Below are 72,089 nucleotides of genomic sequence, written 5' to 3' on the forward strand. Positions count from 1 at the left end.
ATTTGATGAATGCATGCAAGTTAAGGACAGTCCATTAAAGTGTTTAAATGTGACTACTTGAACTTGTTCATATTTTATAGACAAAGTTTGTTTATGAGCAGAGTTTAAAAAGACAACTTAAACTAAAATCAATAGCTGGATTGTCTAGGTTAATGAATCCCTAGGTAGAACATTCATTGGGCATAAGATGCTTCACTTAAACCTTTCACGTTTCACCTAAATAGTCCACACTATGAGATCTACCCTCGGCCTCGCGGCACCTTTGGCGTGTCCCCCCAACGGATGGTGTTTAGGTAGGTCAATATCAAGGTGGATGGAGAGAGTGTTCATAGTAAGTGGGAGTGGGAAGTGCGACAGTATATCCCTTAGTCTCCCTCGTTAGGTTGAATTAAGTTTCTGCGTATTGCCTCGAGGCACCTTGGGAGTGTCCCCCTAAAGGATGGCAGTTTTGTGCATTTCTTTATTTGATCTCCTGTAAGAGGATAACGTAACTTAGTCTCTTGTCCTAATTTGCTTCTTCCCTATGATGGGCTCATTAGGGTGGGACTCTGGCATTGAAAGTGAGGGGTTATACTTATGCGAAATAGTTAAAGGTAACGATTCTGGACCGAAAATGGTGGCTGTTAGATTCAGTTCCAAGAGTTGGTTCTGCCTAATGGTTGAGAATGTCTCATCCCAGCTAAAGGGCAACTGATCACCCCATCAGTGACGTTTGTCCTACCTCACTGGAGCATCATTTCAAAATAGAAGTCTATAACTTAGGGTACTTGAGACTATTTTGCAAAACTGATTGGTTTAAATGTGCTTTAGCAAAATCTAATAAAGTTTTGTTCGTATTTTCATCAACTTTTTCAAAATGGCAATAGCCACATTAGCATTGATAAGCACCGAAAAACTTACTGGCAATAATTTTGCAACATAGAAACACATGATCACGACGATCCTAAGGATCTCATGTTCGCTCTCACGAAGGCTTGTCCTTCTATTCCAGCTTCAAATGCCGCTCGAAATGTTCGGGAGGCATACGAGCGATGGACAAGGGCAAATGAGAAGGCCCAAGCCTACATCTTGGCATGTCTTTTTGAAATCTTGGCCAAGAAACATGAGCTATGGTCTCAGCGCGTGAGATCATGGAGTCCCTGTGGTAGATGTTTGGACAACTGTCTGAACAACTTATGCATAAGGCTCTTAAATACATATTCAACTCCAAAATGGAATAAGGCACCTCTGTTCGTGAACATGTTCTTAACATGATGGTCCACTTTAATGTGGCAGAGTTGATTGGGTCTACCATCGATGAGGGCAGCCAGGTTAACATAATCCTGCATTCTTTTTCGGAGAGCTTCCTGCATTTTGTTAGTAATGTGATTTTTAACAAAGTGAAATATAACCTTACAACTCTCCTCAACGGGTTGCAAACATACCAATCTTTACTGAAAAGTAAGGAGAGGCAGAAGAATGAGGCAAATGTTGTTTCATCCTTTAGGACGTTCAATAGAGGTTCGACCTCAGGAACGAAGTCTGCACCTTCTACTTCTAACTCTGCAAAGGGGAAGAAGAATAAGGGTGGTAAGGGAATAGGGAAGGCACCTGCTAACCCACCGTTTGTCGCCCCAAGTAGGCGTCCACAGGTTGCTAAGGGAAAGTGTTTCCACTACAACTAAGATGGACACTAGAAGAGGAACTATTCTCTATATCTGAAAGAGAAGAAAGCAGCCAAGGCCGATAAATGTAAATGAGATTTACTTGTGCTTGAAATTTGTTTAGTGGAGAATGAGGATTCTGCCTAGATAATTGATTCAGGCACCATTAACCATATTTGTTCTTCTTCTCAGGGTATTAGATCTTGGCGACAGCTGGAGGCTGGTGAGATGACGATGCGAGTAGGCACCGGGCACGTCGTCTCAGTTATGGCAGTGGGAGGACTCTAGTTAGCTTTACAAAATAGGTTTATTGTTTTTAAATGATGTATATATTGTTCTCGAACTAAAGAGGAACCTTATTTCTGTAAAGTATTTATTGCAATGTAAATATACTATCTCATTTAATGTGGATAAAGGTTTATTCATAAAGATGGTTTTTTATTTGCACAGCAAATTTGGAATCGAATTTGTATGTGCTAACGCCGTTAGCCATTAATTCCCTCCATAATACTGAATTGTTTAGAACTTTCGTAACTCAATAAAAACTTCGACGAATTTCTCCAAAAGAAAATGCCCAACTTTGGCATCTACGTTTAGGGCACATCAATCTCAATAGGATTGAGAAATTGGTGAAGAATGGACTTCTAAGTGAGTTAGAAGAAAAATCTTTACCAGTGTGCGAATCTTGCCTCGAGGGTAAAATGACTAAACAACCTTTTACTGGAAAAGGTTATAGAGCTAAGGAGCCTCTTGAGTTAGTACATTCTGACTTTTGTGGTCCTATGAATGTGCGAGCCCAAGGTGGCAATGAGTATTTTATCAGTTTCACTGATGATTACTTCAGGTATGAGTATGTTTATCTTATGCAACGGAAGTCTGAATCCTTTGAAAAGTTCAAAGAGTTCAAGTCTAAAGTTGAAAATGCATTGGATAGACGAATTAAAACACTTCGACCGGATCGAGGCGGAGAGTTTTTGGATTTGGCATTCCAGGACTATTTGATAGAACATGGAATCGTTTTCCAACTCTTAGTGCCAAGTACACCTTAGCAGAATGGTGTAACGAAGTGGAGAAATAGGACCTTGTTAGACATGGTTCGCTCAATGATGAGTTATGCTTCCTTACTGGACTCGTTTTGGGGTTTCGTAGTGGAGACTGCAATATACATACCTCAATTGTGTTCCCTCCAAGAGTGTTTTGCAAGTATATCTCTGGAGGTTGTGAACGAGCGTAAAAACTAGCTTTACGCCCACTTCTGCATTTGGGGTTGCCCTACATATGTTATGCTTGAGCTAATTCCCAAGAAGTTGAACCACGTCGGAGGTTTTATGCCTTTTTGTAGGCTATTTCCAAAGTACCACGAGGGTTTGTTTTATGATCTGAAAACGAAAAAATAGGTGTTTGTTTCAAAAACGCTACTTTCCTAGAGGAGGATCATATAAAAAGGAGCACAGTCATGAAGCAAAGTCGTGTTGCGTGAGCTTTCTAATGAATTTCTGAAAACTTCGTACCAGAGTTGTTGAAGAGCCTGCTACATCAGCAAAGAGTTGTTGATGGAAGTTAATCCAGTAGGTTAGTTCCACCTCAGATCTGAAGGCAATCTCAACGTGTGGAGGCGTTACGAACCCACCCGTTTGCTATCTTGGTTTCACGGAAAATCCTTGCTATGGTAGCAAATCGGCAAACGTTGAGGATCCGTTCTTCTTATAAGAAAGGCAATGGAGGATGTTGACTGGGAATGAATGGTCAGGCCATGGGAAAAAATCCCGAATGGGCGATGTACTTCAACTCAGTATTGGATCTTGTAGATCAGCCTGATGGTGTTCACCTATAGGTGTAAATGGGCATCTACAAGCGCAACATGGTGTTATTGATTTGTGAAAGGTACAACTTCTTCAAGGCTCGACTTATGTGCCAACAGCGCAAGCCACTGTCTCTAGGGTAAATCTCGTACATAATGAATAGATGTTGCTCAAGTACTCGATGCAGGACTCCCAGAAATGGGCCTATGGCTCTCTGTGCAGATTTGCATGGAGTCACTTTGTCCTAAGGAACATATGTCCTAGAGACCGCCCCAAGAGGTTGAAGGAGAATGAAGATAGATCAGTCTAACCCAGGCCATTTAATTCGTTGTTGACCATTCGTGTTACAAAGACTCACACGGCTACAATGTTTTAAGGTCAACCTACGGAGCATGGGAATATTCAATTACAGATTTCCCACGACTGACTAGGGCAAGTTGGGAAGATTTTTATTGCACTGGGCTTTTATGCCCTTAGTTTTTTGTTTTGTACTAGTTTTTTGTATACCCCACTTTCGGCTTATAGGACAAGTGGGAGATGTTGGGGCTGATGCCCTAAAAGTCCTAGTGTTTGTAGTTTGTAAACGTTTGTACGAACGCTTGTGTAGTTAATATTATGAATATTTACTTCACATCTTTGGAATTTTTACTCAGTTCTTCGTTTTATTTGCTTTACCACCAAAACCAATAAACAATAAAATCCCTAGTTATCTATATCTGTGACTCATGCATTATGTGGTGACATAAAAAAGTTGATCATGTCCTTGAGTGATAACTAAAATGGTCTATAGTATATGGATATAGAAGGGAAACCACTATCCTGGTAACGCTATAGATGTGGGCCCGCTTTGTGGGATGGTCACAAAGTGTTGTGATCTTGTGACAGATGGTCTGATCTTGATCATTCGTGTTGGGGACATGCAAGCAGGGGCGTCCTATCAAAGAGTTTGTATAAGACTTGACCACGAAGTGTTAATGTCTCGTTATTAAACCACCGTTTCATGACAGAGACTTCACTTCACTAGGATGACCATAGGTAACATGACCTCAATCCTGAGTAAGTTGGGAACTCCTGCCTTTGAGGGTGATGGCCTTTGTGATTTGTTAATGGTTGTGAGTGGCCAAGTCGCCGATTCAAACCTACCATTTTGGGGATTAGTCTTGATTTCGAAGCTAGGAACTCAACTACACAAGATTAGGATTCACTCCTTCCCCGAGGCAAGAGGTGTAAGTAGATAGATAGCTCCTTTAAGGGATTGATTTACGGGGCTTGAACAAATGTGGCGCACACATCTTTCTCTTTGGCCCGGAGAGGTGTTCACACATAGTTGGACTATGTTATATTGTTCATCGAGGAAATCAGTGCGTTACTTAAGAAGTGAGAATGTAACTAACAGGGGGAAAACGGAAATTTGGCCCAAACTGTACTTACGAGCATCTGTGAAGGGTCAGCGTACTCATGATTGGTTATATCCGATGGACACAAAAATATATCTATGGTAAGAAGAGTTTCAGATGTTTGTCTTTAGTGGAATGCCTGACAGTTAACGGATGGTGGATTCTCGTGGCTAAAAAGAGTTTAGTCAGCTATTCCGGACTGTGTGGAGCTCGAGCCACAGGTCCATTAGATCCCTTGGGTAGCTTGGATAAAGTCGAGGAACTAGTGTTTTGGGTTAATTTGAAATGTTCAAAATTGACAAGAGGAAGTTCGATTATGTATGATATAATTGAATTGGTTTTAATTATATATTGATATATTTAATTAAATGTATGAGATACATTATTTTGGAAGGAAATTAGATATAAATATGATTTATCTCAAGTATGAGGAGGAAAATACTATAGTAGATATGTGATATCAAACTATAGGATAAAAATATAATATGATTATATTAATTAATTAATTAATTGGTTAATTATATGATAATTAAGCCAATTTTCACGTTTGGACGTGGGTTATTGAGAATGAGTCGGTTATTGTAACCGATGAAATAGAAAATGAAATCGTTTCATTTTTTTAAGAACCCGTTCGTCAATCGTCCAAAAGAATTTGTGAGAGTGCACTGGTGTTTTGTAAACGATTGCTTAAAGAAACGAGAGCCTATATGATAGTTGCCTCTCTAACTAAACGATCGCACACTATTGCCTACACGATCACATAGCTTCTTTAAACGATCGTATAGTGTGCCGATTTTGCTAAACGATCGTATACCTTTTCCTAAACGATCATTCAGTAAATCCTACATGATCGTGTAGCTTCTCCTAAACGATAAGCATTATGCTATGCGATAGCATCTTTTTCCCTCCCAGTTGCTTATCGCCTACACAATTCGTGTTTCCCCCTTCCTCTACCAAATTCACCAAAGACCACGCTTTGGGTTCTCACTTCCAAAATACGCGGGGCTCTTTTCTGGTGGGGTCGTCCCCACAGCATCCGTGTTCACGGTTGTTCGTGCTACTACAGTCGACACTTCCTCTGGGCATTAGTAAATCGCGTGGAGGTTTTTTGCTGCTTTGAGTGTCGAAGTGTGAAGAACGTCTTCAACTGGTATGACACTATTTCCCTTGTTATTTTGTTGTTCATAGTATGCCGATAATTACTTGTTGTTTGCATAACTATTCGTATGAATGTATAATGTGTATTTCGGTCACGGTGAGATCGGAGCGATCCGAACGTGCTCATGGAACTCTTCGGTAAGAGATCCTTCAGTTGCCCCATCACATCTTTCTCAAGAGTTAAGAATACCTCGACGTAGTGGGAAGGTTATTCATTAGCTTGACCACTACATGGGTTTAAAAGAAACTCGGGACATCATACCTGATGATGGCCTAGAGGATCCATTGACCTTTAAACAGGTCATGGAAGATGTTGATAGAGAATAACGGATAAAAGCCATGGATGTTGAAATGGAGTCAATGTACTTTGATTCTATTTGGGAACTTGTAGATCAACTACATGGGGTTAAACCTATAGGTTGCAAATGGATATACAAAAGAAAACGAGAAGAAACTGGCAAGGTACAAACCTATAAAGCCAAACTCATGGCAAAAGGGTTTACTCAAATGAAGGAGGTTGACTATGAAGAAACCTTCTCTCCTGCTGCCATAATAAAACCAATAAGAATACTTTTATCCATTGCCGCATATTATGACTATGAAATATGGAAAATGGATGTCAAGATAGTTTTTTTTAATGTTCGTCTTGATGAAAGTATTTTCATGTCTCAACCAAAAGGTTTCATTGAATAGGGTTAAGAACACAAATTTTGTAAGCTTAAAAGATCCATTTATTGTTAAAACAAGCATCTAGATCCTGGAATATAAGATTTGACACTGCGATCAAATCTTATGGCTTTGAACAGAATGTTGACGAACCTTGTGTATACAAGAAAGAAGTCAACAAAACTGTAGCTTTCTTGGCCATTTATGTTGATGAAATCTTGCTTATTGGGAATGAGACAAGCTTCCTTGTTGACATAAAGAGATGGTTGGTTTCACAATTCCAAATGAAAGATTAGGAGATTCTCAATACATTATTGGGATCCAAGTTTTTCGAAATCGTAAGAATAGAACCCTAGCACTATCTCAAACATCTTATATTGACAAGATGTTGTCAAGGTATAATACACAAAATTCCAAAAAGAGTATGTTACCTTTTAGACATGGAATTCATTTTTCAAAAGAGAAGTTTCCTAAGATACCTCAAGAAGTTGAGAAAATAAAAAGAATTTCATATGCATCAGTAGTTGGGAGTCTAATGTATGCTATGTTGTGTACACTTCCTGACATATGCTTTGCAGTTGGAATCGTCAACAGGTCCAATCTAACCATGGACATAGTTATTGGACTGCTGTCAAGAACATCCTTAAGTATCTCCGGAGAATGAGAGACTATATGCTCGTGTATGGGCCTAAGGATTTGATCCTTACGGGATACACTGACTCTAATTTTCAGACTGAGGTAGATTCATGAAAATCTATCTCAGGATCAGTTTTCACTCTTAACGGAGGAGCTATAGTGTGGAGAAGCATCAAACAGAGTTGTATAGATGACTCCAGGATGGAAGCAGAACATTTAGTTGCATGCTAAGCAGCTAAAGAAGTAGTGTGGCTGCAAAAGTTCCTGACAGATTTGGAAGTGGTTCCAAATATGCATCTGCCCATTACTTTGTATTGCGACAACAGCGGAGCAGTTGCCAATTCAAATAAACTAAGAAGTCACAAACATGGAAATCACATCGAAAGAAAGTACCATCTCATCAGGAAGATAGTACATCGAGGAGACATGATAATCATGAAGATAGCCTCAAAAGATAACCTTGCTCATCCGTTTATAAAGGCTCTCTCGGCTAAAGTGTTCGAGGGTCACCTGGTCGGACTAGGATATGAGTTTTATAATCTAGGGCAAGTGGGAGAATGTCAAGGGTATATGGATGCCCTAGTTTATTGTATTTTCTCTCTATTTTTATCAACGTTGTAAAATATTGCATATTTTTCTCACTGAAGTATTAGTCCAAGTCAGAGACTATTGGAAATGTCCTAAAAACTCACAGTTCGTAAATATTGTTAACATATTCTATGTAGCAATAAAAGTATTATTGAGTATTTTATTCAATAAATTGTTATTGATATTGCATTCTGTTATAAAAATCCAATAAACGAATCCATGGCTATAATATGTATATTTTAACTTTATGTGGTGACATAAAAGTGGATCAAGTTTTAGTGTATAGCCAAAATGGTCTATAAGTATATAGATGAGATTGGGTACCTCATCCTAGTGACACTATTGGATGCACCCATTTTGTATATTAATACAATTGATGTGATCCCAAAATCATTCATGTGTAGACATGTGAGTGGGAGCATCCTATATAATGAGTTTTCATAAGACCGGACCTCGAAATAGTCACTTTTTTTTATAACGACCATTTAATGTTAAAACTGACTATTTCAAAATTTAATGACCTAGGGTAACTCGATCTTAATCCTGAGCTAACTATGAACTTCTGTTTATTCGAGATTATCCTTTGATCTGCATAGATGAGAATAATCCAATAGCACTACTTAATAAGCCTCCCATTTTGGGGATAAGTCCGGATAAATCGCTGGGGACATAGTTCTACAAAATGGATTTCACTTTTACTCGATTTAGGGTTAGCAGATAGGTTGTTCTCTTAAGCATTGTTTCCTGGTCTTGAACAATGGGGTCCCACCCTCTCATGATCGAGAGAGTTATGGTTTATTAGTTAGACTATAAACCAATTGTTTAATAGAGGATCAGTGGGAGCTTAAAGTGCAAGATGTATTTTCAAGGGTAAAACGATAATTTTGACCTAACTATAAATACGAACAACTTGTGAAGGATTGACTTACTAATTATGGTTAAAATGGATAGAAATATATCCACGGTGAGGAGAGTGCAACTATTGAGCCATAGTGCACTATCGAGCTATAGTGGTGTGTCTCGATAGTTAACGAATATTGATTAATTTGGTCTAAAGAGTTTAGCCAATTAATCTCAAATCGTTGGAGCTCTGTAGGTCCGTAAGGTCCCTCTACTAGCTCATAAAATTACATCTTGGATTAGTGAATTGAGCGAATTTGAATTGTTCAAATTCGAAATAAGGGTTTTGAATTTGAAGTGTTCAAATTCAATTAGGGTTTTAATTAATTGTATTTGATATAATTAAAACGTTTAATTTTATGAAAATTGAACAAAATTGGAGAGTTTAAAACATTTAAATATTAAATTACATGAATAGAATTCATGTCTAATTAAATGCTTGATTAATTTAATATTTAATATTAAATTATTAATTAATTAATTAATTAAATTGGTTTAACTTAATTATTTAAATAAATAAAACATTTTTTCATTTATTGAAATTTAAATGGAAATGAAAATTTGGAAAACTGAAAAAAAAAAAAATGAAAATTCAGTGGAATTTTCCAAGTATTTCCTTCAATTGGAGTGGCTTCACCCAAATCAGCCACATTTCCCACTTAGTGCTAATTGAAGTGTCAATTAGCAACTTAGTAAGTGTTTGCATAAATTGAGTTCATAAATAAGCTGAATTTCTGCTTTGATTCATTCATGCTGTTGGAAATCTGAAACCTTCTCTCTATCTTTCAAATCCTCTCCAACCCTTCACATAATTGGCTCAAATTCTGAGTTCCATTTATCAAATCTAAGTTAGAGGATAGTAGAGAAGTTCTTTGTGGTGGTTCACTGAAGATTTTGAGATCAAATTCATGGAAAGGAACAAGAATTAAAGTGTTTCATCAAAGGTAATTGTATTCTTGAGACCTACTTTAGCACAAAACTGTTTTGCATGCTTTTAAAACTAAAAGTAAATGTAATTAAAGTGCTTATTGATTCTGATCTCTTCTGTTGCATGTTAGTTTACTCTATCATATGATAGTGATAGTTACCCTCTATCCATAGATAGATACCCACCGGAGGTTTGTGTTTCCCTTAGGATTTACCAGAAGTGGTGATCTCCTTCGGGATTTCGCCAGAGGTTTGTGTTTCCTTCATGATCCACCAAAGATTTGTGTTTCCTTCGAGATTCATCAGAGGTTGTGATATCCTTCAGGATTTCACCAGAGGTTTGTTTTTTCTTTGGGTCTCACCAAAGGTTAGTGATTTCTTACAGGATTTCACTAGAGTTTTGTGGGTACATCTCACTTACGGTAGGGCGGGTTCAATTATCCACTATATGGTCATCCCATGGAAAGTAGAGGTTTATAAATGTCCCACTAGATAGTGGCATTTAGAGAACATAAATGCTCAGCTTGACCCTAGTAGAAGGGTTACTTACTGAGTATTTTGTACTCACTCTTTCTTATGTTTCTTTTTTAGGTAAAAGTAGGAAAACACCGACGAATGACAAGCAGAATCCATAAACGAGTCGTCGAGACCAGTCAATGCTTCCACTCATGTTTTTCCTATTGGGTTTTATACCCTAAAACTCGTAGATAGTAAATGTGACATTTGACTAATCATTAATAAAACTTATCAATATTTAATAATTATTTTATATCTTGTATTTATCTTGCCTAAATAACTCTAATCCAATAAACTAACATCTTAGACTGTTGTATGAGTCTTGAACTATATGTGGAGACATACGGGGATTAGTTTTCAAGTTATAGTCTAAAGGGTCTATAGTATATGGATAAGAATGGGTACCTTATCCTGGTGACACTATAGATACGACTCAATCTGTATTTGATACAAATGCAATGATCCAACACATTTGTATAGGGGATATGCGAGTGAGAGTATCCTATGCAATGTGTTTGTATAAGACTGGACCACGAAAAAGTAACCACTAGACGTAACTCCATTGATTAGTCTTCTATTTCACTAGGATTACTTAGGCAACTTAGTCTTAATCCTAAGTGAGTTATGGACTCTTACTCATGAGAGATTTGTAGGTGTTCATATAACACATGCGGAAGCAATTTTAGGATCAGAGGCACTTAACTATATCAATTTTAGAAAATGAAAACATGTTGTCCAAATATCGTAAACAGAGAGCAGAATTTGTACCAACCTTTTTGGAGACCGATTCAGCAACTCCCTTTGATTCCTTTACTCATGAATGGTGTGTGGACCATCTCTAGTGTCTTCCCTACTATTCTCTGGGCCAAGAATGACTTGTGGGAGTTTATAGAGATAAGGAATAGGAAGGGAATGCTTAAAGGTTCAAGCTCTTGAGAGATATATAAAGGTAGGTGAGTTTGAGACCAAATTCCAGCAGCATAACAGTATGGAAATGGTTGTCTTCAGTTCTCAATTTGATTCTACCTCTACTTATAGATTGAATCCATGAACAATCAGTTTGTGGTCCAACCATCAAACCTAAGTCCTTCTCGAGCCAAATAGAGGGTAGGGCCCCTTCTTCAAGTCCTAGAGTTAGTACTTAAAGGAACAACCTCTCTACTATCCCTGAAATAGGTAGGAGCGAATTTCGTCCTGCGAGACTATGTCCCCAGCTATCTATCCGATCTTATCCTCAAAATGGTAGGCTTGTTGAGTCAGCGATGTCTGGCCACTCTCACCCATTCAGATCAAAGGATAATCTCGTATAAACATGAGTACATAGTTAGCTCAGGATTAAGATCGAGTTACCCAAGTCATCTTGTGAAATAATTAGTCTCTACATATAGTTCAAGTATTCATGTTATAGCCAAGGATCTTAGTTTATTGGATTTAGGTTAGATATTTGCAACTTACATATTCAATAACATCTTTTACTGAATAACCTCAATAACGTCTTTATTGGAAATAGAATATGTTTGATGATTTACAAACTACGAGTTTATAGGACATTAAACCCAACAAGATTATCCTTTGATTTGTATGGATGAGATTGGCGAGTTCGTTGACTCAATAAGCCTACCATTTTGGGGACAAGACCGAGTGGGGAGTTGAGAACATAATTTCATGAGATGGAGTTCAATCATTCCTGACTTTAGGGTAAGTAGATGAGTGTTCTCTTACGTGATGTCTCCAGGACTTGAATAAATGACTCTATCCTTTCACTGGCTCGAAAGGGTTTCTGTTTGATAGTTGGACCACAAACAGGATGTTAATTAGAGGAGCACTGATACTTAAGGATGTAGAGGTAACCCAAGGGTAAAATGGTAATTTGACCCAACTGGTGTTACGAACTCGTAAAGGACTAACTAACTGTTATTAGTCAATATTCGTGGACACAAAAATATATCTGTAGTGAAGAGAGTGTAAGTGCGGGTCTATAGTAAAGTGTACCCACAGTTAATGAATATTGGTTAACTTGGTTAATGAGTTTAGCAAATTAATCTCATATCGTTGGAGCTTCTGATTTATAGGTCTATTAGGTTTCACTGGTAGCTCATAAAGGATATTGAGGTAATTAAAATAATTTGAAATGTTCAAATTTATTAAGGGAAAGAATGTAATGTATGGTGATACATTATAATATAAATTTTATATTTTAATTAAAGTTTATAATATATATTTATTTTCAGTTTGATTAAAAAAGTAATTTAAAAAAGAATTGAGTATTTGAAGGAGTTCAGATATTAAATTTAATATGAATAGAATTTATATTAAAACTATAGTTTAAAATTAATGCACATTAGATGTACATTAAAACTATAGGTAATATGAGAGATAAATAATTGAATGTGATTCAATTATAAGATTAAATTAAATATGTGATATTTAATTTAATGATTAATTAGTTGGAGAATTAATTAATTGTTTAATTAAATTAACTTAAAGTTAGTTTGATTTGATTTAATTAAATTAATTGCATTTGATTTAATTAAATATGAGATATTTAATTATTATAAATTAATTTGATTAATTAATAATTATTTAATTTATTTTAATAAATTAAATTTGATTTAATTTATTAATTAAATAAATAATGAATTTAAAGAAATTAGTTATAACAAACTTCCCAAGAGGAATTATATGAGAGTGGGAAAGAGATATTCTCCCTAACTTCCTCCTCGTAGAATTAGTTTTTTTTTTTTTTCTCTTTGGTTTTTGGTCTTATGATATAAATTCCCTCCAAGGATCCCACCTCCTCACTAGCCTAACGAGAATACCGGTGAAACCACTCCCTTCTACCTCACTAACCTAAGGAGAATATTGATGAAACCACTCCAACAATCCCACCTCCTTCTATCTTACTTGTCGAAGGAGAATATTGGTAGAATTTGGTGGTGTTCACTTGATTTGCAGAAGAGGAATAAGATTGTAGATCCAAAAAGTAGTTGAAACCCTTTAGAGTCGTCAACGATAGTAAGGATTTCTAGATTTTATTTCCTCTGTTAATTTACGCTTGAGATTTTAACCCAACAATTAGTATTAGAGTCATGTCAGTTTTTCATTTAAAGTGAGATTTGCATTTTGAACGTTGGGTTTTGTTGTGAATTAATTTGGTTAATTGGCCTTAGAATTTGCAATTTTTTTTTTATAGGATTCATTCATGTAAGGGCCTGTGTTTTTGGCATTTAAATGGTAAATTAAGTCTTTTGTAAGTACTTGTCTACATTAGGTCTCTTTGGTGAAATTCGAGACCATTTTTTGGCCAAAAAACTATGAAAAACAAATGTACAAATACTGGAAACACAGAATATGTTGATGTCAACCCTAGTTCAACGGCCTGGCCCGATCCGGTTTGAGCAGTTTTGGAGCGACTGAAGTTTTTTTAGGATAAAATTTGTAAAATTAATGATTTTATTCTTTAATTTTATCTTAGGGATCAATTAACCGGTTAATTTTATCCTAAGAGATCATTTAGAAATAATCTCACCTTAGGTTAAGCATGCTCATGCACTTTTATATATTATAATAGTTATAATGTATGGGATAATGCATGATTATTTAATTTCATGTTTTTTTTAATATAATTGTTATGTTAATTTGATGAAATTAATATAGCATGAAACATATAATTACATAATTAAATATAAACAGTTATATTTAATGTAATGTGTAGAGCATGCTTATATGATTTTCATGTTTAGCTTAATATAAGGAGTTATGTTAATTAAATAGAAAAATCAAGATGCATTGAGCATGATACATCCATAGTAATAATATAATTGTTATATTATATTCATGCAATGCATTTTTTATGGTTTAATTATTTAATTAATTAGAATATGATTGTTAATTAAATTAAACCATAGAGAACATGATTATAGTGCTAGCCGTTAAAATTAAAAAATGTGTTTAAAATTAATGATTATAAACTATCAATCTATAATCAAGAATTGTATGCAAACATAGGATCATAGGATAAATTAATTAATTTTAAATTATTTAAAATTAATTAGACCTAAGATCATTTTAATTAAATAAGATTACAATTATTTCTTACTTAGTTTTAAAATAGCTTTAATGAACTAAGTAGGAAAAAATTACTATGATTATAAAGAAACTCTACTGATCAGATTCTATTTAGGCTGGAGGTATTTAAGTTGAGGGTTTATAGAAGACTTCCTACCTAGGAACTGACCTGGAACTTGAGTTGAATTAATCATAGTTTAATGTTACATGCAATGTCACCATGTTAATTAAAAGGGTTTAATTCACCTAGAAAATAGTGTAAAGATCTCTTTTATAAGAGTTATAATAGGCATACACTTAGATAGATTGACTTAGCTGGATTTATCTAAGTTAAATAACCCTAAAATACGGTAGGACACTTTAGTGAGAGGAAAAGTACAAAACGAGATATTCATATCAACTCCTATGTCCTTGTATATTCCAATGTGAGATCCATGCTCGGCTTCGTGCACCTTGGGCACGCCCTCCCTTGGGGAAGTTTTTGCATGGGCCAATAACAAGGTGAATGGGGAAGTGTCTATAGTAAGTGGGAGTGGGACGCATGTCAAAGTATCTTTTGGTCTCCACCCCTAGGTCACACCGTGAGATTCCCATGATCCACCTGCGTGTTATCCTGGAGCAACCATCCCTTTGAAGGGTCTGATCATAGGATTTAGAACACAATGAACTCCTGAAAAGGATAGGGTCACTTAGGTTGATTACCAACAGTTGTCTTTCCTAATAGCAGCCTGTTAGTGCATACTTCTAGGATTTTGAAGTGGGAGGGTTACATTTAAGTGGATGAGTTAAGAGTTAACGAATTCTTGACCGAACAACAATGACTAATGTCTATAGGAATATGAGTTTATTCTGGTATTAGAATTAGCTAAGAGCTATCTCAATTCAGAGGAAGAGTGGTTGATCACCCTTCGGTAGCTATTGCTTTAAACCTCTGAAGCATCACTGCAAAAACTAAATCAATAGTTTATTAGGGTTCTATAATTACTTGTTTTTGCTAAATTGATTGGATAGTTTGCAATTGTTTGTTTGTGTGATGGGTTAAGGCAAAGATAACTAATACGGTTAATGTTTGTTTTTTATTTTCGGCAATGTCTTCCTCAATAATTGCACTACTTAAAAAATGAAAAACTTATCGATGATAATTACTCTATATGGTAGTCCAACTTGAATACGATTCTTGTTGTTGACGATCTACGGTTCGTCTTATCGAAGGATTGTCCTTTGGGTCCTGCTCGTAATGCATCCCAAACTATGAAGGATGCTTATGACCGGTGGATAAAGGCTAACGAAAAGGTCCATCTACATCTTGGCGAGATTATCTGAAGTTCTGTCTAAGAAGTATGAGGTCATGGAAACTGCGAGGGAGATTATGAGGTCATGGAAACTGCGAATGAGATTATGGTATCTTTCTAGGAGATGTTTGGACAGTCGTCCTATCAGCTCCACCATGATGCCCTTGAATACATTTACAACTGCTGCATGAAAGAGAGCACATCTGTTCGAGAACATATCCTGGACATGATGGTTCAATTTAACATGGCAAAGGCAATTGGAGCGGTCATAGACGAGCACAGTCAGGTCGCGTTCATCGTGGAATCTCTTCTGAAGAGTTTCCTACAATTTTGTAGTAATACGATGATGAACAAAATCCAATATAACCTATTCAGTCTCTTCAATGAGCTATAGACTTACCAGTCTTTTATGAAAAATAAGGGACCAGTTGAAAAAGAGATAGACATTGCCCATTCTAAAAGGAAGTTCTAGAAGGGTTCATCCTTCGGAACTAAGTTTGTTCCTCAATCTTCTACTTCAAAGAAGATTCAGAAGAATAAAGGAGATAAGGGGAAGGCTCCCGCCGCTGTTGTAAAAGGCAAGGGAAAGGCTAAGTCGATTGACAAGGGCAGGTGTTTCCGCTGCAACGTGGATGGACAATGGAAGAGAAACTATCCTAAGTACCTCGCTAAGAAAAAGAAGGAAAAAGAAGGTAAATACGATTTACATGTTTTAGAAATGTGTCTTGTAGAACATGATGAGTTCGCCTGGATATTTGATTTGGGAGAAACTAATCATTTTTGTTCTTCTTTATAGAGAAATAGTTCCTTTCAATAGCTGAAAGAAGGTGAAATGATGCTCAGGGTCGAAACGGGAGATGTCGTTTTAACCAGTGCAGTGGGAGCTGTAAACTTATTTTTTAGAGATATAATTGTTTTTCTTAAGGATTTGTACATTGTAACATGAATTAAGAGAAATTTAGTTTTTACCTCTTGTCTACTTGAACAATCTTACACTGTAAATTTTGAAAGTAATGAAACGTTCATTTTCAAGAATGGTGTTCTTATATGTTTGGCTAGATTAGAAGGTAACTTATATGTATTAAGACCAACCGAAGCAAAAGCAATCTTAAATCATGAGATGTTTAAAACTGTTGAAACTCAAAGTAAAAGGCAACACATTTCTCCTAAGAGTAACAATACCTATCTTTGGCATTTAAGACTACGTCACATAAACCTCAATAGGATCTAGTGTTTGGTAAAGAATGGACTTGTAAATGATTTAGAAGATGATTCATTACCACCATGTGGATCGTGTCTTGAGGGAAAAAATGACCAATAGATCTTTTAGCGGAAAAGGTTATAGAGCTAAAGAGCCCTTAGAGTTAATACATTTAGATCTCTATGGTCCAATGAATGTAAAAGCTTAAGGAGGATACAAATGTTTCATCTTTTTTTATAGATAATCATTCAAGGTATGGTTAATTATACCTAATGGAGCATAAGTCTGAAGTTCTTGAAAAATTCAAGAAGTTTAAGGTTGAGGTTAACAAACTATTAGGTAAAACTATTTAAACACTTCGATCTGATCGAGATGGAGAGTATATGGATAAAAAAATCCAGGACTATATGATAGAACATGGAATCCAATCCCAACTCTAAACTCTAGTGCACCTCAGTAAAACTGTATATCAAAAAGGAGAAATAGAACCTTGTTAGACATGGTTCGTTCGATGATGAGCTATGCTCAGTTGCCTAGCTCGTTTTGGGGGTATGTAATAGAGATTGCAACTTACATCCGGAATAATATTCCCTCGAAGATACCTTTCGAGTTATGGAGCGGGCATAAACCTAGTTTGTGCTACTTTAGGATTTGGGTTTGTCCAGCATACGTACTTGTGAAAATCTTAAGAAACTGGAACCTCGTTCAAGGTTGTGCCAATTTGGTTACCCAAAAGAAAAGAGAGGTGGTATTTTCTATGACCCATATGAAAATAAAGTGTTTATATCGACTAGCGCTACTTTCTTGAAGGAAGACCACATGAGGGATCACAAACCACGTAATAATTTAGTATTAGGAGAAGCTACTAAAGAGTTAACAAGAGTTGTTGATGAAGTTGGTCCTTCAACAAGATTTGATGAATGAGCTAGTTTTTAGATCCATCTCGTCCTTCTCAATCACTGAGAATGCCTCAACACAGTGGGAGGGTTGTATCACGACCTAACCGCTACTTGGGTTTAACTGAAACTCAGGTCGTCATACCTGATGATGGCATTGAGGATCCATTATTCTATTGACTGGCGATGAATGTCGTAGATAAGAACCAATGGGTCAAAGCAATGGACCTTGAAATGGAGTCAATGTACTCTAATTTAGTTTGGTAACTTGTAAATCTACCTAAAGGGGTAAAACCCACAAGGTGCAAATAGATCTATAAGAGAAAGAGAGATGCAACTGGGAAGGTACAAACATTCAAAGGTAGACTTGTAGCAAAGGGTTATACTCAAAGAGAAGAGGTTGACTATGGGGAAACTTTTTCTCCTTTTGCTATATTAAAGTCTATAAGAATTCTCTTGCTCATAGCCACATATTATGACTATGAAAGGCAAATGGACGTCAAGCCTGCCTTTCTGAATGATAATCTTAATATCTTTATGTCTCAGCCCAAAGGGTTCATAGTCCAAGGTCGGGAGCAAAAGGTTTGCAAGTTGAATCGATCCATTTATGAGTTGAAACAAGCATCCAGATCTTGGAACATTAGATTTGATATTGCAATAAAATCTTTTGGTTTTGACCAAAATGTTGATGAGCCTTGTGTATACAAAAAGATCAACAAGAATAAAGTAGCTTTTTCTAGTACTTTATGTGGACGATATTCAACTCATTGGGAATGATGTAGGGTATTTTACTGAAGTGAAAAACTCGCTAACGGCCCAATTCAAAATGAAAGATTTAGGAGAGGCGCAGTATAAAGGAATGGTAAATTCCTAGGGGTGTACATGGGTTGGGTTGGGTTGGGTTGTCTGGTTAGATTTTTTTTTTAATGAAAAATATGTAAATTTATATACAACACATGACTAATAACTAAAATCTCATAAAATTAAGATGCTAAATACCAAATATCTATGATATTTATTGTAACTTTAAACAAAGACAAATATCATAACAATTTTAAAAGAAAAATATTAAAAAATAAAAAATTAATCAATACAAAGAAATCAAACTTTAAACAAAGATGAATATATATATATATAATTCGGGTTGGGTTAGGTTAATCCATAATTTTTTTTAGCCAACCCACAACCCAACCCAACCCAATAAAAATAGAAAAATTCAATCCAACCCAACCCAACCCTTACATTTTGGGTTGGGTAGTCCAAATTGTTCGGGTTGTTGGGTTATTTGAACACCCCTATGAATTCCATAGCAGAAGCGGGATCGTCCCAATTTTTAGATTTACATAGAATAACAAATTTACAAAACAACCAATTATGCATTTTAATAAAATTATAGCATGCTTTGAAGAGTGAAAAGAATTAGGGGTAGAAATTACATTACCCTTGAAGAACTGAAACCTTCTTCACGAAATCTCTTTCCAAAATGATCACAATCAATCACGATTACAAACACCTAATAATGACACCACCGAACGTAGCCTTCTCTATTCTCTTTTGGGTAGAGAATCCTTAAAAATGTGTGGGCTCTGAGTTTTGGGAGAGGGAGAAAAAAATTTAGAAAGGAAAAAGATCTCAGTGAAAATTACATATAGTGATCTCCTTCTATAAAACTTCTAGTAGAAGATAAAGGTCTTAAGAACAAAGAGAGAATTAAGAGAGGGAAGTTATTTTCCTCCCTTTAATTTTAAAATTAAAAATAATTTTAATTTAAATACATATATTATATATATATAATAATAATAATTTATTATATATATATATTATATATACACACACACACACACACATATATATAACTATATGTTATATCATATGTAACACATAACCTATAGTTCTTATATTGTATCAAATACAATATAATCTATAGTTTGTTAATTCTCTCATTAATGCATGATATTTAATATAAATCAACATTTATACTAAATATATTTATATGAATCTCATCCATATAATTAGTATTGAATCATATTCAAAATTTGTTTTCTCTCAAATTAAACTTTATATTATAATGTATGAAAATATATTATATTAGTTATATCACATTATAATTAATTTAATTATATCACATATAATTAATTTGAACAATTCAAATTAATCCAAAATTGATTCTCATTAATCCCTGTTGAGCTACAAAGGGAACTTTATAGACCTATAGATTGAAGCTTCAATGGTACATGAATAATTAATTAAGGCTTATTTAATTAAATTATTCAACATCAATTAGCTGTCGGTCACTCCACTAAAGACCGACGGTTGCACTCTTCGCACTACATATATATTTTTGTGTTTATTGGATATAACCAGTCAATAGTGAGATGACCCTTCACAAATTGCTCGTAAGTATAGGTGGGCCAAAATTACTATTTTGCCCCTACATCTAACTCCTTAAGTACCACTGATTCTTCTAATGAACAATAAGTCATAGTCCAACTATGACCAAACCCTTCTCGGACCAAGAGAGGGTGTGGCGCCACATTGTTCAAGCCCCGAAATCAGCCCTTAAAGGAGCAATTTATCTACTTACCCAAACATTAGGAAATGAGTGAATTTTGTATTGTGTACTGTGTTCCCAAATCCCCTATCAGATGCAAAATGGTAGGCTTATTGAGTCGGCGATCTGCCCATTCTCACCCATACAAATCAACTGACCGCTTTTATAAGCAGGAGTTTTCAACTCATTCAGGATTCAGGTTATGTCACCTATGGTCATCCTGATGAAATGTAAGTCTCTATTATCAACGGTGTTATATAATAAGACTAATCATTTCATGGTTCGGTCTTATACAAAGCCCTTTGTATAGAATACCCCCGTTCACATGTCTCCACATAAATGATTAGGATTAGATAATTTATAGCACTTTACAACAATTGTAACATCTACAAAGCAGGTCGTATTCGTAGTGTTGTCAGGATAAGGTACCTAACTTTATCCGTCTACTACAAATCATTTAGGTTATCACTTAAATATGATTCATCTGTATGTTTCTACATGCATGTTTAAGCTACAAAAGATAACCTCAGATATTAGTTTATTGGTTTGTGAGTTAATGCTACTAAAAATTTCGAACTATCTCATATTTTATTAAATAAATAAAATTGTTTGTATATTATAATTATAATCTACAATCCACGAGATTTAGGGTATCAATTCCAACAAATCTGGGGATCCAAATAATTAAGGATCGTAAGAACGAAATGTTGGCATTGTCTCAAGCAACGTATATTGACAAAATGTTAGCTTGATATTCGATGTAGAACTCCAAGAACAGTTTATTGCCTTTCGGACATGGGGTTCACTTGTCTAAGGAACGGTGTCCTAAGACACCTCAAGAAGTTGAGGATATGAGACATATTCCTTTTGAGGATATGAGACGTATTCCTTACGCCTCAGCTGTGGGCAGCTTAATATATGATATGCTCTACACTAGGCCTAACATATGTTATGCAGTGGGAATAGTCAATAGGTACTAGTCCAATCAAGGGTTAGATCATTGGACGCTGGTTAAAAGCATTCTCAAGTATCTTCAGAGAACAAGGGACTACATGCTGGTGTATGGGGCTAAGGATTTGATCTTTACAAGGTACACTGACTCTGACTTCCAAATTGACAAGGATTCTAGGAAATCTACATCAGGTCAGTGTTCATCCTTAACGGGGGAGTCGTAGTTTGGAGAAGCATCAAACAGGGATACATAGCAGACTCTACTATGGAGTCTGAGTATGTAGCTACTTGTGAAGTAGCTAAGGAAGCAGTTTGGTTTGGAAAGTTCCTTACAGATTTGGAAGTTATTCCAAATATGAACTTACCCATTACATTATATTGTGACAACAGTGGGGCAATAGCCAACTCAAAAGAACCTTGCAGCCACAAACGAGGAAAGCACATGGAGAGGAAGTATCACCTGATCTGGGAGATTGTGCAACGAGGAGATGTGATCATCATCAAGATCGCTTCGAAGCACAACATCGATGATCCATTTACAAAGGCTCTCTCGGCTAAAGTGTTTGAGAGTCATCTAGAGAGTCTAGATTCGCGATACATGTATATAGTATAATTTAGGGCCACTGGGAGATGTGTAATGGGTATAAGAATGCCTTAGTTTATTGTATTTGTATATTTACTTTTCATGTAATATATATTGTACATTTGACATTTTCAGTTTTGGATTATTTTTAACCCACTGACTAGAGTTTTAATTCAAGTGGGAGTTTGTTGGGTTTTTGTAGGGATTAAAGCCCACCGCAACGAAAAAAATTAGATCTAACTCTAATTTAATATCAAAGAGAGATAGCATTAGAAAACAAAGCTAGGCTAAACATATACATTCAAAAAAAAAAGTCATGCCTTGTTGAAAAACCTCGTTGGAAATAAATAACACTTCCAAAAAGCCTTCACCAGTATCCTCTATTGGGTTTTTTTGAGGCGGGATAGTGGGATCCCCTCTTCTTGGTTTGGGAGAAAAAAAAAATAGAAAAGTTCAGAGAGAAACTGTCTACCAAAGAGAGGTTTTTTTTTTCGTTAAAACCACACAAGAGTCAGAGGGAGAGGGAAAAAATCAGGGAGAAGACTCCATCTCCCTATAAAAAAACGTACTCCCCAACGTGGGGAGTTACCTATTTTCCCTCCCTTTTTTATTTAATTTTATTTATTAATTATAATAAATAAATCTAATATTAATTTATTTTAATTAATTAAATAATAATAAATATATTTAATTTAAATAAATAAATTAAATCAAATTTAATTTATTAAAAAATAAATTAAAAAATTATTAATTAATCAAATTAATTAATAATAATTAAATATCTCCTATATTTAATTAAATGTGTATTAGAATCATGTTCTAATACATCTCTCTCACATAACCTATAGTTTCAATTCAATTAATTTAATCAAATCATATTTAATTAAATTAAATTAATTAATTCTCCAATTAATTAATCATTAAATTAAATATCATATATTTAATTTAACCTTATAATTGAATCACATTCAATTATCTTTCTATCATATAATCTATAGTTTCAATTTAATTAATTTAATCAAATCATATTTAATTAAAATAATTAATTCTCCAATTAATTAATCATTAAATTAAATATCACATATTTAATTTAACCTTATAATTGAATCACATTCAATTATCTTTCTTTCATATAATCTATAGTTTCAATTTAATTAATTTAATCAAATCATGTTTAATTAAAATATAATTAAATTAAAATAATTAATTCTCCAATTAATTAATGATTAAATTAAATATCACATATTTAATTTAACCTTATAATTGAATCACATTCAATTTATCTTTCTCTCATATAATCTATAGTTTTAATGTGCATCTTATGTGCATTATTTTTAGCCTATAGTTTTAATATGAAATTAATTCATATTACATTTAATATTTGAAATCCTTTAAATATATAATTCTCCCATAAATTAATTTTTAAATCAAATTCAAAAATAAATTTATATCACAAAGTTTAATTAAATTATAAACTTTATATTATAATGTATCAACACACATTATATTATTTTTCCTTAGTTAATTTGAACAATTCAAATTACTTTAATTTCTTCAATACCTTTTTTGAGCTACCAGTGGGACCTAATGGACCTACAGATCAGAAGTTCCAACGATATGAGATTAATTGGCTAAACTCATTAATTGAGTTAATCAATATTCATTAACTGTGGGTACACTCCACTATAGACTCACAGTTGAACTATTCCCATTGTAGATATATTTCTGTGTTCACGGATGTAGACCAATAACAACAAGTTAGTCTTTCACGAGTGTTCGTAACACCAACTAGGTTAAATTACCATTTTACCCCTAGGTTACTTCTAATGAACAACCTATTTGTGGTCCAACCAACAAACAGAGGTCCTTCTCAGGCCAATGAGAGGGCAGGGTCCTATGTTCAAAACCAGGAAGCACCACTTAAGGGAACATTCATCTACTTTCCTAAAGCAGAAAAAGAGTGAATTCCATCTTATGAAATTACGTTCCCAACTATCCACTCAGTTTTGTCCCCAAAATGGTAGGCTTATTGAGTCGGCGAGTCAACCACTCTCACCCATACAAATCAAAGGACAATCCCTCGTGAACAGAAGTTCATAACTCACTTAGGATTGAGACTAAGTTGCCTAGGTTATCCTAGTGAAATATCAACCTAACTAGTCAACGGTGTTACAGCTAGGGGTTACTATTTTGCGGTTTGGTCTCATGCAAACTCATTGCATGGGATACCCCCACTCACATGTCTCCTACACGAACACGTTTAATCATTATGTTTGTATCAAATACAATGTGGGTCGTATCCATAGTGTTACAGGATAAGGTACCCAATCTTATCCCTATACTATAGACCCTTTAGGTTGTATCTTGAATAGTGATCTCTGTATGTCTCCACATATAGCTCAAGACTCATACAACAACCCAAGATATTAGTTTATTGGATTAGAGTTATTTAGGCATGATTAACATAATATCAACAATAACGATTTATTGAAAAAACATCAATAATAATTTATTAATGAACAGTCAAAAGTTACATTTACTATCTATGAGTTTTAGGACATAAATAGGTATTGCTTATCTTGTATTTATCTTGCCTAAATAACCCTAATCCAATAAACTAACATCCTAGACTTTTGTATGAGTCTTGAACTGTATGTGGAGACATATGGGGATTAGTGATCAAGATACAATCTAAAGGGTGTATAGTATATGGATAAGGTTGGGTACCTTGTCCTGGTGACACTATGGATATGACCCATTTTGTATTCGATACAAATGCAATGATCCAACGCATTTGTGTAGGAGACATGTGAGTGGGGGTATCCTATGCAATGAGTTTTCATAAGACCGGACCATGAAAAAGTAACCAATAGATGTAACTTCATTGACTAGTTAGGTTTCTATTTCACTATGATGACCTAGGCAACTTAGTCTTAATCCTCAGTGAATTATGGACTCTTATTCATGAGGGATTTGTATAGGTGAGACTAGCCAATTCACAGACTCAATAAGCCTACCATTTCGGGGACAAGACCAAATGGGGAGCTAAAAACATAAATTCACGAGATGAAATTCACCATTTCTTAACTTTAGGGTAAGTAGATGAGTGTTCTCTTAAGTAGTGTCTCCAGGATTTGAACAAAATAATTTTACTCCCTCACTAGCTCGAGAGGGATTTTTATTTGATGGTTGAACCACAAATATGATGTTCATTAGAGGAGCACTGGTACTTAAGGATGTAGAGGTAACATTAGGGTAAAATAGTAATTTGACCCAATTGGTGTTATGAACACTCGTGAATTATTAACTTGCTGCTATTAGTCAATATCCGTGGACAAGAAATATATATGCAGTGAGAAAAGTGCAACTGTGGGTCTATAGTGGAGTCTACCTACAACTAACAAATATTGATTAACTTGGTTAATGAGTTTAGCCAATTAATCTCATATCATTGGAGTTTCTGATCTGTAGGTCTATTAAGTCCCACTGGTAGCTCATAAAGGGTATTGAGGTAATTAAAGTAATTTGAAATGTTCAAATTTACTAAGGAAAAGAAAATAATGTATGATGATACATTATAATATAAAGTTTATATTTTAATTAAATTTTATAATATAATTTTTTTTTAATTTGATTAAAAAATTGATTTAGTGGGATAATTAAATATTACAATGAGTTCAAATATTAAATTTAGTATGATTCATATTACAACTTTATGTTAAAATTAATGCGCATTAGATGCACATTACAACTATAGGTAATATGAGAGAAAAATAATTGAATGTGACTCAATTATAAGGTTAAATTAAATATGTGATATTTAATTTAATGATTAATTAATTGAAGAATTAATTAATTATTTAAATTAATTAAATTAAAACTATGGATTATGAGTGAGGGATGTATTAGAATATGACTCGAATGCACATTTAATTAAATATGAGATATTTAGTTATTAATTTTTGGAATGGAATATTTACGGAATCCCCATGAATAGGATCAAACCTTGTTCCATGGTATTTACATTAGATTTCTCTTTCTTATTCTTAAGAAGTCTTCTAATTTATTTTTTAAATTAAATAAATTTATCGTTATTTAATTAAATAAATTAAAATTATTTTAATTTATTAATTAAATAAATTAGTTATAACAAACTCCCAACGTAGGGAGTTATATGGGAGTGGGAAAGAGATATTCTTCCTAAGTTCTTCTCCAGTTCTCTCTACATCACATAATTAGTTTTTTTTTTTTTTCTTTTTGCTTTTTGGTCTTATGAGATTTTTCTTTCTCCTTTTAGCTCACTAACCCCTAAGGAGAATGTTAGTGAAACCGAGGAGAATACTGGTGAAACCATGTTCACTTGATGCAATGGAATCAAGATCGTAGAAGTCGAGTCGTTAAAGGTTTCTATATTTTATTTCATCTGTTAATTTATTATTAAAATCTAAAAATGGTATGAATTTTTTTTCCGTTGCACTTGGAATTTTAACCGAGCATTTTCATGATTTTAAATTTAGTCAAATGTTAAACTTAGAGGATTTTCAATTTTTGCAGTTTGCATGTTTTGGATGATGATTTATCGAGTTATTTAATTTTCTTCTATTTTTTAGGATACTCTGTTAAATGAATTTCATTTACTTACCTTTTAAAAAACTATTAATTTTATAGTATTTATTTGGTTTTATCAAATCATGGAAAATGTCATTTTGAAATGTATGCATGCATGTCTATAGTAACAGTCTAGTTTAAGTCTTAGAGAACCGTGTTGTTACGTTTTGAATTTCTCAAAGATCTATTTGAATAAAATTGAAAGTTTAGAGATTTATTACACTTTTGAAATTTCATAAACTAAATATGTACAAAGCGTAGAGTTTATGACTAAATTTGTAATTTATTCCCAACAAACAAAAGAAAAGACAAGTGAAACAAAAATTTTCAATTCATATTTTCAAAATTTTCTAAAGGGTAAAATTACCTTACATTTCATCCATTGTTGAACGCAATTTCTTTCTACCACATATATCTTTTTCAAAAAACTTGAAGATTTGAATTACATACCTTATTATCACTACATTATATGCCAATTGTTGAGCTATATTCGTTTTGTCCAATAACAATATATATAAAAAATATGAAATACAATTTCTTTCATTTTTCAATTTATTTAGTACAATAGAGATGAAGGATTTAGAATATAAATCTCATAATCGTTAGCACATTTTTTACATTTTTCATTTTTCAATTGTCTAAGAAGATGATGATTTTTTTTAATTGTTATTTTTAGGTTAAAAAACATTCTTGGTTTCTACATTTTCGTGAAAGCAACAACTTAGTTCCTGAACTTTGGTTTATAAATATTTGGTCACTGTACTTTCAATTTTGTACCAACTTAGTACCTAAATTTTAGTATGTAATAATTTAGTCCCCGTTTGATAACCATTTGGTTATTGGTTTTTGTTTTTGAAAACTAAGTCTATTTCATGATTAACATCTTTCTTGAATATAATGGTTGAATTCTTAAACAAATTCCAAAAACAAAAACAAAGCGACTTGTTTTAGTTATCAAAATTTGGTTTGATTTTTTAAACCATTGGTGAAAAGTAAATAACAAAGGAAGAAATTTGGAGGTGAAATGAAATAAATTTGGAGGTGGAAGTAGTGTCTATAGACTTAATTTAAAAAAAAAAAACAAAAACAAATAACAAAATGGTTACCGAACACGGACTTAGTTCTTATACTTTTAAATTTGTAACAAATTAGTTCTTAACAAAAAAAAAACATTCATAAAAAACTATGTTAATTTTTATTATTTTGTGACGTAGACTTTGTAACTAATAAAAATATTGAGTATTTAATTAGTTTATCAATTTATTTATGTAAGAAATCTTATTAAATTTTCACATCAATTTCTATAAAAGGGATAAATCGTTGCAAATTTGAAATTATATAGACTAAATCGTTACATGCTAAAATTCAAGAACTAAATTTTTACAAAATTGATCAAATTTAATTCTTATTATAGAAATTGATGTGAAGATTTAGTGAGATCTCTTACATAAATATATCCTTAAATTAATTAAAGAATCACAAATAAAAGTTCATAAACTAAATTGTTACTTCTATAAAAGTAATTTATCGCTTAAATCCAGATAGGGGTCAAAATAGTATTTCCGAAACTGTAAGGGTAAAATGGATATTAAGAAAAAGAATAATGGCCAAAACCTAAACTCAGAGACAGCCTTCTTCTGTGGCCGATTAGGGTTTTTATCCTCCTTCCTTCTCAAACCCCTCTGTTCTTTGTACCCTCAATAATCAAGCACAAAGCTTCACTACAATGGCGGATTACGATCTAACTCCACGAATTGCGCCGAATCTGGACCGTCATCTTGTTTTCCCTCTCCTTGAGTTCCTCCAAGAGAGGCAGCTTTACCCCGATGAGCAGATCCTCAAGGCCAAAATCGAGCTTCTCAATAAGACCAATATGGTTGATTACGCCATGGACATCCACAAGTCACTCTACCACACTGACGATGTTCCTCAAGGCATGGGCAGTTCTTGGTTTTGATTTTATTGTTGGGTTTTTTTTGATATTGATGTGTTTTGAGTCTGAGTTCGTGATGGAATTGGTGCAGATATGGTGGACAGAAGGGCGGAAGTGGTGGCGAGGCTTAAGGCTTTGGAGGAGTCTGCAGCGCCACTTGTTGCTTTTTTGCAGAATCCGGCTGCGGTTCAGGAACTGAGGGCTGATAAGCAGTACAATCTTCAAATGCTCAATGATCGTTATCAGGTTGAGTTTATGGCCTTAGATTTACGTCTGTTATTGTCAAATTGTGTTGTAGACTTTATCTCCCATAAACTGCTCTAATTTCATGGTTTGAACAGTTTTTTCTTTGTCCTCCTTTTACATAAAACCCTCATTATGTTTAATTGAATTGGGGTTTCTTTAATTTTCCATCTAAGATTGAAAGTGATTATTGATTTAACTTATTGGGTTTCACAAAATGCCAATTCCAGATTGGTCCAGATCAAATAGAAGCATTGTATCAATATGCCAAATTCCAGTTCGAGTGTGGGAACTACTCTGGTGCTGCTGACTATCTCTATCAGTACAGAGCCTTATGCACAAACAGTGAAAGGAGCCTGAGTGCTCTATGGGGAAAATTGGCAGCTGAGGTTTTAATGCAGAACTGGGATATTGCTGTTGAAGAGCTTAATCGTTTGAAGGAAATTATCGACTCTAAGGTGGTGTGACCTATCTAGCTTCTTCTGTTTTGTGTACTAATATGTTGTAATCCTACTGACTTTCTTTCTCGTAATGTCTATTTTAGAACTTTTCGTCACCTATGAATCAAGTGCAAAGCAGAATATGGTTGATGCATTGGAGCCTCTTCATCTTTTTCAATCACGACAATGGAAGAACACAGATAATTGACTTGTTTAATCAAGATAAGTAAGTCTACTAAATCTGGGCTGTTTTCACTACGTTTTACTGATATTACACTGGGACGTGCTCTCTTCCATGTGTTAATAAGCTAATTCTCTGTTATTTTAATTATGTCCTCATTATCATGTTGTTTCCCTGTTGTTTTAATGAGAAAGCAATGTTCTATGTTGTTCTAGTATGATATTACTAGGCATGTGGAGATGAGTTGAATCCTGGTAATTGGAAAACATGAAAAGAACGTTGTTAGATGAGTTAAGAATAGAGTATGATGCATGGAGATGAGTTAATTCAGGTCTTTCCATATGTTAATGAGGTGGTATTTTCTATTCTGCAGGTATTTAAATGCCATTCAAACCAATGCTCCGCATCTTTTACGCTATTTGGCCACTGCATTCATCGTTAACAAAAGACGGAGGCCACAGTTCAAAGATTTTATCAAAGTTATTCAGCAAGAACAGAATTCCTATAAGGATCCCATCACAGAGTTTTTGACTTGTGTCTATGTCAATTATGATTTTGATGGGGCACAAAAGAAGATGAGAGAGTGTGAAGAGGTAAGTTAACTGCTTCTCTTTTCTTTACTAGGAATAGAGAGTGATATGCTCATCTTCAATGGTGTTTTTTTATTCATTTTTTTAGGGGTGGGGGTTTGCAACTGTTTGGATGGTTTGGTTACTAAGATGTATATTAGCTGGCAGTGAACAATAAATGTAGTCAATTTTTAAATTTTATTGGGTTTGCAATTCACAATGAACTACTTGTCCTCAATGTAGGTTATCTTGAATGACCCTTTCCTAGGAAAGAGGCTTGAAGAAGGCAACCTTTCTACTGTCCCTTTGAGAGATGAGTTTTTGGAAAATGCTCGCCTTTTCATCTTTGAGACTTACTGCAGAATACATCAGCGCATTGATATGAAGTACATACTTATACTTTCTTTCTTTAAGTTTATTATTTTCTCATTTTATATCTTTTATTGGGTGCATGATGCAACTGTTTGCTTATGTATTATAGAAAAGAGTATATCATGCAAGGTTTTGAAGGGTAAAGAGTCCTGATGACAGGCATTGAGTTTGCCTTTGAGCAAATAACATGCTTTCATAACTATATACATTTCCCTAGACGTTTGTGAAAATTAACAAATGCAATACTAGTTGTGTAATCAAGAAAAGACTCCTAACCTACTTAGCATTTTAAATATCGTCATGGTTTCTACTGTTGAAAGAGTTTAAAATCATCATTCTTTTTTATTTCCCCTATGGAGGAGCTAAAGAAGTATGCATTTGGCATTGCAAATTTATATTATACAACTTGGCATTGCAAATTTATATTATACAACTTGCATTGCAAATTTATATTATACAACTTTTATTGACTAGAACCGTAGAAAATGTTAATATATCTAATTATGAGAAGCTCCTCTATGTTTTTTGTTTGTGTTTACTTCCTCTTCTCCATTTGTTATCACTTGAAAGGGGGCTGGGTTGCAAACGAGGAAGAAAAAAAAGGGTGCTTACTCTGTGCTTGTAGTATAGGATTGATTTCCTTCAATCCAGCACAGTGACAGATTTGATTTTGAATCTTCTCTCTTAGTGATGCCAAATAATGATGTTCTCTAATGCATAATGCTTAATTCTCAGAATTTCCAGCAGTCTAATCCAATCGAAAGAGTGTGTTTGCCAATGGAATTCAGTTATCTCTTGATTGTATATTTTGACATTGTGAGTCATCTTGTTTCATCATATTGTTATTACAAATGACCTGTTGGTAATTTGTGCCAGTGTCCTTGCCGAGAAGTTGAACTTAAATTACGAGGATGCGGAGAGATGGATCGTTAATCTTGTTCGGACCTCAAAGCTCGATGCGAAGATTGATTCCAAGACAGGAACGGTTATAATGGAACCGAACCAGCCCAACGTGTAAGTTTATTTACTTAATGTCGATATTTACATCATCAAAATCGTTTCTCAACCCTCCCAATAGTGGTGCTATATATGTGAAATACTTAAGTTTGGTCCGTGAACTTTCTTGGTCCTATCGGAGGGAGTTGTTGAACTTTAAAAACTGTCTAGAAGTATTATTGGGCACAACCTTAAAACTCCCTAAAGTTCTGTTTCTCGAAACGATTAGCTCTGTTTGTTAAATTGTTTGTTAAATGTTTGGTTCCTGAAGAATGTGTTGTGCTTCCTTTCAGATATGAAGAACTGATAGACCACACAAAATCATTATCTGGGCGTACTTACAAGTTAGTCACTCAGCTTCTAGAGCATGCACAGGCTCAGGCAACTAGATAAATTTTAGGTGTTTGGCCTTTTTTTTATTTTTGTTATATCTATATTTTCTGAACCACTCATCTGACAACAAACAGCAGAGAATCAGAGAGCAATATTTCCATATTTGATTCCTTGATTTTAAGGAAATGATATGTAACGCTCCATAATTTTTGGTTATTTTTTTTTTTGTTTAAATGTAGAATTATGAATTGATAACCTTGTTCCTTCCAATATTGTCGAATTAATTTTTGGTTGTTTTTTCTTTTTTCTTTTTCTGAAATAGTGATATGTTCAAGATGTACATTTAAGGTTTCATTTGGTAATCTTTTGATTTTTAGTTTTTGTTTTTGAAAATTAAGCCTATTTCATCAATATTTATAATTATTTATATCATTCTTAACTATAATGGTTGAATTCTTAGAAAAATTTTAATAATAAATATAACATTTTAAAAGTTGTTTTATTAGTTTGCAACATTTGGTTGAATTTTTTAAATCATCGGTGGAAAAGTAGATATAAATAATTTATAAATATAATTTATATAGTGGTTTAATGAATGTAAATTTATCAGTATTTGTTTCTTACATAAAAATAATATAAACCTATCGTTAAGATATAAACCATTTGTGTTTAATCTAAATAAATTAATAAGAGTTAGAAAACAGGTGTCATAAAAAATAATAAAAGAAAAATCAATCAAAATTTAATAGGATAGTTGTAGATGTAATAATCAAGCTCAAAGTATTTGCAAGTATAGCAATATCTAAGATCTACAAGTGATAAACTATATCATTAATAAAAATTTATTAGTGATAGAGTCATTTTTTCATGTTTATAATTCTTTAAAAATGTTAAATGTTTAATTATTAACTCTAAAAATGCTACATATTGTAATTATCTAAATTTATAATCGCCGCAGAATGAAGTAGAGAGAAAACATAGAAAATAAAAGGGAATAATATCTTTTTGGTCCCTAGTATTGAGTCTAGTTTCTATTTGGTTCATAGGTTTAGTTCTTCAATTTTGAGTTTTGTTTTAATTTAGTTTCTAAGTTTCAAAATGTTTCCTATTTTATCCTTTAGATTTGAGTTTTATTTAAATTTGGTCATTGGATTTTAAGATTTTATATTTTCAACCTAAGTTTTTCATTAAATACTTGTTTTCAATCATCGACGTCAATTTTTATTAATTAATTAAAATAATTATGAATTGAAATTTTAATTTTAATTTTAAAAGTGATAAAATACTGAAACTTAATTGATTATAGTTCTTTTAACGTTTTTTGATTTATTAACATAAATTAACTCTAAAAGACTGAAAGTGCGCATTTAGTAAAAATCGAGATTAAAAATGTAAATATTGAAGCAAAAGGACTAAATTGAAGCAAAACTCAAATGTCAAGGGTAAAATTGTAGCATTTTGAAACCTAGGATTAAATTGAAGCCATACTTAAAATTTAAAGACTAAATGTGTAACATTTTGAAATCTAGAAACTAAATAAAAACTAGATCCGAAACCTAGGGACTAAAAAGGTATTTTTCTCCAAATAAAAAGTTATATAGGATGACTATGACTGGATTATAATTTTCAGAACTTTGTTAGGGAATATATTAGATTATAGGGAAGTCATTTTTAGGGAATAAACTGGTTTCGATGTTACATTTTGTTGCATCAGTTTTAACATTATGCTTTTAATTTCATCCATTTAAACTTTAAAATTGATGTTTTTTTTAAGAGATTGTATCTATTTTAATCATAAACTTTAAACTCAATAAGTGTATCAATTTAAACTCTCGGTTAAGTTTTCATTTTAATTCCCATTAGAAAGGTTGTTTACACATACCTAAAGTCACGTGTTACTCTATGATACATACTTATTTGTTATTTTTAAAAGAACAAAAATTGTGAATAAAATTATAGTAGACTTTCTGGAATGTTTTGATTTTAGGTTAATATTTTTTTTTCCCATTTCATTTATTTAATGGAGAGCTTTTCAAGTTTAGGACAAAATTATACTTGGTTCATTGGCTTTCAAATAGAATAAGGAGTGACATTCTCAAATTGGTCGCTAGTATTCATTTGTTCTTTATTTCTTGTTCATGACTTTCAAAATCACCATGACTAGAATCTTTGTTCTTTTCCTTATCCTTTGTAAACTTGTCGATGAGACAAAGTTAACTAGGACTAGTTCATTGTATTCATCCACGTTGCTCGTTTTAGCTTGCCCATATTTTACCCGAGCTTAAACTCCTCACCATGGTGAAATTATCATGACTATCACTACTTTCAATGAAAGGCGAATGGAAACACAGTCCATTTGTCTTCATGTGAGTTCTACTTTTGAGAGCCGAGTTCGTGGCTTTTATGGTCTCTCAATCTTGAATAGTTTAGTGTTTTTTTCCTTCTTTTGGTAAATTATTTTTTTTTAAAAAAACAAGCAAGTACATATCACAAAGTATGGAAAACCTTTCTAATAGATATTGGAATGAAAACTTGATCAAAAGTGGAATTGATATACCTATTCAAGTGAAGATACTAAAATTAAGAAGTCATACAACTTGCTAGCTTAAGGTAAAATGATTTTTCCAAGCGACTAAATCTGTGATTTGAAAAATTGAAGTAATTTAGATAAATTAATATACATAAGGTTTTACCAATCATGTCATATGGTTAAGATTCACCCATAATTGCTTGACTCCACAAAAGCAAAATCTCAAATAGACCCTAAAATCAACAAAATTGTTACTAAACCCAAAAAGAATGGGAAATTCTCTGCCAATGGAATGCAATATTGAACTGAAGAGATTAGAGGGAAAAAAAAAACATTACAATCTTGGTTTACTAATTCTCATGTGTTGAAATGCAGAAAAAATATTTCAACTGGTCTTCTTCTGTAGTTAGCTTTTGTTGAACTTCCCAGCTTGGCTTATCAACATTGGCCTTTCTTGTAAAAACTCAGAACTCTATCTTCTCTCTCTTATTCTTCTTCCATGATAATGAAGTTTGTACAAACTTGACCTTTGTTGGGATTATGGCAATGGCAGCAGAAGCTTTGGCCAGTTTCTGAGCTATTATTCAACTACTTTCCACTGAATTCTCAATTGTGTTAGAAAAAATAGCAATTATTCAACCACTTCCCTTCTTTCCTTTTCTCCATTGTTTCCTTTTTCTTTGGTTGTCTTTGCAGAAAATTCCTGAGCAAAGTATGCGGTCAAAACCGGAAGGGCGAAGGAATGGCTGGAACATGTAGCAGTGGCCAAGAATAATGGCTATATGCCATCTTTTTATTGAGAACTGATCTTCAGGAGGGAGGAGGTTGTCCTCATTCGCTCTCTCTTTCTTTTCTTTTCAATGGAAAAAGAATTGCAGATTATCTTACAAAGTTGAATATCGATGCCGGTTGCTTCCTTTTACCATCGAGATTGTGAACTTCCCCACGACTTCCAACTGTCCCGGTAGTTTCGTCCATTGGCACTTCTCTCAAATGGAGAGCCATAGACATTGGATGATCTCCTATTGTTACTGCCTCTGTTGCTTTCCTTTGCAGCATTTCTCATTTCCTCTTCAAGATCGTACTGCGATCTCTGTAAAGAGGAAAAAAAAGAGTATTAGTCTAGATTAAATGAACTTATAAACAACAAACACTAATAATTTACTGCTTAACGAGCTGTGTTTACATGATTTTTACTAGAACATTTCCTTGGGTATGGAAGTAATAAGATTCTTATCAACAACAAAACCAACGAGTTACAACAAACTAGCTGCACCATAAGAATGGAAGTATCAGCACCTGTTCTTTCATTAAAACACGTAAACAAGACCAACAGATGCAATGTAGATCCAAACCCTGAGTCAGTACATCCGAAACTAAATGGATATTCAAATTGCAAATTTTAGGCAGTCGGTTCTTCCTCATAGGGAGTATCAGCACCTTCACACCTGTCTCTCTTTCTCTCTCTCTCAGTCAAGATAAGAGTGAGGAGACCTTCATATCTGTCCCCATGACTACTATAACCCATAAACAGGGGGGAGGAGGAGGGGGAAGGCACTAGTTTTTGGTTTTGACGACATCAACGTCCAGAAGCAAACAGCCATGTGGCTCACACAATAGTTTGTACATATATTGAGTAAAGAAGAGCAAAGAGGCTTTGTTCAATGTATTGGTTGTTCATCAAAATTCAACAAAGTTAACTTCAAGTTTTACATATGAAGTTACAAACCTTACTGGAGTCTGAGAGCACAGCATAAGCCTCTCCAATGAGCTTAAAAAGCCTGTCAAAATCCCTATAAACGTCCTGGGAGATATCTCGCCAGAGTTGTCCATCATGACTGCTGTCACCTCTTAAGAACAGACCAGCCTGAACTCCAACAAACAATGGGGCGGTGCCATAGTGGTATCGTAAAACGAGTTAGAAGGCCTATTGCATATCGAAAAAAATAAATTACTGGCATAAAACACTTCCAAACCTTGTCAGGATGATGCTTGAGAGCTGCTTTACGATATGCCTTTCTAATATCAGATGCAGTGTCAGTTGCTTTAACTCCCCTGGCATGAAAAATTTGCAATTGTGAATTTTAAGGCTTCCAACCATTTAGCGATCAAAGGGAATACAAGCTAAATAGAAATTCTTGAATGAAATGGAGAGAACAACACTCTGTCTTAGAAGAAACAGAAGAGATAAAACACAAAGACCATCTGATTGTTATTATTTATTAAAGAATTGACCTTAACATTCATACAAGGAAATAATGTCTGAAGAAGGCCGAGGGAAGTTTATAAAAACTGTTGATTAGGAAATTGAAGAATCAGAAAAAAGCAAAAACTTACAAGATAAGGTAAAAATCCAAGGAAATTTCCTTTTTGGCGGCTTCTTCCATTAAAGGCTTATTCCTACGAGCTTTCTTTAATTCTACACTGCCAGCAGATCTACTAGGCGTGACCTTGTCGTCAGATTGATTTTCAACAATGAAGATATATTTCTTGAGATCACTAGCTGCTTGACCATAATCTCTGATCATCTCATGTAAATTTGCTCTTCTAGAAAATGCCTGGACAAAAAAGCATTTGTCGTTTTTTCTTTAAAAAAAAAAAAACCAATATATCAAAATCAAAAGAGACGTATACAAGGGAGGAAGCAGAAGCCTCCAGCCGCTAGCCACACAACAGAATATTGGTCAGACAACAGAGTTAAGATCATGCTAGCTCAGAGAGACATCACAACATAACTAAAGATTTGGTCATGAAAACCTATTACCATAACTACTACCCCTATTACCATAACTACTACCCTACCAAGCGAAGGTGGTTGCTGAAAGTCTACGATCTCTATGATACCTTTCTACTTGTTTATGCCCAACCTAATGATTCTATTCTTGTGGGTAATAAGGTAGTAGAAGACTGCAAGATTAGTAATAAATAATAATAACCTTCTGTTCAAACTGGATTTGGATAAAGCTTATAGCAGATTTGAATGCTGTTTCATGGATGTCTCCAGGCTAAAGGATTTGATGGTAAATGGCAAAACTAGATCTATAGGGGCATCTGTTGCCTTAATTAATCAATTATTCCAAATAGGAGACAAAGGAAAAAGCCTTCAGTCCCAAGGCCAACACAGGAAAACTCGGTTTCTCCATTTGTCTTTCTAATTATTGCACTATGATGCCTTTGAAGGACTCAGAAAGCGAGGTGCTGGATATACCTACATAACATTTGGAGCATATTACTTCTAGCTGAAAAGCATAGACTTCCAAACAATTTTTGGCAAAAAAAACTAATGAAAAGAAGCAGATGTGAAAGGTCCTCCCATGCCTTTGAACAAAATATATAGTAGCCTGGACTGGTGACTAGGTAAGACATCTTTTCTGAATTCGATAGGAATTAGCACCCTCCATAAAATATGTATCCAGGTCAAAAGACTCATCTACTTGGGTTCCTGGTTCTCCACAATGCAACTAGAGGAACCTTTCTGCAGTCTTTTGGTCTTCGTATTACCATGCCAACCTCCCCCTTCACAATTTTTATACAATTTCGTTTACTGGCTACAGCAGTAAGGTGCACTCCGTGGGAAACTTGGTTGGAGAAAACCATAAGAACTTTCTAGGATATAAGAAGGGATGTTTTTCGGTGAATATTGTTTTGGGCTTTTCTTCATGGGCTTTTCCAGAAAAAGCAATTTTGTAACTATGATCTCTCTTGGACTAGTTCCAATTGGAGAAACTCCTTTTAACTCCATTGGTTCCATAGACCGTTGACTGCTTTGTATGAATCTACCAAATACGGACTTGGGCCATATAGATCTAAACTTGTTTTGAAAGTTGTTGATTCTTCTGCATGAATCTACTATATAAAAATTTTGTTAGTAGAACAATCACAGAAGTAATGTACAGAATCTCTCATCTATGCAAGAATCGTGTTCCATTAAGGAAACAAATATTGCTACTTTAAACATCAAGTATTCCCATGTAGATCAGCTCAATGAATCGCTGATACGTAGAGTTGAATACTTTTAAATGAGAAAAGACAAAAGGACCTACACAAACGACAAGCCTAACAAGATAAATAAAGGCTCCAAACCTAAACAATAAGGAGAGAAGATAATTACAAAAGTCTCAAACATCCAAAAACACACATTCAACTTGGTAACTGCCAATACCTCTTCTCACAACCTCTCAAACCCATGAAAATTCTCATAGTTCCTTTCAAGCCGAGAACTCCATGAGACAACAGGACAAAAAAATGTAATACATTCTTAGAGTAAATATAACATACTGTATTGGTACAGAACTTTGATAATCCTAGATCACATGATGCATTATTAAATGGTAACAGTCAACCAATCTCTTCTACCAATACTAAGTTTAAGTAAACAAGAAACAGTTCAAATTCAAAAATCAAGCTCCACGGAAAACAATTATTCCAATAGCATATATGTTCATAAAAGCCTACCTTTGAGTAATTTTCATCAAGGGCAATGGCCAGATTACAATCTGATATAGCATCAGCAATCTGAACCAATGCTTGGTATGCTGCAGCACGATTGCATAAACAAACTGCAGTGAAAGATCTGGATTCAACATTTATAGATAATGCAACTGTATAATGTTCTACTGCTTCAGTATATTTCCCTGATCGAAATGCTTCATTCCCTGCACTCTGTTATTTAAGACCATGTATAGATCAAGTGGAAGATTGTAATTTATAAACCCATGCATACACAACATATTACATAGATATGATTGCACCGAAGAATTATTAACTCTGGCATAATTTGAAAGTTTCAGGTTATTCAATATCAAATGCTTTAAATGTCAATTTGAAGAAAGGTCGAAGCTATAAGGACAGTTATATTGACAATGGGGACAATCTTTAAGATCAGTTCCAGAAAGCACATGATCAAGTACCTATTCAGAATGGGTGTTCATGAGCGCTATAAAAGAACCCCCATAAACATCATACTTTAGTAACTTATTCCTCACACCCTCGAACCCACACAGCTCAATTCATGCCAAAGAACTTATGAACCTCCCTAGTACTCAACATCTCCACAGACAAGATACAGGATAGAAGATACACAACCAGTCTGGATCATGTAAAGGGTATTATTAGCCAAGTCTAGAGCATAAAAGCCTAACTGGCTAAATCAGGTACCATGGAACTGTACCACATTTCAGTAGTTCCATTCAAAAACCCCAAGACAAAGATCTCAAGATTGGTTTAGCAAATACAGTTCAGTTCATGGCATGAATTTAATAGTGCTAATTAAACATTCAAATTTGCATGTTGCATACCTTACAATGCATAAGCCCCTGTATCGTGTCTGCTAATGCGAGGGATGATTCCAAACTTTTAATTCTAGACCTGCATGATATGATAAACATTAATACCAATATCAAACAACTAAAAGAAAGGAAGATCCTAATTGATTTAAAAGTGCTCAGGAAGGCTATATCTCACTTTTCTTGATTATACTTTTCTTGCTTAATTTTCCCAACTGTTTCAAGAGCAGCCTCAAATTTTCCAAGATAGAAAAGAGCTTTGGTTATCAAGCACCATCTCCACAACCTAGCAAGTGAATGACTTTGACATCCAGAAACATCTGTTTCAACAATAGCACTTTCTGCAATACAATTTTTCTCTGCAAAACAAAGACTCTGCTCACACAGCGTAATTGCCTCTTCATACCTTTGGAGCTGCAGGAAAAGATCGCAAGAAAAATATAGGCAATCTCAGGGTAGAGGAATAAAAGACCACAATTGTCTAGTAAAGGCCGAACCATCCATAACATAAATTAAGACATTTTTGAAAGGGAAAAGATCAAACTGGATTGTACACAGTAGAAATGATACAGACCATAAAGAGAGCTTCAGCCTTCATTTCAAGTAATTTTTCTGAATACAGACTGATGGATATAGCCTCAGCAATCAAATCCAGGGCACTGAGAGCTGCATCGTCAGTTTTCTGTTCCATAAGTTCAGAAGAACGCCTTGTATATTCGGCTACTTTCTGTAACAAAAGGTGCCCCAACAATCATCAGAATACAGTGGAGAACTCTGTTAACATGAACCCAAGAGCAGACTGAAAAAGTGGGCAATTAAAAGGTTGAGAGGGAAAAACTGTCTCCACTACCCATGATGATGTAAGAAGAACTAACCTAACCAAAATATGCACTGGGTTTGCAAGTTAAAATGTTGGTTTGGGTCATTTTGTATTTCTTTTAACTCTCATTTTAAAAATACATGGGATACATATATACACAGACCACAGCCCAGTACCACAAAAATACAAAATCCAGAGAGAAAGGAGAACTATGGCCTTGAATGAGGGGGAAACAAACCAGCCAATGGACCAATCCAGTTTTTCAAAACAACAAAATGTATGATGCGAATAGAACAGTTAAGAATCAACGAGAATAGAAAGTTTGCCAATAAAAAAAATATATTGAAAATAAAGACAAAAATGACCATTCTTTAGTTCCCATGTAAAGAGATTTGCCCAATGAATATAGAAAGCACCATAAAATTCTAGACCCAGACATAACAAGTACATCAATGAAGTAGCAAATATTGTAGTTGTGCTGTTCACAATTCGAATTGCAGTTCACAAAAATGTCAAGATTTATTAGTAGATCATAAAAATTAAACAAAAAAAAAAAAAAAAAAAAGATATCTCCAATTTCACTCTCATCTACATCTCCGACCTCATCTCCCCCCAAAAAAAAAATAAAAAGAAAACAAAGCAGTACGTACCTGAGCCTTTTGGAGGCCATCAGCTGCTTCAATTATCATCCTCCGATCTAAACATATACCATCTCTAGATTCCAAGCACTTGCTAAAATATTGTAATGCATTTTCAGTTCCCCCAAGAAGAAGATGACAACTGTGAAGGGAGAAAAAATCTTTAGAACATAAATATAGATAAGTTGAAATTGACTAAATAGTGCAGATTGTATTGTATTGATACATAAATAAATAATGGTAGGAGTGATCATTGATTAGATTAAGTACATTTCTCATGATTTAATGGGGAAGAATTTTCTCTTGCTAGGTGCTTAAAAAAATATATCTATGTGAAACATGGAAGTATATTAAGACAACTTTGTAATAAAGTTTGCAGAGATAATTAATTTCCACGACCAAGGCTAATATCCTTCTCAATAAGTTGGTGCTGAAAAGTAAGTGCCCTAAGTAAGTTCCTTGGGCTCTTTTGATGAACATACACCTCTGTTTCTTATTATTAAAAAAAATTAAAAAAAAAGAAAAGAAAGATGAAAGTTAAAGACTGTCTATGGTCCGTCTTTTAGTTTTAGAAGCCTTAATATTGATGATGTGATCCAAAATTAGTTTAGAGAAGTTTAGAAATTGGGTTTTATCCTCGTCCAGGTGCAAATTATGTTTGAGAGAGGTGGAAGACTTGGACCACTTGTTTCTCCCTTGCTCTTTTGCTTATAAGCCCCGGGACTTTATTTTCTAGAAGCTGGGTTTGATGTTGAGTCTGAAATTGAAGGGCAAAGCTGAATTTTGGGTAGCTGTGCCACTAGAGCGCTAGTGTGGCATTTATGGACTGAACGAAACAACAAATCTTTTCAAGATAAGTCTCTTCAGTTAGATTCCTTTTGTAATCTTGTACACGACTCGGTGGACCTCTTTACATTCAAAATTCATTTGTAGCATCTTGAAGATTATCAATGATGATAAAGCTCTTGTCATATAGTTAGCCCTTTGGAAGGGGGTTTCTCTACCCTGATCCCTAGGTTGTTTTATTTTTTGATATATATGTATCTGCATCGTTTCTTATAGAAAGAAAAAAAAAAGGATAATTAATTTCCATCACAATAATTAAAAAAAAAAAAAAAAAAAAACCTAGACCAATTTGGAACCAAAAGATAGTTAAAGACCATGAGAAGATATACTAGTAAAAGCAGGTTCACACTGATTAATTCGAATACAATCATGCACTTAAGCAAAGTTGAGATTGCTTGTTTACTTTAAATAAAACATACAAGGAAATTATACCATAATAGATAGCTCGTTCTGCATAAATTGTCAGAATAAATTTATAAATAGAACCTCAAATTGCACAATAAAACCCTTACTTTCCAGCCCTGACTTGAACTTTAAGAAAGTTTGGATCTAATTCAGTAGCCACCCCACAATCTTCCAAAGCTTCCCTAATCTTTCCAAGCGACATTCGTGTGGCTGCACGGTTGCTGTAGCAAAGCATGAGAGAATTCAGGCGAGATGCAAATCCTTCATTACGTGGGACAGAATCTATCCCCTGCGTATAAAGATCCTCAGCCTTTGAAAGTTCCCCATTTTTGTATGCCTGGTTTCCTCTATGACAGGGTTAAAAGAAAATTTGTTTAACATCAACTATATAAAATGGAGCGAAGGATGTGATTAAAATCCGTGAGAAAAACGATGATAAAACTGGTCTATCTGGAAAGTACCTAAGTCGCCACTTCTCACACGTCTCTTGAATTGCAGTAGAGAAAGGATGCTCTTGCTTAAGCTCTCCTTCTGTTTCCAATTTACCTGAAGCCTCTGAATGCAACGATGAACTGGCAATGGATGAAAACTCAAAAGATGGTCCAAACTTAATATCTGGACTTGGGGAGATGACAAAAGTATTGTGATTAGATTTCTTCTTATTTTTCTTTCTGTGCCGACTCTTTGTTCCCAAAAAACTAGCTTGGATGGAAGAAGATGCAGAAAATGTAAAACTTTTGCCGCATATTTCTCCTGAATCTGCCTTCTTATTGCAATTGTTTTCTAGTGTATCTGAGCTCAAGTTGACACCAGCCGTAGGTTCTGTAGAAACACCACAAACAAAACTACTGCTACAGCATTGCTCGGTTTTGAGACTAGAGCAGACTCTTTCATTTCTAGAATCAAAACCTTCAAAACTGTGAACGGAAATCCCATCTCTATGATGCCCAAAACTTCCCTCGCTGGGCTCATTATATTTCCAGATACCATCATGTGCATCTGTAACTTTTCTTCCAGTTAAAAGAACATCATTTTCATTGGTACAGACTGTAGAATTGGTCGTCCAAGGTGCAGAACTATTGACCAGAGGGGAGGATTCACCAGGCACATCTCTTGGATGTTGATCAATGGATATAGTTTCCTGATAGGGGGAGAAATCCATAGGGGCGTAAGATCCAGGAGAGTCCAAATTAATTTCGGAACTGCCATCGTCCTTTGACACCTTATCTTGCCATTTAGCTTGCCTCAGATTTCCCCTTACTTTCTTCTTCTTAGTTTTGTTCAGTTTACTCTTAATACTAGCTACTGAATTTCGATTGAGATCTGAGAACAGATTTTCTTTGAAAGACAAAGGGTCCCACTGTGGAATTTTAAATTCACCGGAAGTATTTAAATTATTTGAGGCATCGAAAGGACCATGTTCATCATTTTTTCCAACTTCGTCCAAATGAACTTGTGAATTATCATTTGATTGACATGGAAAGTCAGCTGATGAGAATGATGATGGTGTTGAGGCTTTTTGTACATCCAAAGTATCATTTACACAGGGTTGAGGAGACTGACACTCATCACAACTTGCAAAGCATCCTGACAGAAAATTAAATGGCTCAGCGCTAGAACCCTCAAAAGCAGAAGAAAATTCACAACCACTTTGAAGTTCAGTTTTGCTCTTGCCACTATTTTCAGGATTATCCTCAAAGGTCCTACCAGAAAAGCCTGCCGGAACTTCAGAAGAGAAGGAGGTATTATTTTTGGGACATCCATTAGAAGAACCAGATGGCTTGTCACAACAGTTAGAGCTGGAAGAGGTCTCAGCAAAGGTAGCATTTGAACATTCAGGTTTTTCACAGCCATTGGTATTCCCAGAGTCATTGATGTTCAGATTATTCATCTCATCCGGGAGTGTAAATAACGTCTTTGGCCTCCCTTTCAGACGCCTCCCTTTCTTTACTTCATTTAAGCTGGAACTTCCAAATACAAATACATCTCTACCCTCTTCACAACTAAAGTTAACATTACTAGCTTCTGCCTTCTGAAACTCTGCTATACTTTCTGTTTTCATCTTGACTCCAAAATCAGAAACAGAATTTCCTACATTAGTTGTTGCATCAAACCAACTGTCACCAAAAACAAACTTTGAATCAAAAGATTTCTTTAAATAATCATAATTTCCAGTTTCAAGATCGCTACAACTATCAGCAACCCCCTTCCCCACAGATTTATCAAGTTCTCCTTCTTGTGCATTTACCGCGGATGCCAGATCAATCGTTTCAGCAACTGATACAGACTCCGCATTGTTATTCATGGCATCGGTTGTTACAGAATCCATTTTCATTTCACCACCACCAGAGTCGAGCTTCTCAGCATTCATAAAATTATCCCATTTCCACTCTGCTTTGATCTTCCCCCCATCATCCGCTACAAGGTTTTCACAATTTACGCTAGACTGTTCACATTTGCCGTCTGAAGTTTCTGAACTCGTAGCCGAGTTACTCAGTTTAGCACCAAATACGAACACTTCATTCTCAACCTTCCCACAATCCAATTTCTTATGCACATCGCCAGTGGACACTTTATTCCCAGAATTCGAATTATCATCCCCATTCCCCCCAAACACAGAACCGCTACCAAACTTCAAAGAACCGCCTAAAAACAAAAACCCATCATTCGAACTAACCTCGCAAGAACCAACTTTCGACCTCGCATGCTGCGATGCGACCCGCTTCCTGACTTTCGTAAGTCTCGGCCGCGATCGAGCCGCTCGTTGAGAATTGGAAGTGGACTTCAAATCAAGTCCACTCGGATCACTAGCGCTGAAGGAGTGTGGCTGATGGGGTTTAAGCTCAACATTTAGGAGTGTGGCTGATGAGCATTCGGGTGGTGGGGAAACCGCCGGAGATCGTAATTCCACCGCCGGCGGCGACATTTAAGGAAGGAAAGAAATGGCCTGATATAAAGAAAAAACGAAGGTTTAAAATCAAAATTAGGGTTTAGAGCTTGTGGGTATTTGGAAATCAATCTTGTTAAGATTGGGATCGCGTGGTTTAGGGTTTATTCGCTAAGAAGAAGGAATGGAAGCAGAGAAAGAGAGAGAGAGAGAGAAGAACTCGAAAATCTGAAAGCTTACATTTCTTGATTTCTTGATTTCTTCCAATACAATGAGAAGAAGAGACGTGAAATTCGGACACGTGAAATGGACAAAAAGAAAATAAAGAAAAGTTCAAAGTTTTGAAGAACGTTTTGCTTAAACGGCTACTTTTTTTTTTTTTTTTTTTTTTTTTTTTTTTTTTTTTTTTTTTTCTTTTTTCAATTTTAATTTTACTTTCCCAGAAATTTGAATTTCTAACCTTTTTTAAGTTAGTTAATGTATTGAATTATTTACTTAAATACTAAATTAAAATACGTTTAATATGAAACCCTAATTTAAATAGTAGATTATTTCGACTCTCTTTGATGATTGTAATTATCTAAAAATGATTTTATAAAATTTTAACGTTTTGATGTTAATATTTGATATGGACAAGATCGGATAGTTTCAAGTGATATTTAAAAAAAGTGTCGTGCAAGTATCATATCCTCTAATTCCAATTTTACTAACAAAGATCTCTTTAAAGTTTGCAACCAAGTAAATAATATAAAAAGATCAAATATGGTTGTTCCTTTGGGAAGAAAAGAAATAAGAAAGGTAGTAGGAAAAAGAAAAGCAATGTAATGGAGATAAAGAATAAACAGGAGTGAATCAAAAACTCTTTCAACCCTCGAAAAATCGTTTGGTTGGAGATTTTTTTACATGAAAATTAACATAGGTATCTAAAACCTATGTTTTTTTTCACAATTTTTAACACTTTGCTTGGTAGAGATGATAGTCAATTCGATTTTGTTGATTTTGAGGTCAACCAATAATCAAACTAAACCAATCGATTTTATAAAGGAGATATTAGAATCGATGTCCAATAAAGAACAAAATCAATGGATTGATTTTTATTTGGTTTAGTTTATTATCTATTAGGTTATCCATTTTTACATTTGTTTTCTTCCAAATTTTAATTTTAATTTCTACTTCTGTTTTGAATTGGTCATTTTTATTAATTTTAAATTAAAATTGGTCCCTTCCTTTTTTATAGATTGAAGTTGGACATTTTTTTTTGGCACTTTCTAAATAAATGACACACTCTATAATAGTTGATATTTTTTCTATACAATAAATATATATGCATCATAATGTAATTAAAACACTAAAAGATACCTAATGTTATTTTTAAGAGTTTATATACCTGCGATTTGGTTCGTTTTGATTGGTTTATCCAATCAAAATCCGATCTGAACTAATACTTTTTGGTTCTTTAGAAATACAAACAAATTTGTCCAATTTTATACTAAAAAATCAAACAAAACCAGGGGATCGTGGTTTGGATTCATTTGGGTTTTCGATTTTTTTTTTTTTGGCACTTTTATTGCCTAGGAATAAGCAATTTTCATGTATTCTCATTTTCCATAGACAATGTTTTCTTTTCTCTTCCAAAATTGTTGGTATTCTCTTTTCTCCTCTCGATCCACTTTTCATTTTATAAATAATTTCATTTTAAATATAGTTAATTAATTAGTTAATATCAATTTAACAAAATTAATATAAATATGTATTTTAATAAATCAACTATAATTTATCAATATATTTACTTAACTTATTTTTACAATAAAATTTATTAAATGAATGCAATTACTTTTTAGATAAATTAATATATATTAGCTAACAATATCTTAAATATATTTAATTAATAAACTAGAATTAATTAAATTTAGTTATTTATTGAGATCAATTTTAATTTGATCCTTCATTGTGAACATATAATTATTAGTGTAATTGTTTTAAATGGTAGAACTATTGAAAATATTTTCAAATATAGTAAAATATCACTGTCTATTAATGATAGACTACGATGGACATATATCAAGGTCAATATCTATCAGTGATAGACTATGATAGACATCACGTCTATCATAGTCTATCACATATAGATACTAATATTTTGTTATATTTATAAATAAGTTGGCTCATTTTTTTAATTTGAAAACAACCCCTATTATTATTGATTGATTATAATTAGTCAATTATTTAATGTGATTATTTTTAGGGATGGTTGGAAAATGGGCAAAATAAGTTATATTAAGCCCGTAGCTCAGACCTTTTAGTTTTGAAAAATATCAAAAAAAAAAAAAAAAAAAAAAAAAAGGCCCAACTCACGATTTTAAATGATAAATGTAAAAAATACCTAGATAAACCTGACACTTGATACACTGATACTTCTGATACACCTGATACATTTGATACACCTAATACAATTGACGCGCACTTGATACACTTGATACCGCTTGATACACTTTATATACTACTGATAAACATTTGATACCCTTTGATACACTTGATACACAATTGATGTACATTTGATACACTTGATACAAGATGTTGAGATTGACAATTGGACGATACCGACGGTGTAACGACCCGACCTTTCGAGTACTCAGACAAGGTTCGTTACGACATAATGCACATTTTCATTTAAAATTTTGACCGTCATAAATTCGGTGAAAATACGAATGACTATTTCAAACCGAAATATTAATTTGATAAATATATCAAATAAGCAACATATTTAATTGGGATAAAAAAAACATTTAATAATAATAATAATAATAATAATTCAAAATAAAACAATAAAACATATCACCTATCTACAATCTTGAGTAAAAAAAAAAATCTAAATAAATAAAAAATAAAACATGGATGGAAGCGTTTTCTAATATCCCCATATGGCTCTATCACGGGTCCCGTCTGTTCCTCGCCAGTCCATTCCTGTCATTGCTTGAAAGAAAAACATAAAAGAGGAAATGATGAGTATAACAATACCCAGTAAGTAATCCGCTACTGGGCCCTCTAGGTTACTTTTAGCTAGTTTATCTAGGCATCAGTTCACACCCATCATATTAGTTGTAGTGATCCCGAAAGGATCACATATCAGTCGTAAACGTGATCTTGAAGGAACGCTAATAGCTATAAAAAAGAGTTATTATTCCTAGCTTAATTTGGACTCGTTATTGGATTTTATGTGTTTATTTTCCTATTTTGTAGGTACCAAGCAATCAAGAGGTAGAATTAATCATTTGTGAAGAATGGGGTTAATTTGAAGCAATTTGGAGTTGATTTGAGCATCCGGGCTTCAAAAGAGTTGAAATTACCAAAATGTCATTGAATACCATCGAGTATTCTATATTTTTATTAATGGCATCGAGTGTAATTGAGTATAATCAACCATAAAGTAATCGAGTAAATTGCCATCGAGTACAATCAAGTACCATCGAGTACCATCAAGTAATGCTATCAAGCATCGAGTAATTAGCAAAAAGGCCATTGAGTAAAATGTTATCGAGTAACCAACATCGAGTATCAAGTAAAGGATCATTGTGCATCGAGTATCGAGTTGAAGACAGAATGCTCAGCATTGCAACGCTGCGAAGATTTCTATAAATACCTTCCTTCGTCTTTAGGTCAAAATATGCTAACTTTTGGAGGCTGAATTGATGGAGGCCGAAGTTAAACTTTATTCTTCTTCCTTTCCCTTCAGAATTTAGTATCTTTAGGTTAGTTTTTTTTTTTTTTTAGTTGTAATCGACGGATTGGATGTGTATCTCGGATTTGTCTATGAATTAAAAAGTAACTCCTATCTGGTTTATTTTGAGCAAGAGCCCTATGTTTATTTTCTTGAATGTTCTCTAATTAATTTAACTAAATTGTTGTAAACTGGGATGATTTCATTAAATCTTAATGGAATTTTTATAAATTGATCTGACAAATTAATTTATCAAAGTTCTTGTTTGCAATATCGTCATAGCTTATGCAATATTGATTGATTTAGTTGCATGTATTAGGATCACATGTTTAGGGTCTAGACTTTTTCTGACCAAATGCATGTATGCCCTAATATAATATATTCCAAATAAATCATGCTATAAGATATGACTTTTCTAACTTGTAGTATGTCTCAATAATTGAACCCTTTCGTAATGCAATTCATTTTTAACTTGTATGTCACTAAGAAGGAAGAGTTGTAAATTGAATTATGCTAATTTGGTTTACAATCAAATTTGGCTAATTGGACTATTAGACTTTCTAATAAGTTGAGGGGTTGACAGATTCAGTGTAATTAATTGATACCTAACAAAAGAAATTGCATAGGAAACTCTCTCTTGCTCTAGAAATTAGATAGACTCATATTCTAGATTACATTTACCTTTTTATCTTAATTTCACACACATATCTCTTCCACATAAATCCCCTTATTTACCACTCTAGTTAGAAAATTAACTTAACGAAACAAATCATGCTTTCCTATGAATCGACTCGGACTTACCACTGTTGCTACGTTTCAGTAGTAATAGAAGTAGTCGGCATATACAAGTTTTCTTTTGATCAAGTTTGAAGTTTATTAACGATATAAGTTTCAGGCTCTGTCAAAAATGGCATCGTAAGTATCGAGCTATTATTCTTAGCTTAATTCAGACTCGTTATTGGATTTTATGTGTTGATTTTCCTACTTTGTAGGTATCAAGCAACCAAGAGGTAGAACTAGCGATTTAGAGCCGATCGGGATTAATTTGAAGCAATTTGGAGTTGATTTGAGCATCAAGGCTTCAAAGAAGTTGAAATTACCAAAATGTCATCGAGCACCATCGAGTATTATGTATTTTTATTAATGGAATCGAGTATAATCGAGTAAATTGCTATTGAGTAATCGAGCATTGAGTATCCAGTAAAGGATCATCGTGCATTGAGTATCGAGTTGAAGATAGAATGTTCAGTGTTACAACGTTGTTTCTAGCGTTGCAATGCTACAAAGATTTCTATAAATACCTCATTTCATCTTTAGGTCAAAATATGCTGAAAATTGAGTTGTTTTTCAATAGAGGCCGAGGAGAGGCCATGACTTTTTCCTTTTCCTTTATGTTTTCAGTATCCTTAGGTTAGTTTTTGTTTTATTTTCGGATATGGACGTGTGTTGGAACGTATCTCATTAGTTTGTCTATGAATCGAAGAGGTAATCATTTCATTTAGTTCTTGGGTCGAGCATTCTTGTAATTTGATGTGTTTTCTGTTAAACTGTGCTTTAAATTAGAATTGTGTTTTCTTTGAATCTTGCATGATTTAGATTTGCTTTTGTGTGTTGGACTGACGTCCCTATCATGATCGCATATCTTAGCTAGTAAATTCAAGCTTACATGTATCCTTGTAATCGTTCATGCCTTGAGTTTACCCTTGTAGCATCGATTAGATGAGCATGCTTAGATGTATAGGCTAACCTTGAATCTTTGCATCACATATTTAATCTAGATTTAAAGAATAAATTGATTATTTGAACATGGTTTTTCTTGATAAACATAGTTGAATCCTGAATCTTAATGCATGTGTTTCTAGTTCTTTATGGCTGCTAAGGACCCAATTGAATTTAGGAGCATGTAGGTTAGTTAGGAGACGGTCTTTCCAGCCTTAATTACGAATTAGGATGCTTGATTGGTTTCAAATTAATTGATTGTCGGCCTTTGTAGAGATTAGTTAATTTGCATCAATTGGGTTGCTATGCATGCATAATTTGATAACATGATATTTTGGCGGAAACCAATGATCTAAATTACGTTGAATGGCTACTTGATCTGAGAACTAGATGAATCCATTACCGTTTCATATATCCCTTGCAATTTCCTTTTTTTGCATGTTTTCAATTTTAAAACCTAAAAACCAAAATCCTATTTTTACTGTTTCTCCACGGTCAAATCTAACCCAAAAAGAAATTAATTCTTCTTTTCTATGTAGTTTGACCCCACACTTACCACCATTGCTATGTTTTAGTAGTAATAGGAGTGGTTCGATGATTTTACAAATTTTCATTTGATCAAGTTTGAAAGCTTATTAACGACGTAAGTTTTGGGCTCTGTCAAATACGCATCAGTCATAGTGTGTAACCCGAAGGTCTACAAATTAGTCATAGATATGAACCTAGAGATATTCAGTCATGGTGTGTAACTCAAAAGTCCACAAATCAGTCATAGACATGAACTCGAAGGAACATGAATTAGTCATTGTGTAACCCAAAGGTCCACAATCAGTCACAGACATGAACTCAAAGGAACACGAATCAGTCATAGTGTGTAACCCGAAGGTCCACAAATCAGTCGTAATGTGCACATATATAGTCATATGTGTACACTTGCCCAAATAAGAAAAGTTAACAAGAACCCTAAAACTTAGCATGCATCAATTTTCATATAACTTCCGTGTTATATTTTACAGTCATTTATCTTAGGGGTAAATTTTTCAGTATATCCTCATTCAACAGTACGTTCATCATGGTCAAAACAGTCCAATCCAATCAGTCAATGTCATTAAATCATGCAGTTCAATCAGTCATAATTTATCAGTCCAAACAATCTAGATTAATTAGCAAATCAGTCTTAAAAGTCTCAAGAAACAGTCTAAGTAGTCTTAAGTAAACACTTCAAGTGGTAGGGACAACGGATTTTAAGGCGAATCAGTAGAAAATCACTCACCTCAATATAAATGAAGTAATCCAACCCTCTTAGCTTGAGGAACTTATTAGTATAAATCCCAAATTGAACTCTTAGTCTCGATTTATCAAAATAATGTCCAATTATTTAAAGATAATTTAATGAAAATTACCTGAAAAATTCGAGATGTTATATTCTTTCCTCCTTAAGAAACTTTCGTCCTCGAAAGTTTTAAATCAAAACAAATATTTGCATATTAAATCCTTACCTTGACCTTTTGTCCCCAACTACCTTCACTTAAATTACTCTTTTTATCTATATATTTATTTTAAAAACCTATTTTCCCTTCTCCTTGAAAAAACATAAATAGAACCCTTAAATCCATTGGATTCCAATCCAACATATATGCATAAATTCATATCTCTTCCCAAAATTTCAATTTCTCAAACTTCTACAGAAAAATAAATAAATTCAAACTCCAAAATAATTTATTCAACTTCCCTTAAATTAATTCCAAATTTTCATATCTTTTCAAATTAACGCAATTGTGGCTCTAAAATCTTAAATCCAAATAGTTCAATTATCCCTTCCAATTAATTTAATTGTAGTTCCAAACCTAAAGTTGAAGGGAGTTAAAACCCAATATTTTCAAGATAATTAATTCAAATCTCTACTCAAATGAATTCACATTAACCAATATAACTTTTTCATTGATCTCAGTTTGATTCCAAATTCAAAAAAAAAAAAAAAAAAGAAAAAAAAAAAAAAGAAAAAAAAGAAACTAAACTCAATAATTTGAGATAATGGACTTAAAGTTTCCTGAAACTTGAGATGTTACATTCTTCCCATCTTTAGAACTTTCGTTTTCGAAAGTTCAAATCTTAAAAAAAAAAAAAACTTTTGATATAGTCTCCATCGTGTCCACTTGTTTCAATTGTTTCATCAATCTAAGTGAATAAATACTTCAAACTTTAGTTACCCGTAAAGATCTATAGCTTCTCTCCATTTAAATAACATCTCCAAATTCTGAATCAAGACAATTGAAGTCAAACCCAAATGCTCGTAAACATCCAACAATTCTTAACTTAGAAAGCCAAACCAAACCTAGTCTTTGATCTTAAAATATTAATTTCCCTTACCTACTCAAAACAACAAAATATTCCTCAAATACTTTTATTTTCCCTCTCCCTTATCTTTTCCAAGATCAATAAATCCAAGATTTTTTTTTTCTTTTCCACTCTCCTAGTGAAATATATCCGCATCAAAATATGTGTCCATTTGAAACCTCTTCACAATTTACAATCCAACCACCTAAGCAAGCCATATTTTCCCCAAACAATGCATACTACAGTCCAAAGTTCCAAATGGTAATGAGAGATTCCTCCTTTATACCAAAACCAACACCTTGTATCCACCCATATCATGTTTTAAAATCCAAACCATACTTAACTACTTGGGAGTCTTGAACATATTAATTTCAATTTATCTCTCAAATTAATAAAAAAATTTCTTAAATACTTTTATTTTCTTCACATTTATCCTTGTTTAACCCAACAACTTGAATGTGCACTTTTCACTTTCCGAGTGAAACAAAATCCCTAAACCAGGACATGTGACCCTTTATAATCTTTTCCAAAAATCTAAAATTCCATTCCAAACTTGGAACTTTAGTAGGGTATTCCTCGCAAGATAACATTGCTTTTAAACTCCAAATACTTATCCCTTCTCTTGACATAAGTAATTAAACTTGAGTTTTCATTGCAACAAAAACATAGTTCAAATCCAAGTACCCTAAGAACAATTCAATCCAACAACTCGCTTTCTCCCATTTAAAGCCAATTATAACTTCAACCACCTTGACCTTCCTTGACCAGTTCATCTTACTTAGGTCTTCTAAAAAGTTCCCCATACTATCGCTTTATGCTTCAACTAGTAATTCTTCTTCCTTCGAGGCATGTTATATGAAGATCCAACACCATACCTTACTCGGTCCACCAACTTTGACACCATGAAAGTGATCGTGACCTATTTATCCTTTCAAAATTTCCTTGTAACATTTTGACTCTAATATCTAGTAATCCTTAATAGAACTAAAAGTCTCTTCTTCACCTCTTTCTTATCTTATAAAGCAAATTTAATCTCGTACCTAAAAACATGTGCCTTGTGGTAAAGTTTCTTGTAGCATCACTAGTTTTATTCTCGTAATGCAAAACTTAATATTATTCTCCCGTAAATTTCTAATTCACCTACCTTATTCTATGGCTTAATAAAATACATCATTTTCTTTCTTTCATGTCATAAGTCCATAACACTTCATAGTTCTATCAAGTTTCAATATCCCTGAATATAAATATATATCTGTTTCTAACAGTCTTTCCATGAATTAAACTAACGCCAAATGACCTTATTATGATCATTCTTTCTTTCCATAACACCAAAACAAAATAGTCATCTCATATTAACTTCTTTCAGGTCGTTAAACTAGCAATGAAAATCAGTCATGTTGGGATTGGTGTCCTAATTCTCCTAGAGTCTCGTTGTTTTGTAAAGATACACATTGTTCAATGAATAAAATAAGTGTTATTTAATTTTGGCATTTACTCATATCCAATAAACAAAGCTCCTTGGTTATCTTATGTGAACTTAAGAATGTATGTGTGATATACAAGTGGATCATACCTTAAGTGATAACCTAAATAGTTTTGTAGTATAAGGATTAAGGTGGGATACCTGATCCTAGTGACACTACAGATATGACCCACTTTGTAGAGGTTTGCAAGTGTTGTAAACTACTACAGATGGTAGATCCTAACCATTCATGTGGAGATATGGAGCAGGGGTGTCCTATACAAAGAGTTTGTATAAGACCTGGCCACGAGATGACTAGACTCTGTATATAACGCCGTTGATACTAGAGACTTACATCTCACCTAAACGATCATAGGTGATACGACCTCAATCCTGAGTGTTTTGGGAACTCCTGCCTTTGAGGGTGGCCCTTTGATTAGTATAGGTGAGAGTGGCCAAATTGCCAACTCAACATGCCTACCTTTTTGGGGACTTGTCTGATCTGGGAGTTGGGAACTCAATCCATAAGATGGAATTCACTCATTTCTCGAAGCAGGGATAAGTAGAGAGATTTCTCCCATAAGGGTTGATTCCGGACTTGAACATAGTGGTCACAGCTTCTCTTTGGAAGAGAAGACTCAGGCATAGTAGGACTATGACTTATGTTCATTAGAGCGATCAATGGTACTTAAGAAGACAGATGTAACTACAGGGGCATAACGGTTATTGGCCCAGTTGTACTTATAGCGATCTGTGAAAGGTTGTCGCACTACTGATTGGTTAAGATGGACACATAATATATCTGTGGTAAGGAGAATTTAGCTATCGGTCTTTAGTGGAGTGCCGGAAGTTAATGGATGGTGGATCCCGTGACTAAAGAATTTAGTCAGTTATTCACGTACCGTTGGAGTTTCGAGCTATGGTCTATGAGGTTCCCTTAGTAGCTCAATGGATTCAGTTGAGGATCAGTTCTTGGTGTTGATTTGAAATGTTCAAATTGACAAGAGGTATTTTAATTGTATATGATATAATCGGTTTGATGTATGAGATACATCTAGTGGAGGATTGATGTAAATGAGATTTACATTAAGTACCATAGAATAGAAAGAGAACTATGGTTTATATGTTTCATGAGATGAAATATTAAAACTATAGGTTATAAATATAGTATGATAAGTTGATTATCATTTATATTTATAATAATATTAATTATAGGATAATTAATTTTTTCCTTTTAAATAACCAAAGTAGTGGGTGGTTATTGAATCATGGTAACCGTGAATTTAAAAGAAAAATGGGTTTCCTATTTTCAAAGAGATTTTTTTTTTACAAAAGATTGAAAAAGTTTTGAGTTTTCTCTCCGCGCAAAAGAAACTTACGGGGTCGTCAAGTAAATACAAATTTACTAAACGACGGCTGGGCGAGCTAAACGATTGTGTAGAGTAGAGCTAAATGATCGTACAGTATTTGCTAAACGATCGCTAGCCCAAAATAAATGATCGTGTAGAGTCTGTAGGCGACAGACCGAGCTAAACGATGAGCTAAACGATCGCATAGCTTTTGCTAGACGATTGCTTAGCTTTATCTAAATGATTAGGCATCGACCTATACGATAGGTCTCCGCCATCTCCCACTTGCCCAGTCGTGTATGCGATCGGTGTTTCCTCCTTTGTCTATCTCATACCAAGTCCGAACAGAGCCCACCATCTGGATTCTCACACCGAGAATACCAAGGTCGCCTTATTGGTGGTGTCAGACTCAACTCGACACCATCGAGGTTTTCTAGAGGCCATTCGTATTGCGGAGGAGTTTGTGACCGAGGAGATTATTGAAGACGAGCGCGAAGTGTTCGTGCTGTGTTGTTGCGGTGTTTTGGTTGTGTAGAATGAGTGTAGCGGTCGCACAATGGAGCATGGAGACGCTTCTTCGATTGTTCGTACAATTTGCTCTTTATGCATTTGTATTGTTCATGCTATAATTTCTGCATTTGAATTGTATAGCCGTTTGTTTGAAGTCGATTGTAAATGTTATGTTCATTTATGATTGTGATTTGGAATAATCTTGTTTCGATGTTCATGGAAATCTTGCTTTCGATTTCCTTCAAGTCAGTATATAAAGCTTAAACATGAAGGCTTTTAAACACATTTTTCATAAAATATTTAATGAAAGAATGTACTTGGCGAGGATAAGAAACACAAAACCAAGACTTACATTGTAAGTTAGTCTACAAAACCTAAAACATAGGCTCTGAGACCAACTGTAACAACTCGACCTTTCGAGTACTCAAACAAGGGCCGTTACGACATAATGAACATTTTCATTCAAAATTTTGACTGTCATAAATCCAGTGAAAACACGAATGACTATTTCAAATTGAAATATTAATTTGATAAATAAATCAAATAAGCAACACATTTAATTGGGATAAAAAAAATTTAAAAATAAGAGTAATAATATTTCAAAATAAAACAATAGAACATGTCATCTATCTACAATCTCGAGTAAAAAAAATCTAAATAAATAAAAAAAACATGGGCAAAAACATTTTCTTATGTCCCCATATGGTTCTATCACGGGTCTCATCTGTTCCTCGCCAGTCCATTCTTGTCATTGCCTGAAAGAAAAACATAAAAGAGGAAAGGATAGTATAACAATACCCAGTAAGTGACCTGCTACTGGGCCCTCTAGGTTACCTATTAGCTAGTTTATCTAGGCATCGGGGTACACCCATCATGTCAGTCGTAGTGATCCCGAAGGGATCACATATCAGTCATAAACATGATCTTGAAGGAACACGCATAAGTCATAGTGTGTAACCCGGAGGTCCACAAATCAGTTATAGATATGAACCCAAAGGAACATGAATCAGTTATGGTGTGTAACCTGAAGGTCCATAAATCAGTCATAGATATGAACTCGAAGGAACATGAATCAGTCATAGTGTATAACCTGAAGGTCCCAAAATTAGCCGTAATGTACACATATATAGTCATATGTGTACACCTGCCCATATAAGAAAAGCTAACAAGAACCTTAAAACTTAGCATGTATTAGTTTTCATATAACTCCATTGTTATATTTTACATTCGTTTATCTTAGGGGTAGTATATCCTCAGTCAACAGTATATTCATCATGGTCAAAACAGTCCAATCCAATCGGTCAATGTCATTAAATCATGCAGCTCAATCAGTCATAATTTATCAGTCCAAACAGTCTAGATTAATTAGTCAAATTAGTCTTAATAGTCTCAAGAAACCATTCAAGTAGTCTTAAGTAAACAGTCCATGTGATAGGGACGACGTGTTTGAAGGCGAACTAGTAGAAAATCACTTATCTCAATATTAATGAAGTAATCCAACCCTCTTAGCTTGAGAAACTTATTGGCTTAAATCCCAAATTAAACTCTTAGTCCCAATTTATCAAAATAACGTCCAAATATTTCAAGATAATTTAATAAAAATTTACCTAAAAAATTCGAGATGTTACAGACGACTTGATCTTGATTTAGAGCGACGTCGTTTTATGGAGAGAGATTGGAATGGTGTGTTGTTACCGACGAGAAATGAAGATCAGATGTTGAGATCGTCATTGTATGGAGAGATCATTGTGACAAGATTTGATTTAGTACTATTGATATCATTGAAATATCAATAAATGAATACCTAGAATATCAATAAGATGAAATACACATTCTCTACTTGAAAATAAGTTACTGATTATTGTTTGATCTACTACTGATATACTTGAAACATCAGTAAATGAATAAACTTGAAATATTTATAAAATGAATGTTGACTGTTATGCGATACTAGATAAACTTGAAATATTCATAAGACCGTACACTCATATTTTACTTAAAGTAATTATTATTGATGTTTGATACCCTAGAAATAACCGTAAAATATACTCATATTTTACTTCATATTATTACTAATAGATGTTTGATATACTTCAAATAAGTCTATCAGTTGATCTAGAGTGCTCCAAGATTCCAAGTGCTCTTTGTATTTCTTGTAGAAGAATCCATGATCATGGGTTGATGAACAACCTGCTTTGAAATGGCTTGGCTCCAATAAACCTAATGCAGTTGTGTATGTTTGTTTTGGAAGTTGAGAAGAAGAGGACAATTAATATAAAGAGAAACACTTGGAGAGATGTGAAGAAGATAATGGGGAAGGAGAAAAAGCACGAAAAAATTAGGAAAAAATGCGTTTTATGTTTCTTAAAAGGATAAAAGTGGAATACAAAATAAATAAATAAATGTAGAATTTGAATATTTTGATATATCTCTAAATGGTATTGCAATTTCTCTGATTTATTTTGCCATCCATTACAATTTCCCTAATTTTTATTACTTCATTCACTTTCAACCTATCATATTTATAAAAATATTTTTCAGTATTCTTATTAACATATCATATTTTTTTTTTATTTTTTTTACTTTTTTATATAAAATATTGTTTATTAAAATGTTTTTATATTATTTAATTAAAATTAAAATTATTAATGTTGAACTTAATTAATTGTAAAAATGATTAAGTATTAGATTATAATTAATATGATGTCTATTAAATATATTAATTGGTCAATTTGAATTATAAATTACTCAGATAGACTCCTATCAGCATCTATAAGTGATAGACTTTGATCAGTTTCTATCACTGATAGACATTTATAGACTTCTATCAACCTCTATCAAAGAAGATTAAAATTTTACTATTTTGTGTAAATAATTCCCCTTATTTTTCTATTTTTGAAAATCTCCCAATATTAAATGATATTTATTCATATATTAATAAATCTATTACAATTATATAAGATTGTCATGCTTAATTTCATAAATTAAATACAAATATAATTTGTGTTCATAAAATTCTGATAACATTTCTCCTACACAACCACAATCATTTTTTATTTTCAGACATCCTATTTCCACGTATTCGTTATTTCCAAACATTTATAAAATCTTAAACCAAACGAACCCAAGAATTGCACCAATACATCTCAAAGGTGCTTGCTTAACTAGTTGAGCACTCTTTCAAATATAGAGGGGTTAAGTAAAATATGGTTGGATTGTGCTTACACTCACCCTTTTATACACGTAACATCATGAAACAAGATCAACACCTACCATTTGGAGCCTAAGTAAACACATATGTCTATGACTAATAATTAAAACTTATAAATAAGCATGTAAGTCTAAATGATCCAATAGGCTTTGTCCTATGTTTAAGGTAAAACAACAAAGTCTTATGTTGGCAATATTTCCCTCACATTGATCTCGACAGAAAGTCTAGGCATTGAAGACTATACAAGGCAACTCAAGCTCATGAAATGAGAGGATCTAGAGGAGAAAAATCAGAAAGAACGAATTTCTGGGCAAATATCAATTTATATCTCTAACAAGGATTGTATCAATTTAAACGGTAAACTAAAAATCGAATCAATTTAAATCTTAAACTTTGAGGGTTGTATCAATTTAAACTCTGAACTTTGAGATTTATATCAATTTAAACCCTAAACTAATAATTATATCAATTTAAACTTTAAACTTTCAGGAGTGTATCAATTTAAATCCCGAACTTTCATAAATATATCAATTTAAACCCTAAACTAAGAATTTTATCAATTTAAACCTTAAACTTTGGGATGTATCAATTTAAACTCTGAACTTTATGATTTGTATTAATTTAAACTGTGAACTAATAATTATATCAATTTAAACCTTGAATTTTCAGGAGTGTATTAAACCCTAAACTAAGAATTGTATCAATTTAAATCTTAAACTTTGGGGTTGTATCAATTTAAACTCTGAACTTAAAGATTTATATTAATTTAAACCCCGAACTAATAATTATATCAATTTAAACCTTGAACTTTCGGGAGTGTATCAATTTAAATCCTAAACTTTCATAAATATATCAATTTAAATCCCGAACATTCATAAATATCTCCAAATAAAACACAATGAAAGGTTTAAGTTGATACAATTATGAAAGTTCAGGATTTAAATTGATACACTTATAAAAGTTTAAGATTTAAAATTATACATTTATTAGTTTGGGGTTTACATTGATACAATCCCCAAAGTTCAGGGTTTACAATACTATAATTATAAGTTTAAGATTTAAATTGATACAACACTCAAAATCTAGGGATATAAATTGATATTTGTCCATTTTTTTTTTTTTTTGAAAAAATGTTGTTTATTTGTAGTTTCTATTATTCTTTTCTTCTAGGTCTTTCTATAAGTTGCTACATTGAGGCAATCCTAGCTTGTTATTATCTTTGTACCCTTCATTCAAAAGTAGGACTTGTCTCTTTAAAGAGGTGTTCAAGTGAAAAGGGAAAACAAGTTGGGGGATTCTTGACCATTTTTTAAGTTTTTGTAGCCACATTTTGTTCGTATCATTCATAGCTTCTTATAGGTTAGTCTCGAGTTGTATCAATTGTGTTCTTTACTAACTTTATCACTAAGAACTAAATCTCTTCTTATAGATTCAAGTATATGGATTTTCTAAGTGAGAAATAGACCTCAAATTGTGCTAGTAATTCCCTCAATATTTACAGTTGTTTCTTCTTATTGATTTTAAAGTTTATTGTTTATTTAACTTGATCACTTAAGTTAACATAGCCTGTGTGAATCTAAATACTAAAAAGGTTGATTTAAACTCACGTTTTCATAAAAATAATTTAGAAAAAGCATCCAAATATTGAGGTTTGCTTTTTTACCTAGAAAGGCAAGAACCTTTAGAACCATAAGAATTGTTTACATGATTTAACTAAGTTATAATTAGTCATAGAAATATATAGAAATATATGTTTTAATTGTTTAGACTCCTAAATGTACTTGGGTAAGAACTGAATAGGTGTTGAACTAGAATCACAATTGTTAAGTGTTTTAAGGGGTAGGTTGCAAGCGCGTACGGTAGCATTATGCTTGAACCATGCAGAGCTTGAAATGGCTAATGCGGGCACATTGGTTGCAAGTTTTGAGGAGGTTTTTGTATTGAAACTAGATTCTTGAAATATCTATTTGCTTGAATACTTGGAGTATTCTCCACTTTACTATTTGAGTTGATAATATGCATTTGTAGTTAGAACTGTTTGTCGTAGCTCAGTTGTCCATCTATATTATGATATACAAGTATTTGATATAAATAAAGAACTAAAGAGTACAAATTTAGAAGACGAGAAAACTACGAAAACCTAGATAGAAATGTGTTAGCTCATTTATCTAATTTGATTCAATCTTTTTCGAGACTCAACATCTTGGGTCCACTATTTATTGGATGAAATTTTGAAATTCTCAAAGTGTTTGTAACTTTATCTTTTCAATCAACTTGCTAGCACAACCAAGGCATAATTACACAGCTCATGCATAAAAAAGCTTCAAAACTTTTCAAAGTGGACTCTTTTTATACCTAAATATCTATATTTAACATATCACGGTTGAAAACATAAGCTTAACTTGTTTTTACTTGAATTCACTCTATTTTGTAGGGTTTACCTTAATAAGCTCAAAATTTCTTCACAACAATCTAAAGTTTAATTTTAGAGTTAAATAACCCTTAGTTAAGACTATGCTTTTGGATTTTTCTGATCAAATTATGAAAAACACATCCACACAGGCACTTTGTTTTTTGTTTCTGTTAAAATTCGTAGCGTCAAGAAGCTGTCTCAAATGCTAGGGGCAGCTTCTCAACGCTACCTCCTCAAGTTTGGTGACTTGTACTGTTGCAGATAGAGTGTTTCAATGCTCTAAATAGCGTCTCGACACTATCATTTCGAGAATTTTCTACATGCAACAATCTCTAGTTCTTCTCTTAACTCCAAATAGCTCATCTTTTTGTTTATTTATCTTCATTTTCTTCCAATTTATCACTAGTGCTCCAAATGCTCCAATCTTGAAATATGTTAAATAAACTTGTGAATGTATCAAAATTCAATCCAAAACTAACTAAAGTCTAAGCCCGAAAATAATACACATTTTATGCATTATGACCTATACACTTCAATGCTTAAGTTAATATCGGATAAAGTTTGTGTCGAGCTGAACTTGATTATTACATACCTTTAATGGAGAGACATTTCTATTTATTTATTAATGTAAGCATGCAACACAATCGTAGGCACATAATGAGGTCTTTTTTTATTTCTAATGGAGCGATATTTCTATTTCTAATTGAGTATGTTGACAAAGCCGTGGAATTCATACGCAATTGAGGGAACGTTGAGGTTTGTTGAACGATTGGGCGCATAACATGTACTTTTTTTGGAGAAGAAAACAACAAAACAAAAATAGAGCGTTCCATCATGACACATACATAAAGAAAACCACACAAGGTAAGGAGAAAGAAGAAGAGAAGAAACTTACTCTTCCAAAACTTTTTACACAAGAGCGTGGCTAGAATATTGTGACAACAACAAACATGGTAGAAGAAGACATCCCAAAATCATGCACCCGAGCTTTAGCCTCATCAATAAAGAAAGAGGGTTTCATGAGATCCAACAAATCCTCATTATGCAGCTTAGCAACCTCCAAACAGTAAAATTCGACCAAATTGTATCTAATATCAATCAAAAGAGCACCATCAAGGCCATAGCAAATAGCTTGCACCTTAAGAACCATGACCTCCTGACACTTGGAAATGAATCTCAACCTAGTGAGATGAATATGACCCAAGTGATCTCAAACCTCCTGAATTATTTTCAACGTTCTAGACGATGTTAGAGTTCAACATCTGATGGACCTTAAATGGGGAAATAAACCAATTGGCAGGAGCAAGCAAAGGGACATTTGAAAGGACATCCACAACACCTTTGCTAATAAGTTTCCATAAAGAATTTGGTCCTCAACAATAAGCTTTTCAACTGATGCGCTAATAGGGTTGGATTGAACTGTTTGCCTCTAGTACAACTTATTCCTTGCCTAATAAATCTACCACACAATGATAACGATCTTGCTCGTCTCATGCACCGAACCTCGCTCAAAGATCCAACACCAGAGATCATGACATCCTAACATCACAAATAGTATGAATATGAGTAGATAGGAATCAAGGGCATATATCCTTTATTACCTATCACATCCACATAAGGTGTTGAGATGTTTCCACATGCTTCCTACTAAAAACACACATGAGGTCAGTTTACACCTTTCCTAGCCTGATTAAATTTAGTGGGAATAAGGTTATGATTTTTTTTTCCAACAATAGATCTTAGCCTTCAGGAGAACCTTAACTTCCAAAAAGCTTTCCAGATTTTCTTAGAGAAAAGCCTATTCGAGGAACTAGCTTCATTCATCCTAAGAAGATGCAACTTTAAAAAGTAAGACTTTCTACATAGTGAGGTTTTATTACCTCTTTCGACTGTCTAGTTGCTCCTTGGCTCGACTATGAGAGCCTTGGGATCTTTGCACTACTTTTTTCAACACTTGGTCTTCTTAGACCTTGTGGGTCGTGATAGATGGACCTTTGGTCTTAATTCAACCATAACAAGTATTAGATACATATATACAGTTGAGGTTGATGTCCTAAATCTCGTGGTTTCGTAGTTTGTAAATTATTTGTACAAACGGATTATTTATTTAATAAAATAAAGTGTTATTTATTTCACATTTAGTTTTCATTAACTTAAAACCAATAAATTAAGATCCTAGGTTATTTAATATAGCTTAAACATATATGTGATGACATACAAGTGGATCATGTTTAAGTAATAACCTAAAAGGTTTGTAGGAAATGGATAAGGCTGGGTACCTTATATTGGTGACACTACGAATATGATCCACTTTGTAATTATTACAATTATTGTAAAGTGTTACAAATGATATGACCTTGATCATTTATGTGACTTAACCTTGATATCCTATACAAAGAGTTTGTAGACCAGACCATGGGATGGTTAGTCTTCCTTTACAACGCTGTTACTTAAAGAGACTTACATTTCACTAGGATGAACATAGGTGACTTAACCTTAGTCCTGATTGAGTTGTGAACTCCTGTCTATGAGGGCGGTCCGTTGATTTGTATGGGTGAGAGTGGCCAGATTCACCTACTCAATAAGCCTACTATTTTGGGGATTCGTTCGAGTGGGGAGCTAGAAATGTAATTACATAAGAAGAAATTCCTTCCTTCCTATTGTTAGGGTAAGTAGATAAATTGTTCCCTTAAGGGCTGATTTCGGGTCTTGAACAATGAGGCACCTCACCCTCTCACTAGCCAAAGATGGGTCTAGTTATAGTTGAACTATGACTAGTTGTTTATTAGAGGGATCCGTGATACTTAAGGAGTTAAATATGACTATAGAGGTAAAAAGGTAATTTTGACCCAACTTTAGTTATGAGCAATTTGTGAAGGGTCCATAAGATCCCCTTGCTAGCTCAATAAAGGTTTAATTAGAATCTATTAATTTTGAATTAATTTGAATTGTTCAAATTAATTAAAGGGAATTAATTATACGAGATACAATTGATATAATATATACGGATACATTATAATATAAAGTTTAATGAGAGAGATAAATATTTGAATATGATTTAAATATTAATTATATAAATGTAATTCATATAAAAACTATAGATTAAAATTGATGTGAATATGATTCATATTAAAACTAAAGGTTAAATGAGAGAATATAAAGCTTATATTATATATGATATAATATAAACTATATGCTATATATTATATGGGATATAATATATAGTTTAATTTAATTATATTATTTTATTAATATAATTAAAATTAAAAATAAAATAACTTCCTTGTTAGTTATTTTACGTGGTGTAGGGAGTTATGGAAATAACTCTCCTCATCCCTCTCATATACACATTATAGAGGAGTTGATTGTAAGATGATGATATGTATTATTGTTTTGGGTGTTATAAAATTCTCACTGCACAAAATCTTTTCCCTTTGTGAATCTTTCCCAAGAATTCCCTATCTCCCTCACCAAAATTAATAAGGTAAGGCCACTACTCTATCTTGATTCTCACCTTGAGAATAGTGAGGAACTTGTAGTGGTGTTCATCTTTGAAGACTTTGTTGTGTTCGTTCTTGCTTTGTTCGTGAGAAGTGACGAAGAGTTCATGGCCTTCAAAGAGAGGAATAAATGAAGATTGTGTTTCTTTAAGGATAAGTGTTCTCTCTTTCCATTTCCTCTCTATATGTTAGAAAGCATGCTGAAATTCAGTTGTTGTTTATCCTCTATACTATTCTTCTCTGTTTTTAAGTTATTCCAAAAGTAAATTCAATGACACAAAGGCGATCATTCGCTTTCGCATTGGGAACTCGAATCCTACAATTGGTATCAAAGCTAAATCATGCTTCTGATTTTTTTTTTGAAAGTTAAAATAAGCGAATCGGTGGGCATTGCACTACGTTGTGGATGTGGTTTGCAAATAGTTTTACTACTTTAAATTGTTTAAAGTTGTGAGGTCCCATTGTTTTGGGCATTTAAATTCTTGTTATCAAGTCTGTAAGTCCATGTCATTCATGGTGAAGAGTTTTTCATGAAGGAGGCTTCAATTTTTTATCATGCATCATAATTAATATAATTGTTATATTATATAGTTGCATGATATATCCTAAGCATGGTCATGCATCATATTGAATATGACTGTTATATCATGTCCATGCATTATACTATAGTATAAAAGTTATATTATATGATTTGTATAATAGATATGTTTATTTTCATTAGTTTATAATATAAGTGTTATATTATATAATCAAAATAGAATTGCATTGAGCATGACATTACTTAGTAAATATAAGTGCTATATTTAACTAATGTCAGTAGATGCAAAATTATAAATTTTAATTATTTCATTAGTTTTATAAGTGTAATAAGTTTAATGATTAGAAATAAAATCTATAATCAAGAGTTGCATGCAAACATAAGTTTCAATTAATTTTGAATGCTTTAAAATTAATTCAACTAGACCTATGTTAAAATATTTCTAATATAATTAGAAATAGGTTAATCTTGTATTTTCTTTTTAGTAGGATTAAATTAGAAATAATAAAAGATTAAATTTATAAAATAATTGCCTATATGGGACCTTTGTGCAAAGAAAGTTCTGTTTAGACTGGGGTATTTAAGCTGACGAAAACGAAACACCTCTACCTAGGAACCGACCTGGAAGGTGAATTAGACAAGTATTTTATATGTATGAAATACATGATTAGGTTTATTAAAATGTTCAATATACAAGAATCATATATTATTAAATTATCCGATATAAGAGTTATATTGGGCCATTTTAACAATACACTTAGATAAATTGTTAGCCGAATTTACCTAAGTAACGAACCATAGGTTTAAAACACTAAGTGGGAGGAAAATGATATATATGATATGTTAATTTCCTTTCACGTTCTCCTTAATAGTAACACTATGAGATCTATGCTTGGCCTCGTGATATCGTTTACTTGTGTCCCCCTAAGGAAGATGTTTGCATATGTCAAATCAAGGTGAATGGAGAAAATGTTTATAGTAAATGGGAGAGAGACGCGTATCAACATATTTCACGGTCTCTTTCATTAGTTTGCAGTAAGGTTTCATGCTCGACCTTGTGACACCATTTGTTTGTGTCCCCTTAAAGAAGGTGTTTGCATGAAATTTTACTTAAACTCTAGTAATAGATAGGATTACTTTAGTTTTTTCCCCAATCAGTTTTTCCTTAAGGTTGGGTGGAAATCTAAAATCTAAAATGAAGGATTACACTTACAAGGAATTGTTAAACAAGTTAATGATTTCTTGACCGAAAAATGGTGACTAATTATTATAAGAATAAGAGTTATTCTGGAGTAATGATTGGTCGAGAATGTCTCAATTCAGTGAAGGAGTGACTGTCCACCCTACAATGACTTGTATCCTAACTCACTGAAGCATCATTGCAAAATTAGATTTCACATAAGGTACATTAGACTTTTGCTAAAATATGACTGGTTTGAAATGAATAATGCATATAACTAATATAAATAATTTGTATGGTTTCAGTCAACTTCAAAATGACTAGTACTACTATCAACCTATTTAGTGTGGACAAATTAAATGGCGAAAACTATACAAGTTGGTAGAACACAATTAATACTATGCTAATCATTGATAACCCATGATTTGTCCTACTTGAGGAGTGTCCTAAAGTACTCACTCAAAATGTAGCCCAAAATATTTAGGATGCTTACGAGAGATGGGTAAGGGCAAATGAGAAGGCTTGAGCATACATACTTGCCACCTTGTCAGAAGTTTTAGCAAAGAAGCATGAACCCATGATCACTACACGCGAGATCATGGAATCATTACAAGAGATGTTTGGATAACCGTCCTCACAGCTCAAACATGACACTCTTAAATTCATTTTCAATTCTCGTGAGAAAGAAGGGACATCTGCCAGAGAACACGTTCTCAACATGATAGTCCCTTTTAATATGGCTAAAATGAATGGGGTCGTCGTCGATAAGGCCAGTCAAATTAGCTTTATTTAGTTTCCTTCAGTTCCATAGCAATGATGTTATGAACAATCTTGATTACAACCTGACCACCCTCCTTGATAAACTATAGACTCACCAATTCTTGATGAAAGTCAAGGAGCAGAAGGGAGAGAAAAATATTTCCACTTCCTCTAAGAAGTTCTATAGTGGTTCGACCTCTGGAACTAAGTCTGTGTCTTTTTCATCTAGCACCAAAAAGTGGAAGAAGAAGAAGGGAGGTTAGAGAAATAAAGATAACCTTGTTGTAGCTCAGAGGGGCAGAATGACCATGGTTGCTAAAGGAATCTGCTTACATTGCAACCAGAAGAGACATTGGAAACAGAACTGTCCCAAGTACATGGCAGAGAAAAAGAAAGCCAAACAAGGTAAATATGATTTACTAGTTTTGGAAACCTGTTTAGTGGAGAATGATGATTCGGCCTGTATAATTGATTCAGGGACACTAATCATGTTTGTTCTTCTTTTTAGGGAATCAGTTTCTGGCAGCACACGGGACTAGTGATAACTATGCTAGTTGGAACTGAGCAAGTTGATCGACCCAGAAATGCATTTCGTTATCATACTTCCAATGACCAAATAAAATATATAACTCCAATCTAACAACCTACATTAACACATAGCATAGATGGCATGAAAGGGATTGTCCATAGAGAATTTAATGATTACTTAACCTAATTTTGAATTTGAGTGGTAATCGGGAGGGGGTTTTGTAAAGAAAATGACAAAATTGTGCAAGAATGTAAAGACAGTAATGTAAATGCGTAATTGAAAAATGACAACTCAATTTTTTTATTGATCTAGTTTACTTAGGTTTCTCTTAGTCCTTCTTAGTAATCATAGACATTTAACAAAATTAAGATTCTTGCTAGTTATTCACTTTGTCTATACACCCTAAAAGCATAGGAATGAATAACATAATTTCTTGATTAAACAATTAATCAAACCTAAATATCTCAATTAATAAGAATCGATAGCGACCTAATTAATTGTTCATTTGCACATAGAAAGAGCAATTCTTGACTAAGATTGGATTAGTAGTTCGGAAAGCCTAGGTTACTAGCCCAATTGTTCTTGAATTACTAAGCATGCATAATTGTGAACAAGATTAATCCCAATAACCTAAATTCACACATTTTCACTTTTTAGTTGTGGTCGCCCTAAGAAATTAAGCACATAGACATGCAATTATTTCTAGTATTCATTGAATAAAAGAAAGTTGGCAAAAAAAATTCTTAAATCCAATGCATAGAAGTTATTTCACATACAAGAATTGATGTCAGTAAGAGTTTATTACAAAGTTAAAGAAATTACATGAGAAATTATAAAAGATTAAACCTCATATCAAGAAAATTAAGAATCTACCAAACCAAATTAGATTCCTTACCTTAATGTAGCATCTCCTTCAAGATTTGATCAAGGAATAACATTGATGCATCAAAGGTAAGGAAAGAAACAAAGAAAAAGTGCAGAAAGGTAAGAAAATTGAGAGAAAATCGAGTGAAGATCAGATCTCTCGTGTAAAATGGCTAAAGTTAAGTTTTTATATCAAGGGTGTAGCATTGCAACACTGAGAATAGCGTTGCAACTCTGTTATTGATTTCAAACCTCTAACATTGGATGAGCGTTGCTACTGTGGTGCAACGTTGTCTTGCAGTGAGGCGCGCACCCACATCGTTAGAAGTTTGTAAAAAATCATAGCGTTGCAATGCCAAGAGTAGCGTTGTGACGCTGCCTTGTTTCCTTACTTACTGCCTTCAAGCGTTGCATAAGAGCATCGAGCTGGGGTGTGATGCTGCTTGCATTGCCAGATGCACTCTTTTAAGTAGCATCTTGGTAATTTTCGTGACTTCTTCAATTTTGTTTATCTAAGCTCCATTTTGACACCGATTTGGTTCATTTTTCACCTAAGTGACTTATTTGACCATCAAAATGAATTTACCTATAAAACGAACATTTTGAGTATAAAAATCATACAAATATGGTAGAGTTAAGAATACAAAACTAGCCTTTTTTTAGAGCTATCAAACACTCTCAACTTAACTCTTGATTGTCACGAGCAAGGAAAAATAAAAACATACATTTATGCAAAAAGGTATTTGATCATGTTGGGTTTTATGTCCTAAAAACTCGCAGTTTGTAAAATGATAAACATTTTCTATAATCAATATACTTGTTATTGATTTCATAAATTGTATGAAAGTCTAAATCCAATAAACTAAGACCTATAACTATTGTATGAGCACTTGAACTTTATGTGGAGACATAAGAGTGGATCAGGTTCGAGTAAATAGTCAAAATGATCTATGGTACATGAATAAGGATGGGTACCTTATCCTGGTAACACTATTGGATGTGGCCTACTCTGTAGTTGTTACAAAGAGTTGTAAAGTGCTACATACGATATAATCCTGATTCGTACATGTTATGACATGAGGAGTAGGGGCGTCCTATGCAATGAGTTTGCATAAGATCAGGACCAAGAAATAAGTCACTCTTACTTTATAACGCTGTTTACTGCTTAAGACTGACTATTTCACCTAGATGACCTAGGTAACTCGATCTTAATCCTGAGCTAACTATGAACTCCTGTTTATTTGGGATTGCCCTTAGATTTGCATAGGTGAGGGTTGGCTCAACAACACCAGCTCAATAAGACTCCCATTTCAGGGGTATGACTGAATAGATAGCTGGGGACATAGGGTGCAAGACGGAGTTCATGTCTACCCAATTTAGGGATAGAAGAAAGGTTGTTACCTCAAGTACTAAATCCCGGTCTTGAATAAGGGACCCCACCCTCTCACTGGGCTAAGAGAGTTTGGTTTAGTGATTGGATCACAAACCAGTTATTCATTAGAAGATCAGTAGGGGCTTGAGAAATAAGACATAATCTCGGGGGTAAAATAGATATTTGACCCAACCATTATTACGAACAACCTCTAAAGGGTCAACTTGCTGATTACAGTTAAATTATGTGGACATAATATATCTACAGTGAGGGGAGTGCAACTATGGGTTTTAGTGGAGTGACCCATTAGTTAACGAATAGAGATTAATTTGGTCTAATGAGTTTAGCTAATTAATCTCGGATCGTTGGAGCCCATGATCTGTAGGTCCGCGAAGTCCCCCTACTAGCTCATAACGGACTAGCTCTAGAATAGCGAAATAAGTTAATTTGAAAGGTTCAGATTAGAATTAAGGGAATTAATAATTATATGAGATATAATTACATATTTAATTTGAGAATTAAACGGAATAGGAGAATTTATATATTTAAATATGATTTAAATATATAAGGATGGATATGTGTTAAAATTAATTTAATATTTGATATTAAATTAATTAAGTTTTATTTAATAATTAATTTATGAAATTAATTAAAATTTTCATTTTTAAAATAAAAATAGATTTAATAAAATCAAATTTTGATTTTTGAGATAAAATTGTAAAAGAGAAAACAAAACACACAAATGGAAAAATTGGTTTTTCCATTATCCATCTTTCAAGTAGCTCACACAAAATGCATTCAACCTTGCCTTGTCTTCTCCAAGCATGAGCTACAACTCATGCAAGTCTCTCATTTTCATGTTGATCTGCAATATAATGAAGAGATTGGAGGAAAAATCGGGCATACAATCTATAGAGAATTTTAGAGAAAATTCGGTTTGAAGAAAGGTTATTCAACAAGGTTGCTGTAGTGAGCATTTCTCCTTCATCCCTTGATTCAAACTTGTTTTGAGTCCCACAACTCAATATACTGCACCAAGAGAATAGTGGGGAAGATCTTGAGATGGTCTGCAATAAGATTTGGAGAAGATAGTAGATGGAGAAGGAGATTTGAAGAAGTTCTACAAGAGGTATGTCTTGAAACTCACTTGTTTTTCTGCAAGAGCATGCTTTATTTTTGCCAAAATTAGTGAATTTGAATGCTTAGATGATCCTTGTGCTTTCGCTGTTACCGATACAATCCTACAATTGGTATCAGAGCATCAAATAAGCATTCAATTCGATTTAATTTTGATTTGGTGGGTGTTTTATATGAGAAATATGAAATTGATGCATTTTTTAAGTTTTGGCTGTTTAATTTTCTTTAATTTCTCATTTAAATTTGTAATTGGCTCTTGTTGATGAGGTTTTATGTGTTAGCAAGAGTCTATAATTTATTTGGATTCATTAGAGTTGAAATTAATATGTAATTGAAGAAACAAGTGAAGGAGGCCGAGCTGCTGTTCTAGTTTTTCAGCTTCTGCTCAAAATCGTTGTTGAGGTTCAGTTGCTAAGCGATCGTCTAGCTCTAGGCGCTACACGTTGTGAAGAAAAGCTAGACGATCGTATAGCAATGGGCGCTAGTCGTTGTGATTTTGAACGCTTGATGATCATGTACCTACGAAAGCTAAACGATGCGTTCAATTTGCTATACAATAGCACTGAGCGATCGTTTAGCTTTGGCGTGAGAACTAAATGATACGTTGAATTTACTATACGATGGTACTAC

At 33.5% G+C, this 72,089-nt stretch overlaps 2 protein-coding genes across 2 annotated transcripts; one reads left to right on the plus strand and one right to left on the minus strand.

Moving 5' to 3' along the window:
* Positions 1 to 28,001: 28,001 nt before the first annotated feature.
* Positions 28,002 to 31,720, plus strand: LOC120072567 (eukaryotic translation initiation factor 3 subunit E). The gene is made up of 8 exons (XM_039024958.1): positions 28,002 to 28,317; positions 28,408 to 28,562; positions 28,790 to 29,017; positions 29,104 to 29,225; positions 29,554 to 29,773; positions 29,993 to 30,135; positions 30,998 to 31,135; positions 31,411 to 31,720. The coding sequence occupies exons 1-8, from the start codon at positions 28,110 to 28,112 to the stop codon at positions 31,508 to 31,510; spliced, it is 1,314 nt and encodes a 437-aa protein (XP_038880886.1). The 5' UTR covers positions 28,002 to 28,109; the 3' UTR covers positions 31,511 to 31,720.
* Positions 31,721 to 34,091: 2,371 nt separating this feature from the next.
* On the minus strand, positions 34,092 to 45,179 carry LOC120073225. The gene is made up of 11 exons (XM_039025940.1): positions 42,436 to 45,179; positions 42,082 to 42,321; positions 40,736 to 40,865; positions 39,840 to 39,992; positions 39,444 to 39,679; positions 39,278 to 39,347; positions 38,436 to 38,642; positions 36,318 to 36,538; positions 35,957 to 36,035; positions 35,710 to 35,847; positions 34,092 to 35,073 (listed from the first exon to the last, which is right to left on the minus strand). The coding sequence occupies exons 1-11, from the start codon at positions 44,898 to 44,900 to the stop codon at positions 34,900 to 34,902; spliced, it is 4,113 nt and encodes a 1,370-aa protein (XP_038881868.1). The 5' UTR covers positions 44,901 to 45,179; the 3' UTR covers positions 34,092 to 34,899.
* Between the last annotated feature and the right edge of the window lie 26,910 nt (positions 45,180 to 72,089).

This window comes from Benincasa hispida, chromosome 3 (genome assembly GCF_009727055.1).
Source record: "Benincasa hispida cultivar B227 chromosome 3, ASM972705v1, whole genome shotgun sequence".
Lineage (NCBI taxonomy): Eukaryota > Viridiplantae > Streptophyta > Magnoliopsida > Cucurbitales > Cucurbitaceae > Benincasa > Benincasa hispida.

Bases quoted from the DNA above. Each gene is read 5' to 3' on its own strand.
- LOC120072567 (XM_039024958.1), top strand. From the start codon at position 28,110: ATGGCGGATTACGATCTAACTCCACGAATTGCGCCGAATCTGGACCGT. The intron at 30,136-30,997 runs GTACATACTTAT...AATTTGTGCCAG, and splicing joins CATCAGCGCATTGATATGAA to TGTCCTTGCCGAGAAGTTGA. The intron at 31,136-31,410 runs GTAAGTTTATTT...GCTTCCTTTCAG, and splicing joins GAACCGAACCAGCCCAACGT to ATATGAAGAACTGATAGACC.
- LOC120073225 (XM_039025940.1), bottom strand. From the start codon at position 44,900: ATGTCGCCGCCGGCGGTGGAATTACGATCTCCGGCGGTTTCCCCACCA. The intron at 39,993-40,735 runs GTACGTACTGCT...CTTTTGTTACAG, and splicing joins ATGGCCTCCAAAAGGCTCAG to AAAGTAGCCGAATATACAAG. The intron at 36,036-36,317 runs GTAAGTTTTTGC...TTTTCATGCCAG, and splicing joins TTGGATTTTTACCTTATCTT to GGGAGTTAAAGCAACTGACA.